The sequence below is a fragment of the Labeo rohita genome, chromosome 5 (genome assembly GCF_022985175.1).
Source record: "Labeo rohita strain BAU-BD-2019 chromosome 5, IGBB_LRoh.1.0, whole genome shotgun sequence".
NCBI classification, from domain to species: Eukaryota; Metazoa; Chordata; class Actinopteri; order Cypriniformes; family Cyprinidae; genus Labeo; species Labeo rohita.
The window spans coordinates 25,423,058-25,495,146 of NC_066873.1; positions in this window are offsets into that span (position 1 = coordinate 25,423,058).

A 72,089-nucleotide genomic window follows, 5' to 3' on the forward strand; every position below is an offset into this window, starting at 1 on the left:
ACATCGTTAATGGTGTTTTGACCAATTAGATGTTGTCTTAGCTCGGGGTGTGACTGTGTTTTTCCTCCTTATACATAAATCCTCCTTATACAACAATAAATGTTATCTTGTTAGTCAAATGGTCAGAGTTTTACCATTCTTGCACAGTATAATTTTGATTTGATTTCTATAACAATAATATATACAATTTTATCATTAACTGTTTGCTATCAACCTTGAAGTCAAAAAATGATCATTCACGCATACTAATCACACCTATAAACCTGTAAACTATTCAATAGTTATTTAAAAGGCCATAAACAATGAGTGATCAAAACATGACAGTCAATTGTGTGGATTACAGACATGATACAGAGTTTGAATGATATGCAATTGAATGATAGCCATAATTTGGGATGATCTTATGCATTTTATATATGTAAAAGACAGACCTTGTGGTGTTCTGTGAATGCTGAGGTATTCAGTTTTGTGCGGAAGAGGTCAAAAAGATCTTAGGAGTCTGAGCCTGGTCTCTATCCTGGGTGAAGGAAACCAATCCAGGGAAGTCTTAACTCATGATTTTCCTCATGGTTTTCCCCATTATAGTCATTATATGTTGTCTCTTTGACCATTAATGGGTTACCTGTCTTCTTCCTTAGGATTTTTTGTTTAAGATACTAAGGGTTAGTTGGTTAGGATACTCCAGACTTGTTGGCACTAGTATCTTTGACATATTTATGGTCCTCCTGTGGAATTTTACTCTTGATCAGTTTCGGCACAGTTTGGATCACATAATCATTGTCTGATTCATGCTGATATCCTACAATGGGATGTGGTCTGTTTTTGGAAGTGAAATTACGTTAGATGATAAATGCATTGTAATTTACTCTGCAATATGTAATTTCTTTTTAAAATGTATTATTTAACTTTGGAGAGTGCCCTTTTTGTTGCATTAATAAGATCTAAACTAAAATCTAAAATGAACTCATTGTGTCATTTGCAGAATGGTAAAAAAATAAAGAATTTAGGAGCATAGTCAAAATTTCAGGAGCACCTTCTAATTAATAATCAAAAAATCTGATCAAAAAATTAGCTTTCCCATTATGAGGTAATATTTGACTCTTAAAAGTAATTTACATGGGGAATTTTGGTTTTACCTTTGTAGTGGAATTTTTCTAACTTTATTAAAAGTATGTCATCTTTTATGTCATTTTTTTTAAAGATATGTATTTTTTTTATCTCTTTAAAATTTCTAATTAAAACAACATAATAAGAACAAGTAGAATACAAATGTTACCAATCAAATGAAATCAGTATTAACAAAATTAATTTGTACTACAGAGGTGGCACAGAAGAACACAAAAGTGGCTTGTAGGTGTATTTTCATGTTTAATGAGGCTCAGAGTTGGCCTAAATGCAATCAAATTCATAAACTCATGTTGAGATTAATTTTTAAATATGAAATTTTGAATACAGAAATATTAAATAATCTAAATAACTGGAAAGATACTTTAAAAATTAAACTAAAACTGCCAGTAGGTTGCAGCAAGTCACTGATTTAATTACTAAATCATTCATTTGATTCGTTCGAACGGCTGATTCATTCAGGAATAAAGCAAGTGACTGTCTTTATGAATGGGAAATTGAATCATTGACTCACTAGATTCATTTAAAAATGCACGTTCATTCATAAAACAAGGCTGTGTTTGAATGGAGATACACAGCGGCTCAATTGTGACTTGCTTCAGACTGTTTTTGATGACAAAATAGAGCAAAATCAGGCAATAATGATGTAGTCAGACAATGTCACTTAACTTCTTATTTAACTGTTGTATTAAATCAATATCTCATTTACAAACTCCCTTAAAAATCATTAAAAGCTGCCACTCATCTAAGTTAATCGCAATCTCACAAACTTCCATTACAATCAACAAAGCTCTCTACACTACACAATGAATCTCTTATTTACACTCTCTCTTCACTTTGTTTATGGAAGGATTGGTGAGATATGTCTGTTCAACGTTGCAAAACACGTAGAAACCTTTGAAGCTCCCCTCAGCGCAAACACAAATATTCTGTTCAGGTCACTCACACATGGTGCTCTTAAATATTTTTTTATAGTTGCCCACAATAGGTTATGCTGTAGATCCCTGCATCAGATATTACGATCCAGTTACTTGGTGGGCACAGTGGCAGAAAACGACTTGGGTTTTCTATCGGCACTCTGAGTCACTTGGAGTAAGTGTCTTATGAAAATGACAAAAAGCTTCTGTTCAATAAGGAATGCAGTGTTATTTCCTCTAACCATGTGAAAGGCAGAGTGGCAGCACACTGCCTCACTATGATAGTGAAGTGAAAGTGGTAAGCACTATAGATTTAAGCCAGTGGTGCGTGTGCGTTCTTGTGTGTGTTTGTGAGCAGGGTTGTGAAGAGGCAGAAGTTAAATTTGTTTTAAGACACTCTCTCCCTTACACACACAATAAATGTTGTTGTCCTCTTCACACCAGCTCAAACACAATTGTGAGTGAAGATACTAATCTCCACAGCCAGTATACCACAAATAGGATCAGGGAAGCATGAAATCCATACCTTGTAAAGACATACACCTTCAGACAAAGACAGACAGAGAGTGACAGAGTAGAAGTGTCATGCCCATACAAATGTGCTTCCTCACAAGAGGATTTAAAATGCAGCTTCCAAAACAATTTGCCTTTGTTAATCAGCAACACAATTATTGTAAGTAGCACTGTGGCAGAAATCACCGATTCACATTTTAGAATTGGGTCATCTTTTGTTGATCACTTGCTTACAGTTAAAAAAGCTTTTACTGAATCTTATGTTAGTCAACTCAAATATGTTTTTTGCATACTAAATGCTAACTTAAGAAGACCACTTTCAAAACAAAGATTCACATATAATGTACTCACCCCTTTGTCCCCCTTGTCACAAGATGTTCATGTCTTTCTTTCTTCAGTCGTAAAGAAATTATGTTTTTTTGAGAAAAACATTTTTCTCCATATAATGGACTAATATGGTGCCCTGATTTTGAACTTCCAAAATGCAGTTTAAATGTGGCTTCAAACGATCTCAGATGCGGTTGTAAAAGATCCCAGCCGAGGAAGAAGGGTCTTATCTAGCTCAACAATCGGATCGGTTAGTTTCATAAAAATAATACAATTTATATACTTTTTCATGTCAAACGCTCATCTTGTCTTACTTTGCCTGGACTGTTTTTTCGGTTTATGACAGTTAGGGTATGTAACCGATCGTTACGCTATAAGACCCTTCCTTCTCCGGTGGGATCGTTTACAACCGTTTGAAGCCACATTTAAACTACATTTTGGAAGTTCAAAATTGGGGCACCATATCAGTCCATTATATAGAGAAAATTGCTGAAATGTTTTCCTCAAAAAACATAATTTCTTTACGACTGAAGAAAGAAAGACATGAACATCGGTTGACCCTATGAAATGTTTTATTGACTGGATTCCCTGATTTAGTTCGCTTGGCTTCCGACTGCATATTTCACTGGATATTTGCATAAAGTCAAGGATTTCACAACATTTTTGATGCTCTTGACCACTCAGTGCTTTCTCCGGTCTGCTATCAATCCCGCAAGTCACAGCACAAAGTGCAGCTTCCATTGAAATTAACTGAAAACATGTATTTGGAATTTTGCGTAATTGTGGAATTGTGTTGGTCACGCAAATTTACCAAGTTGACCAACAGAAAGCTTTTTGGTTGAAACTGTGACTTAATTGTGAGGTGTGCTTTATACAGTATATTGCTGCACTGTTCACAATAGACCGAGGACCATTTCGCCCATGATATATTGATAATATTTTGTAAATGTTACCTCAAATTTATGTAAAGAACAATTTTTTTCCCTTTGTTTATAGGTGTGGTTGACTTGAAGCGGTGCTGTACAGACCGATCAGTACAGAGCCGTCTACTCTCTAATCACTCGTGTGGCACTTTTATGTCATACAGTCGGTCTGTGCAGAGCTGCTTCAAGTCAAACACACCTCATGTCTTATCCTGGCTAGTGAGCCAAGACCGCCACAGGTGCCATGAAATAGGTGCATGATTCCTCTGACAGAGACAGAAACATACAGTACATGAGAATAGCAGCTTTCCCGTTGTCTGCTTTTTTTCCCGTCCATCACTTCTCCTTTTATCAGACAGCCACAAATTATGCAAAATTCCATAAATCAAAGTGCATAATCCTCCGACCAGAACATTATAGAAACCTTGCTGTTTCACAACAAATCCTGTAATATAATCAGCTGTAATGACGGAAAGAGATTCAGCTGCTGTACGTTGCTTTATTTTGTTGGTGCTTTATGCCCAGGTCATGTCTCACAGCAAAGGCACGTTGAAATAATAAGATGCCTGAACGATGAGGCGGTCACAGAAATGCCACGTTTAATCTGTAAAATCAGCCTGATGGTGGAAAATAGTTCATTGTTGATTCTGCTCATTATTTTTAAGGATTATGCCACGTTTCCCCGTGTGGTCGCATTTTCCACAGTCACTGATGGCTACGTTGGCAGTCTGAGCACATGGAAAGTTATGTGAATGTAAATGAGTAAAATGATCAGCATATATTCCCTCACAGTTGACACTAGTTATAAAGCACCATGTAAGCACACTTGTAATGTGTGTACTGTATGTGTTAGATGTGAGCGACTTCCATGCATCTCGCTGCCAGAACATTATCATGCAGTCTGCATGTGATCTGTCTCTGGTAATGCATACAGTCTTGTAATGTATTCTTGTGTTGTCAATCAATATATAAAATGCCGCTTCTGTAGCATTACTAAACTGTGTGTGAATGTGTCGGGGCCGATGCTTTAAAGAGAATCCTACATGCTTGACTGAGCTGCCTGTGCATGAGCAGTATGAATGATCTGACACTCACTAAAATGTTGGCATGACCGTTTCTCAAAGAGTGAGCTCAAAATGAGGCTGCTTCATTCTGACGTGAGCTTGTACAACACTTCAGGTTTGATGACATCATGTGTGATGACTGCTGAAAGCTCTTCAGTGGTACTGTTGAGTAATTATGTTGGCGTATTTTGTTGTACTTGCAAAATGCTGAAAGCACTCGAGAGAGTAATTATTTTATATACCTTAGCGAACAGTGTTGCATATATCATATTCATAAGCATTAATTTAGCGTTGCTGTGTAGACTTTGATAAATGGTAGACTTTAATATATGAAAAAAATAGCAGAAAATCCTGTTAATATATTGATATCAAGAATTTCTTGGAAATGTAAGTCCTTGGAAAAGAAGCTAAAAACCTTCCAGGTGGTGTAAGTAAAACCTGTCCTAAGTGGTGATGTAAAAATAGTAAAAAATAATTGAGGTGATTTTTATTAAGACTACATAGAGCAACTGCAAGCGTCTGTAACTGTCATGGCAACCAGATACATTGCATGTAGATTACTTGTAAAGGATGTTTATTTTTAACAATATTTCCAATAATTTAACAATAAACTTGTTTGTCAACACAGTCTGAAAGTTTTTATTAAGCCAAAGGAGTGAATTACACACCCACTGCTTTTTTTCTTTCTTTTCTAAAAGGATTTGTGCACTCCAGAATTAAAATTTCCTTATAATTTGTTCACCCCCCCGTCATCCAAGATGTTCATGTCTTTCTTTCTTCAGTCGAAAGAAAATGACGATTTTTGACAAAAACATTCTAGGACTTCAATTGAGATCAGGGGGTTGAAGGTCCAAATTGCAGTTTCAATGCAGCTTCGAAGGCTCTAAATGATCCCAGCCGGGTAGCGAAACGTTCAGTCATTTTCTAAAAAAAAAAAAAACCAATATATTTTCTTTTGATGGAAACAACACCAAGTTTCTCCTGTGTGGAAATTATAAGCATTTTTTTTTTTTTTTTAGAATTGTGGTTAGTTTTTTAACCAGAACTTATTTGTTAGAATTAAATAAACAAAATGAAGTTCTTTTATAATGACAGTACACTGAAGCTTTGAAAATATCTATAAATAAACTGCACATCAATCGCTGCATTTTTCCCCCCCATAAAAATGCAGTGGTAACATTTTATGTAAAAATGTCATTTGTAAAAATTATATTAGTAAAAATTCTAAAAATCATTAAGAGCTCATAATTTGTTAATGTAACATATTACACATTCATGAATAAATCAGTATATATAAAATTATTTAATTTGCAAGAGTCATGTTTTTTTTTTTAATTTATGTAACCTATAGCTTAATGCAACAATCCAAAACAGTGAATCTAATCATCATTCAGGCGAAACTTTGCTTCAAGAATGAGCCGTGATTTTAATCCCTAGCACAGCCTGAGCACAAGTGAGTTATTCCTCTGATCAGCAAGACATATCAGCATAATTTTCTTCATCGGGCCGATGCCGATATTTGCATTTAAAGCCATTATCCGATTCCGATATTGGTCCAATGATATCGTGCATCGATAATTTTGCTAGATAAGACCCTAATTCTTTGGCTGAGGTCGTGTAGCTCTCTTTGAAGCTGCATTGGAACTGCGATTTAGACCTTCAACCTGCTGATTCTCATTAAAGTCCACAATATGGAGAAAAATCCTGGAATGTTTTCTAAAAACCTGAATTTCTTAGAGGTGCAATAGGAGATCTTGAAAATGATAACTTTAACCTGACAGCACTAAAAGCAAACGTCCCATGCCCAAAGCCACACCCCCTAAACGCATGAACGCACACAGACCAGTTGACCAGAGACAACATTACTACAATACATTGTAAACTGAGTTGAAATGTTCAACAGCCCAGATAGGAAAACTGTGGTGCTAATAATGCATAGGAGATGAGAAGATGGCGTGTTTTCCCAGTTTAATAAAATGCCTCACACATCATCATACTAATCCACATACATGGGGATCAAGTGAGGAAAAATCTACATCCAACTCAGGTCACAAACAGAAACAAAGGAAATAACATAAAGAGAGCCAGATGTCGAGAGAGAGCGAGTCATCTCTTCGCCTTTCCAGAACATACAGACACATGTTATGCACATGTTATGTGTGTTATACACAACTACTGTTACAACATAATATGCCAATAACCGTGAGAACACTTTGTAGTACAGTTAGTAAAGTATTACAAGATCAGGAGGAAAGATCAGGTTGTTGATGTTTGGCTGCCATTTGCGCTCTGTCATTCACACTCGAACCGAGTGTTTTGATTGGATGAACATTTCTTGGTCCTACGCCTTCCACAGAAAATATAAACACATAGAAATACATTTAAACCACTTATCTTAATAATTGCTATCGGGATGTGAAGAGACTTTCAACCAGCATAAAAAAAAATGTTTCTAAAGACAATCACCTATTGCACCTTTAATTTCTATTCACCTGAAGCAAGACATACATGAACAGTCTGAACAAATTAAAAGTCTCTTAATTTCCGATATGTTTCCCTATAGACACATTTTAATATTACACTGTAACTGATAAACCTGAAATTTGAGCACCTGTTATACGGTTCCTGGAACTCTAAGTTGGTTCATGCGGCTTGGAAAAGCAAAATGATTTGGGTAACAAAGGGATAATTGTCAGACCTTAATCATAGCTGGCACATTTTTTCGAATGGGTCATTCAACCTAATGTGACAAAGATTCCCTGCATGAGGATCATAGATAACCGGCTTTACACTGTGCAGTTCTGCTTTGGATGTAATATTGGTAGCAGTAGTAGTTGTAAGTTTTAATCTGTTATAATCTAATGAATTGTTGATAATGGATTGACTTGATATGCAATCAAAGGCACATAATATAAGAAACTGGAGTGGACAGCACTGTGAATGCTAATGTTTATGGCTCCTGACTTTAAATAAACAATGTGGTTTTCTCAGCCATCGGGACTTATTGAGCTCTTGATTTAACAACAGGGGGTAACATCTTCAACTCAGTCTTGTTTTTCACACTCAGATACATACACACTCACGCACATATATTGTCAGCTATTGAGCACCTGCTCAGAATACAAACACTCCAGGAGCTCACGTATCCTGGCAACAAACTGCACAATTTCAGAAAGTTCTGGAGGCTGAGTATCCATGCCGAAATCCATCAGGAATATAGTGTGTGTGATGACTTATCAATCAACAGCCTTCCTGCCCCATTTTTGCTCTGACATGGAACACAATGAGTGGAAGAAATATGAAAGGTAAATTAAAATTTTTTTTTTTTTTTCTTTCTCTCCATATGGAGCAGCCAGGTGAATTAAAATTGTAAAAATCGATGAGATATGAAAAGCACATTAAACTATAAATTAAAATGAGGATGTTATTTTAACTCAAACCGGTGAGTCATATTACAGATTCTGCCTGGATGAATAACATTATTCAGAGAGGTCAAACATTTAATTCAGAATCCTCTAGGTTTTTAAAGTGGACTTTCACCAAGATTGGCACACTATTTATAAAAAGCTTTGTATGAATTGTATTACTTTATTATATACTGAATATATTAATATTGTATGTGCCATTAGCAGCATGTTGAATGAAAAGGATTCCTTCTACAAGCCGGATGTTGTAACTATGGAAAGAGTATAATTCTCCCTGCCATTGTCTGGAAGAATATTCATCATTGGTCATATATTATATAGATGATAAACAGCACATCATGGTAGTCCTTGTCCTGATTACTGGTGTTTGCTTAGGCATAGAAAAGAAGTGCTTCTTTGCACCATTTACCTCCAAATAGTATATATTAGTACCTTAAAGTATTACCGCCTCTCTCTCTTTCTCTCACTTCCACTTCCTGAACAAAGGCTTAGAGATAATGTACTCACCCCCTTGTCATCCAAGATGTTCATATCTTTCTTTCTTCGGTTGTAAAGAAATTATGTTTTTTGAGGAAAAGAATTTAGGATTTTTCTCCATATAATGGACTGATATGGTGCCTAGAGTTTGAACTTCCAAAATGCAGTTTAAATGCGTTTGTAAACAATCCCAGCCAAGGAAGAAGGGTCTTATCTAGCGAAACGGTCGGTTATTTTCATTAAAAAATACAGTTTAAGTACTTTTTGATCTCAAATGCTTGTCTTGTCTTGCTCTGCCTGAGCTCTGTTTATTCTGGCTCAAGACAGGGTATTTGCAATGCATATTACTAATCAAAAAATAGTTTTGATATACTTGATACATGGTATGTTTTGATATAGTTTTGATTATAGATATTTACTGAAATATCTTCATGGAACATGATCTTTACTTAATATACTAATGATTTTTGGCATTAAAAAAAAAATAAAAATTTTGACCCATACGATGTATTGTTGGCTATTGCTACAAATATACTCGTGCTACTTATGACTGGTTTTGTGGTCCAGGGTCACATATTTATTTTTTGTAAGAGCGGAAAAATCCAGCCATCATGTCATGCTGTCCTTTCTAAAGTGACTCTATGATTGGCCATGGCCCTAATGAGCTGAGAAACCCATTTGGCTGGTCCACTGGAGGTCTTTCTGGGAATAACTCTAATGAGGGGAGACCCTTCGAAATGGGACACCAACCAAAACCATTCAATGGACGGAGATCTAATAACAGGGTCGGTTAATGTATACCCAGGCGAGTCCATCCATTCTCTCGCAGAGTGCAGTAGGCCTTGGCTGCTTAACTACATGTCCAGAGAATGGATTGATGGAGGGAGAGACAGAGGGAGAAGCAGAGGGAAAAGAATGGATGGAGACAGACCAATGGAGGGAATGAATGAGTGAGGGGGACCCAGAGGTGGAGGCAGAGAAAGAGGAGAGAGAGAAAGTAATAGAGTGTATATGAAGATGGAGAGAGGTGAACGGCTAAAGAGGGAGAGGTGAATGAAGGGAAATTGAAGAGGAGAGATTGGAATGGATGAGATAGAAAAGTAGGGAAGTGGATAATTATAATTCTTCTGAAATCATTGCAACAAGAGTCTCAGATTATCACAAATGTTTAAGAATGATCTTTCTAGTATTAATAATGAAGAGACGTGAATTATGAAACACATCCAGTATGATTAATTGGAATTTTATGGTAGACTTTTTTTTTTAACCATTTAAAGCATAAACAGAAATGTATAATGAGATTTTTACATGTACATTTTTGTATGATGAGCTATATTGTGGCTGTAAATACTTGTACGTGCTGTCAATAGATGTGAACAGCTTTAGAAGTCATTTCAAGATATTTGTAAAATATTTTTTGTTTAAAATATATATTTGTTACGCTGTATTTTGCAGATAATGCTTTTAGATAATGAGAGAATTCATACAAAATCAAATAAAGATTTACATTTAAAAATATATATTATTTCACAGTTGCAACTAACTGCTTGAGTGTTAATAACCAATTTTTACTTATTAAAATACAAGGACAAACACTTATGAGTAATTATTTCCTAATCTTGTAATTAATCCCTGAAAAGGAAATTTGTTGATACAAATTATATACAGAATACAGACTTTGTGAGAATTTACTCACCCCCATGTTGTCTGTTCACATCTTTCTTTCTTCAGTCGAAAAGAAATAAAGGTTTTTGAGGAAAACATTCCAGGATTTTTCTCCATATAGTGGATTTGAAGGTTGAAGATCCGAATTGCAGTTTCATTGCAGCTTCAAAGGGGTCTGCACAATCCCAGCCGAGGAATAAGGGTCCTATCTAGTGAAACCCTTGATATTAACCATAAATGTTTGTCTTGCACTAGCTCTACTTCACACATCACGTTAGAAAGGTCACGCATGATATAGGCGAAAGTACCGACCTAGTGTTTACAAAGCGAACGTGCAATGACAGTCAAACAGCCTTTACAAAAACAGGTAAAGCAACGATGTTGGATGATTTTGAAGTTGGATGAGAAAATGAAATGTTATTTGCCCTACGTTACCTTTTCGAACCAGAGTACACGGATGAAGAACTAACCATGCATGACCTTCCAATGTGACTGCATAATATGTCATAGACATGCATTGCAGAGCTAGTGCAAGACAAGCATTTGTGGTTAAAAAGTATAACGTTTTATTTATTTATTTTTACAAAATGACCAATCGTTTGGCTAGATAAGACCCTTATTCCTCAGGTGGGATTGTGAAGAGCCCTTTAAAGCTACATTAAAACTGCAATTTGAACCTTCAACCTTGGCTCCCATTGAAGTCTACTATATGGAGAAAAATCCTGGAATGTTTTCCTCAAAAAACCTTAACTAATCCTTTAATGATTGTGTCTGTGTTTACACAAAAACGTAAACATACAATATGTGCACTAGAAGCGCACATTACATACAAATACTTAGTAAATGACTATAATTACTGATGAGATCACTTTGCATAATCAGAAATGTAAGTTATTTTAGATGAAAGGCCCTTGCTAAATACTTAGTAATTATGAATAACAGCTCAAATGTCAAACTATCCATTACACTCAGAAGAGCTGTGATAAGAATGGAAAAGAGAGGGATGAGAATGAGTGGGAGGCTGAAAAGACTGAGATGGAGGAGAGAAAGAAGATGGAGGTGAAGATAAATAGCTGTTTTCTCGAGAGCATCTGCTCTTACAGTCTCATCTGCTGACATCTGTCCTCAACAGCTATCAGCCAGCTGCTCGTGTTCTCCAACCACCCCATGCCCCTTTCTTTTCCACTCACTTGCTGTCTTTAACGTTGCCTCTAACTATATTGCCAGTTTCACTGCTTCCATCCAGGCCTTTCTCCTTCTGTCCTCTATTCCAAATCAATTTACATACTGTTCCAAAGCAGCTTTACAGAGAATAGTGCCTTACAAACTCCCCAGTGAGCAAGCCAAATGTCGGAGTAGCAAGGACAAACTCCATAAGATGTTTAAGAAGATGAGAAAGAAAGTGAGGAGAAGCCAAGATTTAACTGAGGAAGCCCATTTGTTCATTTGAACAGATGTAATCCAGCCACATTCTAGTAATGATTATTGGTTAATTTGTTGTTCAGTTAAATGTAATGATTGTAATTACTATAACAAACATTATGCAGTTTGTAGACAGTAGTGTTGAAATTGTTGTTGACAGACTCTGGTTATGTTTGGTGTTATGATGCTGTAGTTTATTGTGGCAATGATGTCTGTCAATGAAGATTTTGCTATATAGTTTATTTTGCGGTAAATATATTCACACTGTGCAAGCAGCTACTACTTTAAAATACTTCATCCTTAGTCTTACTCACCCGCATGTAATCCAAGATGTTCATGTCTTTCTTTCTTCAGTCAAAAAGAAATTAAGGAAAACAGTCCAGGATTTTTCTCCATATACACTGTAAAAAAATAAAAAACACAATTTGTTGAGTCAGCTTAAAATAATTTGTTACCCTGCTGCCTTAAAATTTTAAGTTCAGTCAACTACAATAAGTTTAGTCAACTTGAAATGTTAAGTTGTACTAAGTAACAACTTAGAGATTTGTGTTTGCTAAACTTAACAGATGGGTAAGTAACCCAGCTGCCTTAAAATTTTAAGTTCATTCAAATCAAATATCTAAGTTGTCACTTAGTATAATTTAACATTTCAAGTTGAATAAACTTTTTTTTGAGTTGACTGAACTTAAAATTTTAAGGCAGCCAGGTTACAAATTATTTTAAGTTGACTCAACAAATTGTTTTTTACAGTGTAAAAAAGTGTTTGAAGTGTTTGCAGCTTCAAAGAGCTCTACATGATCCCAGCCGAGGAATAAGGATCTTACCTAACAAAACAATTGGTAATTTTCTAAAAAAAGAAAAAAAAAAAAGTATACCTTTTAACCTCAAATGCTTGTCTTGCACTAGCTCTGCGATGTGTGCAAAAAAATACATCTCATTTTTTTCATCCAACTTCAAAATCGCCTGACATCGTTTTACCTTTTTTTTGTAAAGGGTGTTTGACGTTCTTTGCACATTCGCTTTGTGAATGCTGGGTTGATACTTTCACCTATGTCACGCTTGACGTTTTTAACATGATTACATAATGTGTGAAGTCAAGCTTCACACATTCTTTTTTTTTTCTCCACAGAATTGTTTTTTGGTTTTTGTTTTTTTTTTACAAAATGATTGATTGTTTCACTAGATAAGACCCTTGTTTGTTGGCTGGGATTGTGTAGAGTCCTTTGAAGCTGCACTGAAACTGCAATTTGGACCTTCAACCCGCCGATCCATGGAGAAATGGAGAAATATGGAGAATATGGAGAAAAATTGTGGACCGTTTTCCTCAAAAACTTTATTTTTTATTTTTTTTTTTTGACTGAAGAAAGAAAGACATGAATATCTTGGATGACATGGGGGTGAATAAATTATCAGGAAATTTTAATTCTGAAGTGAGCTACTCCTTAACGTAAACATCTGGTGGAAAATTGTATGTGTGTCAGTACACTCTTAAAAATAAAGTTGCTTCACGATGGCATAGAAGAACCTTTTTTGTTTAAATGGTTCCATAAAGAACCTTTAACATCTGAAGAATCTTTCTGTTTCACAAAAGGTTCTTTGTGGCGAAAGAAGGTTCTTCAGATTATAAAAAGGAAAAGAGAAAAGAGATGGTTCTTTAAAGAAACTTTGACTGAATACTTCTTTGTGGAACCAAAATTAGTTCTTCTATGGCATTGCTGTGAAGAACCTTTTAAAACACCTTTATTTTTAAGAGTGCATATTGGATCCATGCATTAGATCTTAAAGTGACAACAACCTAATGTATCTATTTCTTAAAAATATGCATTTATATACTGTAAATATAGCAAACAGCATTTATTTGAAATAGAAGGCTTTTGCAACATTATAAAAGTCTTTAATGTCATGTTTGATCAGTTTAATGCATCCTTCCTGAAATAAAGTATTAACTAATTTTCTAAAAAAATCCTTATTTAGCCCGAACTTTTGAATGGTACACTGAAAAAAATAACTTCTAGGATCTACTTTAAAAAATCTTTGTAACAATTTGCACTAACACATTTTAAGTACATTTTACTGCTACTGCTCTGTACAATCTACTTACTATTGAACTTAACATTCGTAAGAGAAATTAAATAAATATTACATAATGATATATAATTTCACTTATAGAATTAAATAAAATCTACTTACCCAGGTTAAAGGGGTCATCGGATGCCCATTTTCCACAAGTTGATATGATTCTTTAGGGTCTTAATGAAAAGTCTCTAATATACTTTGATTAAAAATTCTCAATGATTTTGTAAAACAACACCCTTTTTACCTTGTCAAAATGAGCTCAGCAAAAATCATCTCATTCTAAGGGGTTGTTCCTTTAAATGCAAATGAGCTCTGCTCACCCCGCCCCTCTCTTCTCTCTGTGAAAAGATGGTCTTGTTTACATTAGCCTCATGTATCTGCGTTTAGCCGCGTTTAGCCGCATTAAGCCGCTAAACTTCCTAACTACCACGTTATAAGGAAAGGCGATCGCAAAGATTCATAAAAAAACCCTTATACTCACTTCTGCTGTAAGCAAAGCTGGATCACGAATGATTTGCGTGAACATAGACGGATATATGTAGATCAAGAGGTGCATTCCCATCACAAACAAACGTAATCTACTGCATCTTCAGCGGCTCAGATGTCTGGAGTAAATGACGACCACTGTGTTCATTATTACATCCAGCAGCACAACACCTCAATCGCTCAATCAGAGATATTCTTGTCTAACTTACATCCCTGCTCCAGCATCGAAACAAAGAGTGCCGACTGTGATGGCTGATTCAAGGTAAATCGCTCATGTCAATCAACTATCGTGGGAGCGGCCTCTGTGGGTGTGACGCCACACCGACAGGCATCTGAGAACGGCTCAATTTGAAAAAGGGGATATTATTTTTACAGATTAATTAAAAACCGCTGCATGATTTTTTATCATTATAGGGCAGATTTGTACATACACTGCCAACACACAGTAGTGTTTAAACAACATGAAAAAGTGAACTTAGCATCTGATGACCCCTTTAAGTAAATTTAACTAACACACACACACAAAAAGTAACTTTAACTTGGCCAGTAAACGTTTAAGTAATTTTTACTTAGTCAAAGCTTACTTGGCAATACTTTGATTTTACTCAATATAGCACCAAAGTCCCTTTAAGGCAAGTCATGTCACTTGGCTGCATTTCACTTTGAAATGCCTCTCGGGCAGGCAAGTGCAGGTCCTATCTTTTTGAATGGGGAAACATCAAATTCTCCAAAACTGTTCACCAAGCTTACGATTAAATTTCATATTTAAAATCACCAAGGAAATCTGACAAGAACTGCCTCATAAATATTGTTCCTTATGCTCCAGTAGGGTTAAAAAAGGTTATTTTTCAGGCTAAATAAGCCAGTGCACATACGCAGTACTGAGCGCACGTCTCAGAACGCTGACTGTTTCTATAGCAACCGGGACTTCTAACGGCAGCTGCAGTGATGCGCTGACTTTACTAATCAATGATTGGCTCTTTCCTTAAGAAGGCGGGGCTTTGCGCCCATAATGAACCTTGCGTCTTTCCCCATTCAAAATTATACGAGTGACGAGTCTTGGGTATTCTATAGGGTATTCTACAGTCTTTGATAGCACCTAATTAAACCATGCTTTTAAAGTGTATGATACTTAGAAACATCTAAGTAAATTATACAATAGATATCATGTAGACACCATATCTGCATGATCAGTAAAGTGGTGCTCATTTGAACACGGAGACTTCAGTACTTGGTACACAATGACCTTTCTCACATTTCCAGTTTTCTCATAGTAGAAGTCGTCATAGTTGGGTAAAATCCTAGAGCAGTGAATGGGAGAGTACCACAAATATATTTTTTGCATTCCCATTTGCTCAAATAACAACAACAACAACAAAAAAAACAAACTCCACAATAGTGTTTTTACAACTTTCAATCCAAGGAAGAAAATTGATATTGGCAGTCAGAAGAGAGAACAACGTCAAATTTACCATCTCTCCCATAGACATGGCATTAGAAACACCCAGTGCATGATGGGAACACCAGTTTTTTTATAACGTTAATATTTATGGTTTAACTTCTACAAGATTAAATGATGTACCAATATAATATATGTAGAAATTACATTCATTTTTCTGTAGTATTTAGAATCATTTTTATCATTGTGGTCTATCACAGCAAAAAAAAACAACAACAACAAAAAAAAAAAAAAACGCAGAATGTTTTCAGCATTGCTAATAATAATAATCATTTTTTGAGCATCAAATCAGCATATTAGAATGATTTCTGAGTGGTGACACCAAAGACTCAAAGACTAGAGTAATAATTGCTAATAGTTGCCATATCAGGAATAAATTAAATAAATACATTTTAAAATACATTAATATTGAAATCTCTTATTTTAGTGTAATAATATTTCATAATATTACTTGTTTGCTGCATCAAATAAAAATGTGAACAGTGTATATCACGAAATAAGATTTTGGTTATATCGCCCAGACACCCACATCTAGCAGGTGTTGAATGAGACTCTGTGAGGCACGTGTGGGGTTGATGGCAGCGCATGACATGAGCTAGTGAACCTCAGGATGGGGGTTCCAAGGTATGAGTTGAGGAAAGGAATAGAAAATAAGGAAATTTGCTTTCTGAAGGAACAGTGGGGAAAGAATCGCTCCCATGCAGGATACAGATTGACCCATTTAGCGAATACCAAGGCATCTGACCCGAGTACAGATAATGGAGGTAGACTAAGTGTGTTTTGATAACTGAGAGAGGTTTAAAATGTGTCTCTGTCTCTCTCTTTTTCTAAGAATTTGTGTTGAGTTCGGTGTTACTAGGTGTGAGGAGTCGCCAATACCACACAATGGCACACGCTGATGAGTTCTGTCAGTAATTTCCTGCCTCCTGCCTCCTAAATTGCCTGTTTGGCAGCTGTGTGTGTGTGTGTGTGTGGCTGCATGGGCTGAAGAGAAATTACCCTCTTCTCTCTAATGAGGAACTCAAAATGATGAAACAATGAACTTGGACATAGAAGAAGAGTAATTACAGAAGCCGATCAACAGGTGCAAGTGAACAGCAAAGTTGTTAGTACTTCTACAGGTATATCTGGTGCTGATTGCAGTCATGCTGTGTGTGTTTTTATGAATATAATTGTGTGTTTGTACACATCCTTAAATACTTAATCACAAAGAGCATATAAACTGATAGAAACAGGAGCATAACTACAGCTTGTTTTTGAAACGTGATATACACTCTTAAAAAACGCTGGGTTGTTTTTTCAACCCAAATGCTGGGTTGAGACCGCTGGGTAAGAACGTTGGGTTAATTTAACCAAATTTTGGGTTAAAAGTGGTCTTAATTTATAACCCAGCAGTGCTGGGTTAGGAACGCGGACTCGAGAGAGAGCAGGCACGTCGTGTCCACCGTACGTCAAAAAGTGCGAGAAGCGGCCATTTTCTCAGCGCCTGCAGATGGAAGCGAGTGAAGGACGATTTTCGGTAAGTAAAGATTAAAAAACGTAAAATCATCATTCATTATGTGTGTCCGGGAGTATTTTGAGACTTAATGGAAGGCGGGAAAAGTCGGAAAAGAGCTTTTATTGGAAAATATGCTGACGCGGTTTTCGCCCCAGAAATAGTCTGAACGGCCTCTTCTGCTGAACGGAAGAGATACCTTTAATACAACGTCTGTGAGTTTCATATGTCATATTTACACAAGATTTAGGTGTTAATAGAGGAGCGTTAACAGATTTACATGTTAATTCGTAAACTTTTTTTCCCGCGAATAAACTGAAAGTAGTTTCCTAAAGAAAACGGCGTTGTGTAATGAAGACTAGCTTAATTATTTTAAGGCTCATTAAGTTTTAATTGTTAAAAGTAATGTTTTGCATGTAATATTTCAGACTTGTTGAGCTTTGAATCTTCATTGTGCCCGCGCCGGGAGTTAACGACACGGAAGACCGCGTGTGAGAGGAGGCGATCGGCTCGACTTCTTCAGAAGAGAGGCAAAGACGGTATAAGGCAAGAAAAGGTCATAATTCCATATAATATCACCTTTTTTTGACTATTAGTAAAAGAATGGTTGCATTTTTTTTTTTTTTTAGAGATTGAAAGCCAGAGACATAGGAGAGCTTCATTCTTTCAGGATTAATTTGAGCTATTTTTAGAAAATGCATGTTTGTTGTCTTCTGCCTGTTTACTTCACATTTTGATACAACAACAGTATGGTGACTTGTTCACATTTTATTTAAACCATTGATGTCCGTTTTTTGCAGAACTCAACTTTGGGGCTAACACCACAGGCACCTACTTGTGTGAGGAGGCAATTTTTCTGAGCTTTAGAAAAGAGGGAAAGGTGATTTAAGGCAAGTAAAGGTAATAATTTAATGTTATCTTTTATTTTATTTATTTATTTATTTATCTGTCTAAGAGTAAAAATATGTTTTATGTAGATGTTCAAAGCCAGAATCAGGATAGATTCATTCTTTTTTGATTGATATGAGCTATTTGTAGAAAATAAATGTTTCCATTGTCTTCTGCCTGTTTACTTAATATTTTGATGCAAAAATAGTATGAATACTTGTTCACATTTTAATTAAATAATTGATGTGCATATTTTTCATTGCAGAACTCAAACCAGTTCTGGAGTTAACGGCACGGAAGGCCACGTGTGAGAGGAGGCGATCTCCTCAGCTTCTTCGTATTTGAAGAAAATACATGTTTCTGTTGTCTCCTGTTTGTTTGCTTCACATTTTGAACAGTATGATGACTTGTTCACATTTTAATTAAACCACTGATGTCTGTGTTTTTAATTGCAGAACCTAAACCAACTTTGGAGTTAATGACACAGAATCCTGCTTGTGTGAGGATGTGATATTCTCAGCTCATTCATAAGAGAGGGAAAGGTGGTTTAAGGCAAGTAAAGGTCATAATTTTTTTGTTTGTTTGTTTGACTAAGTGTAAAAGAATGTTTTATGTAGAGGTTAAAAGGCCAGAGACATAAGAGAGCTTCATTCTTTTAAGATTGATGGGAATTATGTTTTAGAAAATAAATGTTACCATTGTCTGCTACTGTAGTATTCTAAAGCACTGTGGTAGACAAAGATAATAAACAACAACCACACAATATGGCTGAAATAATAAAACAGTCTAGTTACCCATCCTTACAGAATTGGATGCGCCTCTGTTTGAAAATGGTTACATTTGTACTTTTTTTTTTTTTTTTTAAATGTTTTATTCTTTTAGGCCACTGATGAAGAGCAGGTGGTGACTGGGATGAATGCTGGACAAAGAGGAGAAATGATCTTTCCCCCAAACTGATGCAACAGTGGTTTTAAAGGAGGAGGCCACCCTGGATAATGTCAGAGATGTTGCACACCTTTGCTGAGCTGATGGGACTTCATGACTACATCAATTATCTTAGAGAGATAATGAAAATTGGCAGTGATGCATTTTCTGTATGTGATCATGGACTATGAAACAAACCGTAAGTGTATAGTCTGTAAAATCAAAATGTCAAATGCTTGTTCTGTGTTGTTCAGTAGAAATGGAGTTCACATTCATTCATACACATGCTCACAATACTTCACACATTTGCTTGTGTTAAATGTTATAATGTCAGTGTTAATGTTGTGGTTTTATTTTTAGTTTCTTTTTTTTTTAAAAGAAAGAAGCTATTAACTAATTGTACAATTATTGTAAAGTAGTGTTTTTGTACAGTAGTTTTATACAATATACAGAATTTACCAGACAAAATAGTCAGCAGATGTTCAGTGCTTCATTTATAAACTCTGTACCTGCTAATGCCGTACTTTTTCTGCATTTCTTTTCACATGCATGTTACTTTTGAATGTTTTCTCTTGTTGTAGTTTTTAATAAAAATTTATCTTTTGATAGTAATTCGGTGTGTGTTAAAGTGATTTTATAATGATCAAGATTTGTAGATTTAATGCCTAGCTCAATTTCGGGTTCATTTTAACCTAGCAGTGTAGTAATTTTAAACCATAAAAAAAGCAACCCAGCATGCTGGGTCAATAATTCAACCCAACTTGCTGGGTCAAAACAACCCAGCATTGGGTTCGTCCCTTTTTTACCCAGCGCTGGGTTGCCAAAATAACCCAAATTGGGTTGTTTTTAACCCAGCATTTTTTAGAGTGTAACCTGAACTAAATGTGAAATTATCGAATTATGGAATAAGTTAGAAAAAAGAACATTTTGTTGAGCATTCAAATAAAATTCATGCATTTGTGGTGTGAAGTTTACATACACCTTATAGTATGTGAAAGTGTTTATAAAAAAAATAGTTAATAATTCCTGTCATATTTCGAACGTTGAAATATTGTGTTTTGTGTTTTTTAAAAACTGTAGGTATGGGATCTGTATAGAACCTGTTCATATAATCGTATAATGCAGCATTAGTTTGTTCTGACAGTATGGACCAATCCTGTTCCCATAATCTCCGTATTCCTTTGTAATTTCCTAGTGAATGTTGATTTGTGTCCTGACAGATGATGTCTATTGTATTTGTGTCTTCTGCCTCTTGTGTCTGTGTGCATGCTTTTTTATTCTGAGCTTTTCAGATTTTGTTTCCATTTTTTCTGTCTCAGATTTAGCCTTGAGTTTTTTTGGATGTTTTGTCTTAAAGTCTTTATTTTGTGTTTTTCTTTTTTTCCAAGGACTGAACAGAACATATGAAAGCATGTCTCATAATTTACCTTCACCTCACTTTTGTCCATTCATTGCACTTGCTCTCTCTTCTTTGTGTTTTATTTGAATTCTCTGAAAAACAACTAAGGAGATCATATAAAATGGCATTTCATAACATTTTCAGTCTTTTTAAAGTGTGTTACAGGGAGATGTTGGCAGGTCTGTTTCATGGCACGGCTTGTAAAACCGTTCTGTGCCTGTTTCTTTTCATAGCTTTTGACTTTAGAGCTCACATCATCACATTATTATATTAAGTCATATTCTAATAGAGGTTGTTCTCTGCATTGATTGAAGTATATAGAATTCATCAATTAGGCCTGGAACATGCCTGAATTAATGAGAGAATATTAAAGGAAAATTTTAGAGCGATTAGAAAGGTCATCAACCAATACAGGATGAATTTTATGTCTAAATTGTGTTTAAATGAGATTCAGCAGGTTCTCTCCATTCATTTACCTCCCAGATGCAAGATATTCAGAGCAAACGATAGTAACCGCTTCAGCATTACTCTTTTATCTCTATGGCATCACCTATTCATAAATACTCATTAAAGCCATATGCCATAAGCCTTCAGCTCTACATGTTTAAAGCCTTGAGAGAAACATTTGTTGATTGGAGGATGATTAATTAAAACTCATCTGTGAGTGGGTTTTTCCACAGGCTGAGCCACGATATCTCATAAAAATAAAATACATTGATGCATTACTTGCAAAATGGCAAACAGCTTTGTTTTCTCTTCTGACATTTATTGGTATTATATGAAAATGTAACAGTATCTTAAATTACATCCGTAATCTCAAGGTGATTTCATTCCTTTTTGTGAGTATTTGTGAAGTGTACACACACACAATTGTGGATTTTTTTATAGATTTTTTAAACGCACACTATCAACATATTGAGAGCGATTAAACATACACACATATGCAAACCTTACTTTGCCAGAAAGGAAGAAAGAAAAAGAAAGAGAAAATGAAAGAAAGAAAGAAAAGAAAAAATGAAAGAATGAAAATGAAAGAATGAATGAAAGAGAATGACTGAAAGAAAATGAAAGAAAGAATGAAAGAGAAAGAAAGAATGAATTAATGACTGAAAGAAAATGAAAGAAAGTAAATGAATGAAAGAAAGAATGAAAGACAGAAAGAAAATGAAAGAGGAAAAAAGAGAGAAAGAAAGAAAAAAATAATGAAAGAATGAATGAAAGACAATGAAAAAAAATTAAAGAGAAAGAACGAAAGAAAGAAAGAAAGACAAAATAAATCAATGAAAGAGAATAAAAGAAAGAATGAATGACTGAAAGAAAAAAATAATGAAAGAGAATGAAAGAAAGAAAATGAAAGAATGAATGAGACGGAAAAAAATCAAAGAATGAAATAAAGAAAATTAAAGAAAAAAATTAAAGAATGAAAGAAAGACAATGAAAGAGAGAATAAAAGAAAGAAAGAAAGAAAATGAATGAAAGAATGATTGACAAAGAAAATCAAAGAAAGAAAATGAATGAAAGAAAGAAAATTAAAGAGAGAAAATAAATGATAAAGAAAATGAAAGAATGAAAGATAAAGAAAGAATGAAAGACAAAGAAAGAAAGCATGAAAGACACAAAGAACAAAAGAAAGAAAATGAAAGAAAGAGAGAATGAATCAAAGAATAAAAGAATGAATGAAATAAAGAAAGAAAAAGAAAATGAAAGAAAGAATGAGAAAGAAAAAAAAGAAAATGAAAGAAAGAAAATGAAAGACAGAAAAAAAAGAAAGAAAGAAAGAAAGAAAGAGAAAAAGTATAATCATTTGATAAAATGTATTCAGTTTTGCAGTCTTTGGCTGAACTGAATTATCATCAAAGCTGCAATTTCTCACAAGTCTAAATGAAACACCTTGTATGTTGAAGTGTAACAGTTAATGTGTGTATCATGCATTTACAGATCTACATTTATATGAGTTTACTGTCTATCTTTAATTTAACAGAACTAAATCAATCATATACTGCAAAATGTACTAAATGCAATATGTAGGCCTACATTAATTATAATGCTCTTAGACATTTTTAATAATCTACTTTATTATAAATACAACAACTGCCTTCAGTATTCAGTGAACCTCAAAGGATTTGTAAATATTTGTATATCTCTAAAGTCATTTAAATGTAAAGAAGCTTGCTTTTTTGTTTTACCTTCATTTTGTCTATTTAAACGCAGAGAGCGTGTATTAAAACCACACTTATGCACGAAAGAATACTTGTGAATACTAATGAGGTTGTCTGCTCACACATGAATTTTTTTCACAATTGTTCTATGAGAATCTTCTTGTTCCAGGCCAGACAGCCACATGTGGCTCAAATAAGTGGCTGATAGAAGTGATTGTAATGTGGTAGCTGAGGTGATTATAATTAGCCTTCATCACGGCTCATCTCTCTCGTTGTCGGACATCAGGTCACCTGTAATGTTGCACAAAAGTGTTTGACGCCTGATTTGCTTCCTCTTCACCAAACACTTCAGACAACCACCGTGGCACCGGCCCACCAATCAGGTCGATCAGACGACGGGGCAGACAGCTGGTCATGTATGTGCTTTTGTTCCCGCTTTCTGATGAGAGTATAATAGTGGGCTCCGGCCTGTTCTGTATTCTGTATCATCACTTATTATAAGATGTCTGTCTGTCTCACTTTCATTTTCATTCCAGTCCATTTTCTTTTCAAAAGTGACCAATTTGACATCTTCACATACTCAGATTAAGCCTCAGTGTTTGAGATGTGCTCAGTAGAAGTCTTATCATAATCACTGTGTCATTGGTCATTGTTTTATATATATATATCTGTCAATATTTACATTTTCCTTCATCTAATGCTCACTTAAGGTTTATCTTTAAAAACACTGATAATTAAAAAAAAAAAACACTTAAATTAAAAAAAAAAAGAATGAATTTAAATGAATATTTTTTTTTTTGAATAAATATGTACTGTACATTACAATGTTGTGATGCCCAAATATTGTAGCATTTAAAACGATCAATCAATCAATGAAAATGGTTTGTCACTATAGGCCAGAATTTGTACATTGGTGCATACCTAAATATGGTCACACACATGCTTTGTTTATTCAGTCAGTGTTTGACAACAATATTTATGTTTTCATGTGGTGCTTCCTTTATATTTCATTCTTTCTTGATAGGATGCATGATTTACATTAGGCGTAACATACAATTCTGGAGTCATAACCATTCATAACCTCTCTCTCTCACACACGGTTTCTTACTAAAATGGACTGATCTGGGATTTCACATGAAATTAGTCTCCATGATTAAAATTGTGCTGCCTGCAGAGATTTAACATTTTGAGATTCTTAGAAAGAGCTGGTAGGTCTTTTAGCACCTCTCACAAGAACAATCTAATTTCAGACCTTACAGTAATAGCGCATGAAATCATAGGTCTAGTAGGGATGGGCGATATGGGCTTAAAAGTTCATCACGATAATTTCTGGTACAGTATTTATTGCGATAACGACATCAATGACGATAATTCAGGGAATCCTGTTTCTTTAGAAAAAAGTATTATCTTTCCTATTTTTACCCAAAATAGAGTGTTGTGAGCATAGCTGAGAACACACATAATGTCATGACTGTTTAATTCACTGAAATGTGAATTAAGTTTTTGTACTTTTTGTACTAGAAGCTCCTAACACCAAGACAAATTCCATGTAATAGTACTGACAACGCACCAGGAATCTCTAATCCAGTTATCGCTATAGCTGAGTAAAATGCAGATATAGAAAGATTAAAGGAGAACTCCACTTCCAGAACAACAATTCACAGATAATTTATTCACCCCCTTGTCATCCAAGATGCTCATGTCTTTCTGTCTTCAGTCGTGAAGAAATTATGTTTTTTGAGGAAAACATTTCAGGATTTTTCTCCATATAATGGACTTAATTGGTGCCCCAATTTTGAACTTCCAAAATATAGTTTAAATGCAGCTTCAAAGGGCTCTAAATGATCCAAGCCAAGGAAGAAGTGTCTTATGCACATTCACAATCACGCCGAAAGGTCATGTGGAACGTAGGTGGAACGACAGACCCAGTGTTTACAAAGCGAATGCGCAAAGACTAAGAAAGCGCAAGTAAGTCAAACTCTGTTTACAAACAAAAATATACAACGATGTCGGACAATTCTGAAGTTGTAGGAAAAAATAACATGGAGTTTTTCGACATACTCTACCTTTTTGAGCTGGAGTACACAGACGACGAACTTGTGGTGATTCGAAGACGTGATTCGTAGTAGTGATGGGAAGTTTGGATAATTTTACAGACTCGGACCTTTGAGTCTCATTCAGCAAAATGAACGAATCTTTTTTTGAGTCATTTTGTTCATTTTAGCAAAATCAGCATCATGTGACAGCCCCATAAGCTGAACAAAGAACTCGAAAAACCCAAAGACTCGAAACAGGTGAACTAATTGCAGTACAGAACCTGATAGGATGTTGCGCATGCGCAACTAAACGAATCACTCCCCGAGACGACTCGTTCTTCGTTTAAAAATGAACAAATCATTCAATAACGACCTGTGGACGCGCATCCCAGAGTCTGTGCTACACAAGCTTTTGTGCTTAAAAAAGTATACATATTTTTATTTTTCGAAAACAATGACCGATCGTTTCGCTAGATAAGACCCTTCTTCCTCGGCAGAGACCATTTAAAGCCCTTTGAAGCTGCATTTAAACTGCATTTTGCAAAGTTCAAATTCGGGGCATCAATGAAGTCAATTATATGCAGAAAAATCCTGAAACGTTTTCCTCAAAAACGATAATTTCTTTACGACTGAAGACAGAAAGACATGAACATCTTTGATGACAAGGGGGTGAGTAAATTATTTGTAAATTGTTGTTCTGAAAGTGGAGTTCTCCTTTAACTGAGGAAACTTGCAGACAGTAAACATACAATGGCTACAATATATGGTTTGTCTGTATTCTTCAAGCAATCTTGGGTATTTTTATAAGGGTACAGTATTTTTATAACGCAATGCTAATTGACATAGTCTTTATAATACTATAAAATAGTATGATTTCAGCCTCATTCTGTAATATGAAACCATGGCTGATCACAAAAGGTTTTTTCAAACACTCAACTATGTTATGAAGTTAATTTGGAGAAAAAGCATGTCAATAAATGATATCTTTGTTGGACAATGAGTTTGTAAACAGGCTCATACACATGCAAAACTGCATCGCACACATGCTACTAGTACATTTAACGTTATTCAAGGTCCAGGCCGATTTTTGTCGCACTGCACAATTCTGACCAAACCAGTTCCAGAATGAAGCTCCTCATTTAACGATATAACGTTACTAGTTTCACATCCGCCTTCAGCATGTCAATGTACTGTCACACGCAGAAAAATGTCAACAACTAGACTTTATCATTATTATAGAGGGAAGACTAATTCTTATCGTGGGGGTATATCGCAAACGATAAGATGTTGCCCATCCCTAAGGTCTAGAATATCCAGTGATGTTTTAAATGATCCACTTTCTATTTTATTCTGATCAGTCTTGTTCTTTTGAGCTTATATGCTGACGGTTTGATGCTTGAAAAATCACCAAATTGTCAGCTGGAGTTTATTTCTTCACAGCCAGATTGATTTCTTGTTGTTTGAAGATTTTTCATCATTCAACCTGGGGAAGACTTTCAAACACAGAGAAAAAAGTGATGTAACGTATGATGTCAAAGTACAAACTCTACATTCCATTCCATGGTGGCCTTAAGCAATGAAAACCATCACAGACATCATTATTCAAATCTGTAGTCACTTAGGCTACTTGTGCCAGTACGGAGGTTAGGTACACACTTAACACAGACAACATGGTTATACAGTCTGTACATAATCCTCCTTTCAAACATATTCATTTTGATGTAAGTTAATTTTTAAGCTTCTGCTTGCGCTCATCACATAAATGTAACTAAATCTACTAAATGTTACAGCTGATCCCATGTCAGAATGTTACAAACTAAATGTTTACAGCGAACACTTGATGACATATAAATATAGGGTTTATTTTGTGAAGTGTTAAATAAGGGCACAGCGCTAAATCGATAAATTTGGTAACTGCTATATATATATATATATATATATATATATATAGGATTAAAAGTTTTAGGGGTTAATTAAACATTTATTGTTTACTCAATTTTCTTATAGTTTCATGTTGAAGTCAAACTTAAATATATATTCAGTGGGATCCAAAAGTCTGAGGCCACTAATGAAAATGCTTCTATTTGCATTTTATAATTAAATACTTGTTTTCCCATTACAGATTTCTGTATGTTATCAGCAGAGCAATTTGAGTGTAAAATTGAATTGAAAAATTAACATGATTTTCTTAGCATTTGGTATTTAAAGTATTTGCTTTAATTTGGGCTGTATAAACTGGGCAAGTTTGTGTAAAATCATGTTTCCAGTGCTTATTTGAGTGCTTACTTGTTTTTAAATGTTAATAATTATTATGTTAAAAAATTTGTGACCCTCGACCACAAAACCAGTCATAAGTAGCACAGGTATAATTGTAGCAATAGCCAAAAATACATTGTGTGGGTTAAAATGTGTTGGATATTAATTAAAGACCATGTTCCATGAAGATATTTCGTAAATTTCCTACCATAAATATATCAAAACTTTATTTTTGATTAGTAATATGCATTGCTAAGAACTTAATTTGGACAACTTTAAAGGCGATTTTCTCAATATTTAGATTTTTTTTTTTTTTTTTTTTTTTTTGCAACCTCAGATTACATATTTTTGAATAGTTGTATATCGGCCAAATATTGTCCGATCCTAACAAACCATACATTAATGGAAAGCCTATTCAGCTTTCAGATGATGTGTAAATTTCAGTTTAGAAAAATTTACTTTTATGACTGGTTTTGTGGTCCAGGGTCACATTTATTTATTTATTTATTTATTACAGTTTAAAGAGTTTGGACTTTGGACTTCACTGTATATTACAGTATATTTTAGGGGTCGACCGATAATAGGCCTGGCTGATTATCGGCACTGATATTAAGCATTTTGTTATGGTTTTATTGGTATCGGTCATTTTCAAAACAGATTTGCAGAAAAAATAATTGCTAAACATTTAACAAGTTAAATGCAAAAACATTTAACGAGTTTTTGTCAGAGCCCTTGATATTCTTAATTTTGACATTAATTTAAATTTTTACACCAGACATATACTGTATGTTGGTTCAGAATATCGGTTATCGGTCTACTTGATTTGTAATAATTGGCATTGGCACGTACTTTGTACATCAGTTAGTTCTGGTCCACAGATGCGATTGGCTCAGTGGTGTTCCAAGATTAGTGAGTCAGACTTTTTTACTCGTTGCATTGCTCTGTCTGTTTTGGTTCATTATATGCCAGGGATAACACTTTGCGGCTTTTGGATTATGATGGATAACATTTGAGTAACTTGCCTACAAATCCACACAAAATGATAGTATGCATCTCATCTTATAATCAGTGCATTAGGCATTAATAATAATTGTTCATATTTTGGGTTAGATACAACTTCTTTGTAGAATCTTCCACAAATCCTTTCTTGTAATCTTGCAGCTCACGCTCATTGAAACAACATTTACAGCTCATTTCACACTAAATACTCAAGTTGACTTAATGAACTCTAGAATTGCACATCTCTAAGGAAAAAATCAGAGTTTGACTGGAGAGAGAGAGAGAAGTGGTAGAATAGTAGGATAATGAGGAAAAGAGTATATTCAGCTTGAATACATTAGCATGCCAGATCAGGAAAGGCGTCAGCTAAAGTCAGTGTGCCCTATGACTCTGAGGTCCTGGGCTCTTGGTTTTTCATTTTGAGGATTTTAAAAACTTTAGTTGCTGTTGAAGGAAATTTTAATTTGACAGTTATAAACTATCTATACCAGTTTTATCAATGAAATTTGCAGAAGCAGCATTTTGTTACTTCAGCTCCTCAGTGACATTCAAAATGTCCTTACTTCTGCAGATCTATAGTAATAGGGTTGCATATAATAATCAGGCTGCATGACCCTTGTGTAGGGAATTTTATTACACCCTAAAAATGCTGGGTTAAATACAACCCAGCGCTGGGCGAAATATGGAAAAACCCAGCGATATTAAAAATGACTATATGGCTACCTTAAAATAAACCCAAAATAGGTTGTAAATTAAAAATCAGACTTAAAAATGCTTATTATTGTAACGTGGACGCTGAGGCGGAAGTTGAAACCATATGCGGAAGTTTATTAACAGCAGCAGTGTACAAATAAACAGGCAGAGGGTCAATAAACAGGAAAGGCAGTCCATTAACAACACAAACGTAATCCGAGCAGCAGAGAGGTAAATCGAGGCAGTGGGTCAGATACCGGGGAATCAGTCCAATATAACAAACGTAGCAACAGGGGTAGTCCAGAGAACGATAGTCAGAGGCAGAAATAGGTCAAACCTTGTAAGCAGTCCACACAAGCAAACAATCCAAACAAGGGTGATCCGTAAAGTCAGAAGTCCATAAACAAAGCAAAACAGCAACAGGTAATCCAACAGAGTACATACAACGCTCGGTAAGGCAGATGAAACTGGCAATACTTCGCAAACCAGTGAGCACATGGTGAGTCTTTAAATAGTGACAAACAGGAAGTAACAATAGAAGCAGCAGAGGGAGTGTGCAGGCAGTTCTAGGGTGAGGGCTCCCTCTGCTGGCTTGGCGTTACAGAATCCCCCCCCCTAGGAGCGACTCCTGGCGCTCAAAACAACAACAGTCCAGGTGGGTGGGGGAACAGAGGCTAAACAGGGGGTGGGGTGGAGGGCCAGGTCCATGTAGAGCAGGTGGGCCTGGATCGTGGAGCAGGGACGGACAGTGAAGCACTGGAGGACCTGGGCCATGGAGCAGTGGCAGACAGTGAAGCACTGGAGGACCTGGACTGGGGAGCTGTGGCAGACAATGTAACCTTGGAGGACCAGGGCCGTGGAGCTGTGGCAGACAGTGGAACACTGGAGGGCCTGGGCCGTGGTGCAGTAGCAGACCGGGAAACCTTGCAGGTCCTGGGCCGTGGAGCAATAGCAGACAATGGAACCTTGGAGGACCTGGGCCGTGGAGCAATGGCAGAGTAGGAAGCCATGGTGAGGCAGGCAGAGCAGGCATAACAGGGAGCCATTGCAGGGCAGGCAGGGCAGGCAGAGCAAGGAGCCATGGCGAGGCAGGCAGAGCAAGGAGCCGAGATATCCACAGCGGGACTAATGACATGCAAAGCAGAGCGGTGTGTACATGAATGCTTTCCTTGGTCTTCTTGATTGCGACATGGCAGACAAAGAGTTCATCCTGGGACGCCGCCCCCATAGGAGGATCTACAGCATGCGCTGACACCTCTGGGGGCATAGGCGCAGATGCTTGGGCAGGTGAGGCAGGGAAGTCATAAATGGCCTTCATGGCCGTGACAGGACGGGCAGAGAGTCCTTGGGAAAACGCCGCCCCTTTAGGAGGTTCTGCAGCCGGAGCTGCTGCTTCTGGGGGCATTGGCGCAGACTCTTTGACAGGCGAGGCCTCTGGAGCAGACTCGTGGACAGGCGAGGCCTCTGGAGCAGACTCGTGGACAGGCGAGGCCTCTGGAGCAGACTCGTGGACAGGCGAGGCCTCTGGAGCAGACTCGTGGACAGGCGAGGCCTCTGGAGCAGACTCGTGGACAGGCGAGGCCTCTGGAGCAGACTCGTGGACAGGCGAGGCCTCTGGAGCAGACTCGTGGACAGGCGAGGCCTCTGGAGCAGACTCGTGGACAGGCGAGGCCTCTGGAGCAGACTCGTGGACAGGCGAGGCCTCTGGAGCAGACTCGTGGACAGGCGAGGCCTCTGGAGCGGCGGGCATGGCGTGAGCAGGCCCTGGAGCGGCGGGCATGGCGTGAGCAGGCCCTGGAGCGGCGGGCATGGCGTGAGCAGGCTTTGGCTTGATGGATGTGGCTTGAACAGGCTGTGGTGTGGTGGTTACTGCGGGATTGCGGGGTCCCTCGTCCGCAATCCCAACAGTGTATGGTGATCCGCTTAAGAGCAGGGCATGATCGATATATTTCTCCAGTGACCAACAAATTTTCCCCCCTGGCAGAATTGAACTAATGGGCTCGTTTAACCCAAAACGAAAAAAGTCCTTTAGTGCCACATCATTAAAATCCACTCGATGACACAGTCCACAAAAATCCTCAACATACTCCTCTATGGCCCTGTCGCCTTGACGAAGGCAGATGAGACGAGATACTGCTGGGTTCATGATTTTTGGTTGTGTATGCTGTAACTTCCGCTGGATTCAGGGGAGGCGAAGTATTCTGTAACGTGGACGCTGAGGCGGAAGTTGAAACCATATGCGGAAGTTTATTAACCGCAGCAGTGTACAAATAAACAGGCAGAGGGTCAATAAACAGGAAAGGCAGTCCATTAACAACACAACACAAACGTAATCCGAGCAGCAGAGAGGTAAATCGAGGCAGTGGGTCAGATACCGGGGAATCAGTCCAATATAACAAACGTAGCAACAGGGGTAGTCCAGAGAACGATAGTCAGAGGCAGAAATAGGTCAAACCTTGTAAGCAGTCCACACAAGCAAACAATCCAAACAAGGGTGATCCGTAAAGTCAGAAGTCCATAAACAAAGCAAAACAGCAACAGGTAATCCAACAGAGTACATACAACGCTCGGTAAGGCAGATGAAACTGGCAATACTTCGCAAACCAGTGAGCACATGGTGAGTCTTTAAATAGTGACAAACAGGAAGTAACAATAGAAGCAGCAGAGGGAGTGTGCAGGCAGTTCTAGGGTGAGGGCTCCCTCTGCTGGCTTGGCGTTACAATTATTTAATTATTATTTTTTCAACTTATTAATAACTGTTCATTCATTGAACATATTAATCAATGTTAATTTCCAACCAATTTTGGGTTAATTTTAAGGAAGAAATGTTTGATTCTGGACCACAAAACCAGTCTTAAGTTGCATGGATATATTTGTAACAATAACCCAAAATACACTGTATGGGTCAAAATTATCAATTTTTCTTTTATGCCAAAAAACATTATGATATTAGGTAAAGATCATGTTCCATGAAAATATTTGGTCAATTTCCTACCATAAATATATTAAAACTTAATTTTTGATTAGTAATATGCATTGCTAAGAACATCATTTGGACAACTTTAAAGGCGATTTTCTCAATATTTAGATTTTTTTGCACCCTTAGATTCCAGATTTTTTTAAGTTGTATCTTGGCCAAATATAATTAATCCTATATTAATAATTCCAAACAAGTTTATTACACTGAGAAAAAAAAAAAAAAAAAAAGTGTTTGTGCTGCCTTAAAATCTTAAGTTTAGTCAACGTGAATGTTAAGTTCTACTATGTGACAATTTGGATATTTGAGTTGAGTAAACTTAAAATTAAGGCAGCACTTACGTTTTAATTTTTTTTTTTTTAACAACTGCAAGGGTAATTAGTATTTTTTTGTTGTTGTTGTTGTTGTTGTTGCATTTAAATTTTACTAATAAAATCTCTTAGCTATAATTCTAAGTGTTTTTCATATCTTTTATCATTACCTATACCTATATGTCATCTGATTCAAATTCTTTACTGTGTATTAGTACACTCGTTTCATAATAGGCTTAAATGGAAGCTACGTTTTGCCAGTTTTAGTCAAACTAAAGTCAAACTAAAAAAACAATACTCCAATAGGTCAGATCAGTGTTAGTGAAGTGTTTAGAGATATGACATGTGAAACTGAGAGACTCATAATGCTCAATTATTCTTTATTGAGTGGGAGCAAAACTGTAGTGTTGATTTGGCTAAAACACATTTAACAGACTACACTTAACACATCTAACAACTACCTTTGATAGACAATTAGGAGAAAAAAAAACGAAAGCACTTTGTTGATAGCTCATGCTTTTATTCCCATTAATGTTTTTATTGCAGATTTTTGTCTACTAGTTGTGGTGAATAGGATTGAATATTAATAACTACAAAATACAAAAATACCGTAACTCAGATGACCTTTTGGTGAGGTTACTTCTCTGCGTATGTTTAGTTTCTGCTAAAAGGGTTGCGGAAATCATGTTGTGTGTTTTTGAGGTCATTCAGCAGCTTCTGTGTAACATCTGTATTGTTTGCTCAAAAGAAGCCCAATTTCCTTTGAACGTCATTGTTGCAGTGGCCTCGTTCCCTGTGAAACCAACCATTTTGAAGCATACTGTATTTCTTTATTTGTTTCTCTGGTCTTTTGTGTGAATGTGTATTTCAGTGAAAGACAACCTGGTTTTGTTGTGACAGTTCTTTTCATTTCTGTCCCACTAGACTCCAGAGATGTCCTACCACTCTCTTGGGATATTCGTTTTTACCACAGTTTGTTATGCAGATCTTTCAACAGCAGTGCTCATTTCTAGTTACAGCACCTGTGAGCTGTAGGAAACCAGCCATTATATTCCTCCTTGTTCTTTTGTTATTTTTTCTTGCTGTTGTCAATTTCTGTCTCTATCTTGTTTTCATTCTTGTCTGCTATTTCTCCTTTTCAAGCCTCATAATTTTGAAAATGCTGGACCAACATACTTTGTAACATATTGCAATTTGGTGAAAATAAAATGCTAGGTCTCATATGAATGCTATTACAATGTTACTTGAGTTTGTAATTACAAACAGAAACGAGTCACATAGTCTTTCACATTCTGTAATTTATCTCGACTACATATAAACAGGGTCATTCTAGGCTAAATTCAAACCGACATGCAAAGCAGTTTTTGTTCATTTGTGCTGTGATATCTATGACAAAAGGGCTAAGAAAGAAAGAAAGAGCTAGTGAAGTTTCAAATCATATCTTCTTTTTATGCCATGTCTGCCTTTACCTCATCTGAACCACATTATTAGGATCTGCTGCCAACCTTGAATCCTCCCTGAACCCGGATTTGTTCTTGCAGTCTGTGTTCATGTGGTCTCAGCAGTCCTGTTTAGTTCTATTGAATACTGTGCAGTCAAGCCCTCTGTTCTGAAGATGGAATTAAAATGAGTGTATAAAGCAAGGGTCAGGCTGCCACAGAAACTCATTTGTCTTTCCTGTGACGTCATGAAAACGTGCTGCAAACAAGTGACTATGCTAAAAAGATAATGAAGAAAGCTCTGCTGAAATAAAGATATAGTTATAAGGTTATTCTCTCAGTCTCTCTTTTTCTCTCTTTCTCTCACTTTACAGAATACACAGTTGAAATTTCAATTGTAAATAATTGACAAATTATTTAGCAAGGACACATTAAATGAATCAAAAGTGACATTAAATGCTTTTTTGTTACAAAAGACTTCCATAGCAAATAAATGTGGTTCTTTAGAGAAATATTAGGCAGCACAACAATTTTCAAGATTTATAACAATAAAAAATGTTTCTTGAGCAAGAAATCAGCATATCTGAATGATTTCTGAAGGGTCACGTGACACTGAAGACTGTAGTAATGACTCCTAAAAACTCAGCTTTGCCATCAGAGGAATAAATTACATTTTAAAACCATTAAAATAGAAAATGGTTATTTTCAGTTGGAATAATGATTGGAATAATTCAGTAATTCATGAATAATTTAAAGGGGTCCTATTGTGCTTTTTCCCTTTTTGAATTTTAGTCAGTGTGTTGTGTGTAAGTTTGGGCATAAAAAAAGATCTACAAAGTTACAAATCTCAAAGTCCACTCCAAAGGGAGATATTTAGTTTTTAAAAAATCCCTTTTCAAGAACTACAATGAACGGCTCCTTTGGACTATAGTGTTTATTTTCCGGGTGTTATGATGTCATAACGCGGCCCATTAGAATGGAAATTTGAAAGTTTGGGAGTTGGGTAGGGACGAGGTGAGGAATTAGCCTAACTTTAGCGATGCAGCGTGGAGACTTCTGGGACACTTCAGCGAGCCACGGGGCAGCTGGTATAAACACAAGCATTGACTAAAGTGGCCGTGATCTGCTCCGGTGGCCATGTCGGAGCCGCGCCGTAGACGTGTGAAGTATAGGGGGTCAAAACACATGTCAAGGCATGGCTGGTGTAAACTCAAGCATTGACTTGACTGATGATCATTTCCGGTTGCCCTGTCAGAGCTGCGCCGCAGACGTGTGCAGTGTGTGGTACGAAATTTACTCATCATACAGTGTAGATAGCTTCACTTATAATGCGAGTGTTTTTTAAAATGCATAAACTTGCACTAGACTAGGCTAATCAGTGATGATGTTCTTTAATAATGTTAATGTTCTTTGCTTGTTTTCTGCAGCTGCTTTTTGAATAACTAAGAAAATGTAAGCATTATACTGTAATTAGTAACTTACAATGTTTTTATTCAGTTGTCATGTTAAATACAAATTCAGTCATATTAAAAACATTAGGCTGCTTTTAGATTTATGCTGAAGCTATCAGCACGATAATACCATGTATTGGTGATCTTGCAGGCTGATGATAGGACCCAGCACTGCTGTAGCGTCAACTATACCTTAATATATCCTTAGCTGTAATGGAGCAGATGGAACTTGCTGCTTTGGCAAGGGGAGTGGCAGTACTCAAACACTGTCTAAGCTGTTCAACAAATGCAACACAGTGGGCAACACAGCTAACCACTCATAACACGTTTTGTTTTTCGAAGGCAAGCCTTTATCAAATCCGGAACTAATCAAGCCATTTGTGCCAGGGTGGGGAGAAAGGTATTGCAATAATGTAAATTATGTGAAAAATAATGCGTTTTTCGCACCACCAAGCATGAGAGCATGTTCTAGTACACCCCCAAAACAAGAGTCAGTTTTATTGTTGTAATTTGTGAACTTTGTGCATCTGGAGAACAATTTACAGTATGCCATGGCAGAATATCTGTGTAAACTGTTTGGAAATGGAAAGAACACTTGTGAACATACTCTGTTTTTAAAAAGGAAGTTTAATTAAACAAGCCAATCTGTTCGAAACTGGTGGTTTCAGCAAGCACTTGCCACTCTGTCTGCAATGTACATCAGATGATCTGTGAATATAATTATGGGTTGTCTGAGGATGTGATGAGAGGCTGAGACTAGACTGAAGGAAGCATGTTGTGTACTGTGAACGATGCTGCTGTCATTTCTAAACTCCTCTAAGAGTCAAATAGTTGTTTTAGGATAACAGTAAGGAGTAATACACTTCCAGAACATAAATTTACAGATTATGTACTCACCCCGTTGTCATCCAAGATGTTCATGTCTTTCTTTTCTCAGTCGTAAAGAAATTATGTTTTCTGAGGAAAACATTTCAGGAATGATCTCCATATAGTGGACTTCTATGGTGCCTGTGAGTTTGAACTTCCAAATGCAGTTTAAATGCAGCTTCAAACGGCTCTACACGATCCCAGCTGAGGAAGAAGGGTCTAATCTAGCGAAACGATCAACCTTTTTTTTAAACAAAAAAAACAAAACAAATTTATATATTTTTAACCTCAAATGCTCGTTTTGTCTAGCTCTGTCATGCGCATGCGTACTCTGTGTAATCCGGGTCAATACAGTTAGGGTATGTTGAAAAACTTGTTGATTAGTGAATCTATTTATTTTTATCTTAATTACTTTAAATGTAAATGTGTCGCAATTATATTTTATCTACCTATTTACCATCTCAAACTAACTTTTAAATTTGTTTTTCAACTCAACATGTTTCCTATGTGCTATGACTCCGTTTTTTTCTTTTGTCCACAGATACATTTGGCAACGGCTTAAACTGTGAAATTCAATTCTCGCTTTGTAATAAGATGTGCTCCACATTTTCCTTTGTGCTCCCCCCTGCAGTTTTGCACAGAGTCAGACAAGCTTGACAGACTTTTATGTAGGCCAGTGTCTGGACATGGAAAAGCCAAGAGCGTCGTCTTCAGCATGGCACATCCGGCCAGGGTGGAAACCCACTTGGGAAGCTTAGCTTGCCTCTAGCTTTAATTCCTGTCAGGGGTAACAGGTAGTGAACAAGAGAGAGAAACAGAGAAAGTGAGAGCTTGAGGGAGTGAAGAAAAAGAAAGACTCAAAGAAAGAGAGAGTGCAGAAGTACACTGGGTTATCACAGTATGACCGGTTGCTCTTTGGTCAATGAGGCAACCCTCTACCTAAGCACTGAAATGCCACAGAAGTCAAGCTGACGTGATGGCTGTGATAAGAGCTTGAACTTGAATGGCTCAAACAATGGGGTTTAATCTGATGGTGTGAAAGAACAGCTGCTGAACACTTCCTGAAGCAGGAAATGTTCTGCTGATTATTTCAATGCACCTCAGTTGAAAATGACTAATACAGTTTAAAATACAGTATATGTATGTGTGTGTGCATGAGTACTGTATGCTGGAGAAGTTTTATATAGGGTTGTTGACGTATAAGGATTTTTGACAGGCAAATTTTAAAAAACAAAAAAATAATATATTTTGTAGTTATTTAAACATTAAACATTAAGAATATTTTGTACACATAAATTCATATTAAATTAAGTGATTTTAGTGTTTTTTTATCTAGATGAATCAACCATAGCCTTAAAAAATGTCATGTGGTGTGACCATGATTAATTCATTTCCTTAACATGCACATCTTTTTTAGATGTTCTCAGTAATTAAGGCATTTAGAAACATTTGCATTTCTTTTGAGTTTTTGTAAAAATGATCTCATATTTTTGTTCTATAATTTCAGAGTTGCTTTCTTAAAAGTAGTTAGCAGATTTTTTTCCCTTTAAATTGCATAAAACTGATAAAAATGTTTTAAAAATGCTCACAAGCATACTGTTGCAGTGATTCATATTTCAGCCACAAAAATTAGATAATTTATTTTTAATTTAATACAGTTATTGCTATTATTGGTCACACCACATGATGTGTGATCACTCCAAATTACGCAAAGACCTTATATAATTAAAAATCTATTTAAAGAGATGTATGAAAAGTGCAGCACATGGCATTAACTGCAGGCATTTTTTTTAAGCCCCAGTCATTTCTGAACTTTGCCCAATCTCGGCTACTCAATTGACCCTTCATCAGGAGTTTGATTAATAGGCGATCTGACCAATCATTACACCTAATCCACCATTTTTATCCGACAAACAAATCAGATATGAGAGTAGATTAACGTTGGTGGACTTGAACTTGAAAAATAGTGTGTATTGATGTCTTTTCACAGCTGAAACAAGATACCTTCTGATGTTCATTCATGTTTATTTTGTGCTATAACTAGTAAAGATGAAGAGATGATCGGTTCACATGCTGCTTAAACTGAGGTGCTACAGCAGTCTATCAATCTTGGACATGTACAGCGGGTAAAATACAGCGGGTAGAACACATCAACATTTTCCCAGTAAATATATTTCTAAAGGTGCTGTTGACATGAAATTTTCACCTGATGTCGATAACAACCAAAGCAATCCATAAATACAAATAAAACAAAACAAATAATTTCAGAAATTAAATTGTGTATCTTGGCTTTCCATGCCTTTTTCACCTCCCTTTCTTCATGTGTTCAATACTTTTTCCCAGTGTCATTTCATTTTATTACTGATTACTTAATTTCTGAACTTGTGAATTTGTTTTGTTTTCTTTGTATGCATGAATTACTTGGGTTGTTACTGACATCTGGTGAAAATTTCAGGTCAACAGCACCTTTAGAAATATATTTAGTCAGAAAAATAGTGACGTGTTTAATACTTATTTTACCCGCTGTATCTATGGAAAACACTGCAGTGGTCGCACCACATGATATTTGGTCGCACCGCATGATATTTTCAAATTCAGTCAAAATTTACAAGCACAGAACTGGCCACCTAAACAAAACAAGCTAGCTTCCAATGAAAAGTCACTTTGAAATTTATAATACAAATAAATACTTATAGAAATAACTTAATATTCATTGTTTTTTGAGGTCATACCAACATGATATCCAAATGTGGTAACTGCATACCAGCCATTAAAAAGTGTTTTTTTTTTTTTTTTCCAAAATTTGAAAGGGAGTTACAAACCTGCTTGATGCTTCCATGGGTCCTTGGCAAATTGGTATGTGATGCAGCGTCCTATCTTTACATGGATTTCAATATAAAAGTCCCAAAATGGTAGTTTCTTGATGGTCGCACCACTTGATACGTCATAAAATGGATATTATCAGACAAAGTTTGTTTGTATATTATGATAGAAATATAAATACAAATGCTTTGCAAATTTTATACACTCTGGAAATCATGCCAAATAATGCAGAACATGAATCTGTTTTCAAAACAGCAGTTATGGCCGGACAGTCACACCACATGATATTTTGACACTTTGAATAACAGAAAAATTACAAATAACTAATATTTCTTGAAAAGTTAAAGTTGGTACATATGCGGGAGAGGTACTTCTTATATATGGCATCATTTTTAATAATTTAAACCAATTTTTAACTGAAAAAAAGCAATCAGACAGAAAATGTAGGCGTCACGTCATACACACACACACACACACACACACATACACACACACACACACACAAACACTATTTAAAGTCTTTGACTGTATTTAGATGATCATTTTAAGGTGTAGGTTCTGTGTTGATGTGTTCTCATTTAAATGCAAATGTGGCTCCACTCTTTATATTTCACACAATTAATTTTGTAATGGATAACAGTGACCACTCCTGATGTCTGTTTTATGATTTAAGGCCATTATCACAGGAAAACTTATGGTAGTCATTCAAAAATTCTTCAATAGAGAAGAAAATCAAAGTTACTGACCAGTTTAAATAAACAGTCTTTTTACGGTTAAACAATTTTTACTTATCATTGGCAATGGGATGAGCCAGTTTTGAACGCTGATATTACATCTCTCCACATTTTATTGAGATCAATAAGAATTTGAATATGAATTTCATGGCTATGATTAAAAAAAAGTGCAAGTTCATTAGAATGGTATATAAAGATCTTTGCATGATTCATAGGCTAATATTGAGATTAGGTGGGAGCAAGTAAAATCGAATGAGTGGGATATATCTGAAAATCACTTCAGTCTGAATCTTCAGTCTGACTAATTGAAAAAATTGAAAAGGAAACACTGCATTATATAAGTATAAACGGGGGGGTTCTCTTTTCAAAAGAAAACATTTAGAATTCATTGGATTCTTAGGCACGTCTAGTGAATTGTTTCTTCAATAACTTCTTCATCTTATAGGCATGGAATTGCCTGTCTAGTTGTTTGCTTTGAGAATGACAGTAGCTTATTTTTGTACCTGTTGGTGACGATAGCAGAAACAAACCAACTTATGGATCAATCAAACGTTCCAGTGTTGAGATACGAAAGAAAAGCTTTTTGATACAGTTGACCAATCAGAATAAAATATTTCAGGGAGCCATAGAATTGTTTTTAAAAATAGAAAAAAAGCACACATACTCGACAGGAAATCTTGTTACCTGGATCAGGATAGCAGATTAGTATTTGTGAAAGGGGGTGTAGAGTGGGCTGTATAAAAACCATGCTTTCATATATATAAGGGAACAAATTTCCACCGTCTGACAGCTAGATGATGGCATTCAAATGTGTCATCATCACTCTAAACCTTACATAAGAGCATTTTAAGTTTGAGTGGATGTTGTTTTTGGAAAACAGTTTAAATGATCCTCCTTGTAGATTCTTTTTTCAGGAGGAAAAATTAGAGGAGAAGATCTAGTGCAGAAAAATAGGTTGAAGGGGATTTTATGCAAGTTAGATGATGATGTGTTTTTCAGTTACTCCTTATTTTCTGCACCTGTTAGCATTTTTAAATAACAGGTTCATTTGTTCATTCTGCAAATGTATAATAATCAGGCATTTGGGTATGAAGTTTGTTTCCACAGAACAGCGCAGACATATTAATTTGTGTGGGCTGTTATTTTCTTCACTTCCTCTGAGTGAGCTGCTGTTTTTTTTTGATTTCACCTCATTTCAGCCCACAGGATCCTTTGTACTTCTTCTGTCTCATTCCCTCCCTCCCTTTTGTTCTCCTCTCAGTCTCTGTCTCCTGGTTGGAGAATAAGCTTTTAAGTTCTTTTGTTGTTGGTGTGTTTGTGGAGGGAGTTGTGCGGAAACTTGGACAAGAGCAGAACAAACGGCAATTGCTTCATCTCCCCTGGCTGAACTTCACCCCACTGTACTCACTAACCACTACACACACACACACACACACACACACATACACGGGCACAAAACGGTCTATGTGTCTCACAATGCCTCGTACAATCAATCAGCCATTACACAATTACACAAACAAACCTCATCAAGATGACAGTGATCAACTGCTCAACACAGACCTGTGAAAATCCAATTATCAATCACTCTCCCTGAGGGTCCTCATCTCCTCTTTTATGCAGTCTCGTTATCGTCTTTGTGGCGTATTTAGTTCGCTCGCAACACTGGCAATATTGTTATAATCCTTCCAGCCGCTTCATGCATGTTATGTAGCGTAAATGATCTCCAATGTGTGGCTTTTGAAATCCTGCAATAAGCATGGACAGTAGTTTTCAATAAGTCATAAATTAAAATCCCATTTTCCCCGAGGAGGTTTCATTGAATAAGTTGCATGAAGGCAATCTGGGATCAACGGTTTTCAATCAATTTCCAGCAGCCTTTTATTGTTTGTTGATAAATTCCCTGCTAAATGACAGATTAGGACTGTAAAACACACCAAAGCCAGTAGCTGGGATGTCAAAAATGAGCATGTTGCAAATTGGATTTTCAACATTGAGGAGAAAGTGAGAGACATTTTCAGAGAAATTGGGTTATTTCAATTTAAAACTGATATCTCAGGCTCTTGTAGTAACCAATAGCCTGGTGGAGTCTTGCAGTTATTATCTTAAAGGGATAAAGTAGGGTGGGAAAACATGACAAATGAACAGTGGTTCATTATAAAGCTGTGTCTCTTCTTCAAGTACAGTTATGAGTATAATTAATGTAATGATAAAATTGTATTAGAAGTTCTGCTTTTCTATTTCTGTTTGATTTTCATTTTGCTTCATCGTCTTTTCAAAGTCTTTCTCCAAAGGTTGTCTTTGGAATTTGTCTGTTGGTAATGTTCATGGTGAGGAATGTAAATGTGTATTTACATGTGCACTTCAATGAGTAATTGATTTACACTCTATGATGTTTGCATAAAGGATTTCTTCACAAGCTACACCTGTTACAATTTACTAGATTAAAAAAAAGAGCTGTTATATGAAAGCATACTTTTCTGTTTGTCACTGCATTGAATTGCATGCAGGGGAAAGTGAACTAAAATGAATATATATTACATGATGAAATAGTAATTAAAGGTTATTTTCACAGCCAAAACCTATGTAATTTAACCTTTATAGGGAAATACTGTGTAAGTAAAAAATGAAGTCTGATATCAAATATCAAATGTTTTCTCTGTTTCTTTTTAATATTTGATGTGGATTGGAACTTTTATAAAGTCTGATTTTTTTTTTTTTTTTTCTCTCTCCCTGAAAACATTATTCAAGTAAATTTTCTCTTTTTGCATCTTGGATGCTTCTAACCTTGCAGGGTTTACCACACTGACAAGTTCAGAAAAAAAAAAGGAAAATTGATCAGTAAATCCCCATCCGAACGGTGTTCTCACGTGGAAACTCCATATACGCCCAAAGAAGACAATCATGATCACTGCAGCTGAATAAACAGAAGATTTAATGGCTTTCATTGATTCAACGTGACTAACGTTCTAATGATTAAGTTATACACTGTAATCGGCATATGTTGAAATATGCCGTCTCTGGGAGAACATGTGCCGCCATGCAGCTTTAGAAAACTTAGGGGGTTTTTTTGTTTTCTTTAACTTTCGCGAAGTTAAGACGTTCACCGGCCTAATGCGCAAAGTTTTCACGTTTCTTGTGTGATATCTATTGACCTTCGTGATTTGAAACATTTCCAATATTGCAACATAACCGCAAACCCCAATGCATATGTATCTTAAATGCGAGCTGGACGATGTGACCTAACATCAAAAATCTCAATTAATTGAACATTTTATCTCAATTACAATTAATGAACGATTATTTATCACAGAACGCATCCTGCTGAAAAAACAGCTAAAACCAGCCTGGTCATGGCTGGTCAGCAGGCTGGTTTTAGAAGGGTTTTGGGCACTTCCTTTGCTGGTCAGGCTGGAACACCCACTTGGAACAACCAACTAAAACCAGCCTAACCAGCCTGACCAGGCTGAGAGACCAGCTAAAACCAGCTACTTCCATCTTAAACCAGCTAAGACCAGCCAACCAGGCTGGTTTTAGCTGTTTTTTTCCACAGGGCAGCACTCAGGAAGTTTAAAGAGAAAAAAAAAAAAAGCACAGCGGAGACTGCTTATTTCGCTATGTAAACAAAAGCTTGCAGTGCTTGCCCCGCCTCTGTGGTCTTCTGATTGGTCCACTTATTTGAAGCTGACATTGATGAGCGGCACTGTGTGTAAAAGTTTGATTTCTTTTAACATAACATGCCATGTTTTAAATGCCACTCACGTGTGAGATGCTGCGAAAAAACATAAGCTCAATGTATAGCACAGACTAAACACATGGTAATATGTTTTTAAGGGGAAAATATTAACATGATTTAAAAACGAAATAACCAACATGGGAAAATTGTGTTGGATAGAGGTTCTGAATTTCAGTTTCGATTACCTTTTGATTAACTGTCCAGCCTTAATCCAAGAGCTTTCTGACCCTGCTTAGACAGGAATGCAACTGACATGTTCAAGGTCCAGAAAGGTAGTAAGGACAGCTTTAAAATACTTTTAAATATCACATCAGTGGTTCAACCTTAATTTTAAGAAGTTGTATTGCTGTCTATGCAGGGTCAGACAGCTCTCGGATTTCATCAGAAATATCTTAATTTGAGTTCTGAAGATGAGGAACGACATGAGGGTGAGTAATTAATGACAGAATTTTCATTTTTTGGCTGAACTATCCCTTTATGTTGGCATTTTATGTTCTAACTAAAATGAATATTGCATGATGGAATTTTGACTAAATCAGGATATTGGATAACCAACCTGTGTAAAGTCTGTTGAAAAGCTTGCAGCTGAAGGTTGAAGCCATGTGACAGCTCAGATATGCTGGCATGTGTTTGTGTCTCTTGAGCCTTCACCTCAGTCCTTCGCCAGCCCTCCCTTCCCGCGTTCACGTCACAGGTACTCTAGGGATGTTTGAATTGAAAGGTTGGATGAGTCTCGTGCTGAGCATTCATTAGTAGGATTAAATCAAGAGACGGGGCGGCAATGAACTCTACCCACATATTTTCACATCTCTGCTGCTCTGATAGGTGCTCTATCACAAACGTCTGATGATTTCCTTTGACAAATGATTTGAAAATCCCATTTGGAGCTCAAAATATTGTATGTTATTAGGAAAATAGGCCGAATAAAAAACGACGCCCTGTCATCCCCTCTGCATATTTTGTATGCTAATGTTAACGTGAGGTTGTTTGAAGGTGGTTGAAGGCCGGGTACAGCTCTCACTCTGTGCCTGCCGTAGTTGATCGGGTTGTTGATTTTACTGCTTCTGCCAGTTTATCAATAGACCCTCTATGTGTGCGTTTCACCATTTCTCTTTTATTTCCCATTAGGCAGTAAACAAGCCGTGGTAATCAATCAATAGGAATTGACCTTTTTCATTTCCACCACATCACATGGCACACAGGACACATTAAATACAGAGGCAATACCAATACTCCAGTCGCATGACACAAATTACATACAGTAGTGATGCTTAGAAGAACGCTAATACTCCCTTCCCACACATGAAGGTGGATATGTGGATGGATGGATATGCGGTGGGATTTCAGCGAAATGAAAGCAATGGATAGTTTGTTTTTTTCCACAAACAAACAACAAAATGTGAAAAATAGGGCTTATGATGGATAACCTATCACGTAGGGCAGAAGGTATTTGATCTAAATTCAGTTGTTCTCAGAAAACACATTAAACGCGTCAATATTTTTATAGTGAGTTTAGAATGTTTCATCCATTATTTCAGTGACACATAAGCATCTGGCCTAAAAGAAGAAACCTCATCTGAGCCTGTTTAATATTATTAATATTATGCTAAATTTGTATTTTACATATCGTTTTATTTTTTTTCTAGTCAAATAATTGAGTGTGCAGTAAATCATTATTTTATTCATCACAATCAAACACATTTTCCATCAAAATGCTTATTACTTTAATATATCCAAACATTTTAGTTTGTTTATTAATGCTGTAACACAGTAGATTTTTACTTTATAAAACATGTGCTGTATGATTACAGAAATAAAATTTTGACTCGAAGATAATTTAAAGGTGTAGTATTTATTTTAGATTATTTTATGTTTTTTATTTTTTATTTTACTTAATTTAATTTATTTTACTTTATAAAAATGTGCTGCATTTAAAAACAGTTTGATGGAGAAAATGACTTCCAATTTAAAGGTGAAGTGTGGATTTTTTTTTTTCAACTTTAATCATTTTATTCCTATTTTGTTTTATTTTACTTTATTTTATATAATTTTATTTTTATTTGGTTATTTTACATCATTTTATTTTATTTATTAATTTTATGAAATGTGCTGTATTTAAAGTATGATTACATAAGTTAAATACTGGTTTTAATGGAGCTGTTGACTTTATTTTAGTATTTATTTATTTATTTATTTATTTATTTGTTTGTTTAGTTATTTATTTTTACTTTATTTTATTACTTCATTTTAAATCATTTTACACCTATTTTGTTTTATTTTACTTCATGTTACTTTATTTTATATCATTGTATTTATTTATTTATTTATTTATTTATTTTAAATGTGCTATATTTAAAGTATGATTACATAAGTTAAATACTGGTTTTAATGGAGCTGTTGACTTTATTTTATTATTTATTTATTTGGAGTATGATTACATAAGTTAAATACTGGTTTTAATGGAGCTGTTGACTTTATTTTATTATTTATTTATTTATTTGATCATTTAGTTATTTATTTATTTTTACTTTATTTTATTACTTCATTTTAAATCATTTTACACCTATTTAGTTGACTTTATTTTTATTTAAAGTATGATTACATAAGTTAAATACTGGTTTTAATGGAGCTTTACTTTATTTTATTATTTATTTATTTATTTATTTATTTGATCATTTAGTTATTTATTTATTTTTACTTTATTTTATTACTTCATTTTAAATCATTTTACACCTATTTTGTTTTATTTTACTTCATGTTACTTTATTTTATATCATTTTATTTATTTATTTATTTATTTATTTTAAATGTGCTATATTTAAAGTATGATTACATAAGTTAAATACTGGTTTTAATGGAGCTGTTGACTTTATTTTATTATTTATTTATTTGTTTTTATTTTTTTTACATCATTTTATTTATTTATTTATTCATTTATTTATTTATTTTAAATGTGCTGTATTTAAAGTATGATTACATAAGTGAAATACTGATTTTTAAATATGACTTAATAAATAAATCAATCAATACATACATACATAAATACATACATAACGGCAGTTACTAGACATTTTTCATTTTCAACAGAACCATTTTGTTAGCTAATATCTGTATTAACCAACTACATAACATTGCCTCGTTGACATATTTAGGTCATCACAATATAACAGCAATATGCAGTATATCACAAAAATTTAAATGCAAGGCAAGTTTGTCAACAGGGCAAGTGACAGTTCAGGCAACTGCCTGAAACGCTCTCATACTGTCCCTAGACCATTGAGCTGTCCTTATTGATGGGTTCAGCATCTGTTAGTACTCGGTAGATTGTTCAAATTCTCACAATTTCGTCTCTTTCTCATGCACACATACACTTGATTTCCACACTACAGGGAAAGCCTGCAGCTGCACTCCAGTCCTGAGTAATCCTGTACATTTTCATAGCCCCGGAGAGCATCAAAAATCAACTCCCACTCTCTTGCTCTCATTTTATGCGTGTTTATGTGTTGTTTTTATGAAGGCATTTGCCATTATGATTCAGCTGCCAAGTGTTAAGCCATTCTCTATTATCATATAAATAAGATCTTGATATGTAAGAACAGGGATACACATACACACAGTGAGCAATAAAATCTCAGATAAATGCAGCTGAATTCTGTATAAATGAAAGCGAAAGTCTAAGGTTGCAGCAGTGGCAGATGTGACTCTCCATTTCTTCTTGTTATTATCAGAACAACATTCGTAAAACGTGTATTTTTTTTGAAAACCTGTTTCTATAGTAAAAGTTTTATTTTATTGGTCAATGAAATTTCAAACAGATAAACTCAATTAAAGTGTAAAAACATCTCAAAGGTGATCCAGAGAAGGAAGGAGGTAAATTTCAAAGCAAAATTTAGTGTCATATCTGAATACATAAGGCCAATGTGATGCATGTTTACGTAGGTGTTCTGATCACCCTGAGTTTATTTTGCAATAACAGCTAGCGAAGCATTGCTGAAACTAGGCAGCAGATTTAATTCCCAACATGCTTTTTTTCTGTGCTGACACATGAATAATATGCTGCATGTTGCTTGACCCAAAAAGCAATTACTCTACAAATGGCAGTGGAGTGAGCAGTTTCCTTTTACAAATGTTTAAAGTTACATTTGGCATGTTAATGTACATTTTACTAGCTAATTAACTGTGAGAGATTCAGTATTTAAATGTTTTACCCTATTCAGTTAGTACGCTTTACTAAATGTAACAATACATTTACAGTTCAAATAAAAAAAATTGTATGTTGAGTTTCTTGGGTAAGTTTTAACAGTGTTCCATCTTACTGTGACTTACTGTAAAGTATACATTGTTTAAAGAGATAGTTCACCCAAAAATGAAAATTTGATGTTTATCTGCTTACCCCCAGGGCATCCAAGATGTAGGTGACTTTGTTTCTTCAGTAGAACACAAACGAAGATTTTTAACTCAAACCGTTGCAGTCTCTCAGTCATACAGTAAAAAAAAAAAAAAAAAAAAAAAACACAGACAAAACCAAATTAAACCCTGAGGCTTGTGACGATACACTGAGGTGTTAAGACACGAAACAGTCGGTCTGTGCAAGAAACTGAACAGTATTTATATTATTTTTTACATTTGATCAGACTCGATCAGGCTCAAAAGTTGGGAGTCTGTGAAAGAAAGAAAAGAAAAATAGTGGTAACATTACAAATTTCACAAGGACTTGGAGAGAAAGCTAAGAAGTTGAGAAACGACACAGTGAATGACCTCTTTTATGAGTGTCACTAATAAATCATTCCTTTAGCAGAGCCTTGATAAAACACATTGCAAACACTTTCCTTGTTATCTTGAGGCTTGAGGCAATCATTCTCCATGAGACAATAAATTTGAACTAATAGATCTCACAAACTCTTCTCCTGTACAATATATAAGTTCCATCTACCTTGATGAACATTACAAATACTACCAAAAAAACCTTCATTTAGAGGTTATATGAGGTCAGCAGAAGGGAATCGAGATCGCGATAACATTTATGTCAGATAGGGCTGTCATCGATTAATCGCAATTAATCACATACAAAATAAAAGTCTGAGTTTGCCTAATATATGTGTGTGTTAGGGTTGTGCCAAAGACGATAGTGTTGCATATCTGTTGCTGATGTCTTTGACGATAGCAAGACGATTATTATTATCCGTCAAAAATAGACTAGGCGCCTTACTTTACCGATGCAGTGAGGGGTATATAACTGCAGCTTGGAGATCTCCAAATGGGGGCGGGAACTCCAAAACAGAGTGGGCGCTCCAAAATAGGGCGTGGCTTCCTCCCATTGACAGACAGGCACATGACACTCATGCGCAATTTCCCGCTCAATCGAGAAGGTCCTGGCTGCAGCCTGTAGAACGGGGTGGAGCTGCATGTGGGGCAGGGCTACATGCGTCACCCCGCCCACAAATGACATCATTGGTTAATGACGCCAATGCCCTCAGCAGGATATTATTTCCACTCGTTTGTCACTGCGTTGGTGAGTAGTTGAGCTACGAGTTTTGTCTTATTTGATTAGTTGTAATGTTTGATTACAACATTGCGTTCATTATGTCACTAATGAGCGATTGTATAAGGAGATGTGAAGTAGTTAAAATAAGACTGCCCTCGTGTGTGTGTGTTTGGCTACAGGTGTTATGAACTGGGAGAAATGGAATGCATCATCCAAGGCTGTATTGCGGGTGCCCTTTGACATCAGAGAGTGCAACAAATGCAAAATGTTGTTCAAATCCTACTCTGGGTTTTATGGTAATGGGAGGTATGGCTGCTTGAGAGGATTCTATGACAGTATAGAGGATATGGACTCCTGTTTTATGTGCCAGTGCTAGAATGCCTGTGGAACGTAGTAGAAGGGAGAATCAATGTTAACCCAAAAGGTTTGTGTGTGTTGGTCTTGTTTTTTATCCTGGAGGGAACTTGTGTGTATGTGTGTGTGTGTGTGTGTATTATTACATGTTAAATGTATGTGGTAACAACGGAAGACACAACAGGTGGGCCTCTGCTAATAAAACAGTGATGTTAAACTGCTGTTTTGTATGACCAATAAAATGAAATACTCAAACTGCATTATCTTCATGTTCTTTGAGTTTATTCCTCTTCATATATTGTTTAGTCCAACGCTTTTGGACTTCCAACTTTCTTTAACATGAGGTAATCTCTATATTTTATCTCTACATGTACACATAATTTACTGTGAAAGGTTTTGTTATCAGAACAAAGCAATAGCTGTCATTGAGTTCTTATAAAAATGGCACTTAATCAATTCATAATTCTAAGACAACATTTTCAAAGAAACTTTAAGTGTTGAGTTGGTGACAAAAAAAACAAAAAAAACATTAAATACAAGTGAATGCGTAAATAAAAATAAAAACCCATAAATAATTTAAATTTGCAAATAAATATTAATCATTGCGATATACAGTTCTTAATGCACAAAGATATGACAGGTCGAAAGCAGGAAGTGGATGCTTGCTTAGAAATAATAATGAAATTTTGCCCAAAATAATGAATGAAAACATAATGTATTATGTTTGGTATAGATTAATATTACATGTAGATAATTAACGAATTCATAATATATTGTTTATTTTTGTATGTAAGTTAATATCACAAATTATATTTTATATATATATATATCTTCAGTTGCGCTCTTAACCGCATTTCCTGTTTACAGAGGTGTCTACGTCATTACATTTCATTAGCCAACTGAACCATTTATTAATATCACATGTAGATAATTAACAAATTTATAATATATTGTTTAATATTTTATATGTAACAGATATTTAATATCACGAATGAATCGTAGCTTGAACTATGCTCGTAACCGCATTTCCTGTTTACGGAGTTGACTACGTCATTACATGTCATTAGCCAATTAAAGCGTTTGTGGGCGGGACCATGTGTGTAGCCCCGCCCCACGTGCAGCCCCACCCCATTCTGCAGGCTGCAGCCGGGTATACTTGCCTCAGTCCACTTCAGTGTAAACTCCGCCCCACAGCTGATTTTAAAGATTTTATTGGTTGTGTAAATCGCAGTGTTGATTACCTACATTATGCTACACATATGCTAACCCCTAAACTTACCCCACACCTTACCCTAACCAGTGAAATTGACTGCAGGGCGGGATTGGCGCTGAATAGCGTGGGAGATAAATAGTTAATAAGATTATGCGATATCGCCGGGCCGTTCTGTAACTCCCCAACTGGACCTCACCAGAAAATTGGACCTTTTTAGTTACATCCAGCGTCACTACCCCCTCCGACCCTGCGAATTTCAAGAACCGGGATGCCCCCGTTGCTTAAAACACAGAGATAGAGTAAAACCCTGCACTTCACTGGGACTGCTCGCAGGAGAGCTCGTGGGTGATTCCCGTTTATGTCATTAACCACTGGCTACGAGCTTTGGGGCTCTGCTCTCACTGAGCATATTTATTTATATAGCATAGTTTATTATATTTGAAATCAACTACAAATTGTTTATTTTATAAAGTTTAGTTTTGAAACGTAAGTCAATAACAATAGGCTGAAGCCAGAGCCAATGGGGAAAGTCGCTGCGTGATGAGACCCCGCCCCATTTGAAGGTTCTGCCCACTTTTGGAGTTCCCGCCCCATTTTGGAGATCTGCGGTCTGCAGTTTTGTATACTTGGAGGAAGTGCAGATAGCCTCTTCTGAGGCGCTTCAGAAAATTGCCGCGAGGTGGCTGGTATAAACACAAGCATTAATTAGATTGGCCGCGTCGCAGAGCCGGCGCCAGGACACAGCCAAGTGGCAACCTCCCGATCTCCCTCTTGAAGCCAACACGGAAGTGACTAAAACTGCAATTCATCGACTGGCCGCTAGAGACTGGCTGCAAAAGGGAGTCAGTCCCATAGACTCCCCATGTTAAAATGCCCAACTTCACAGCAGAAAAAAATATGTTTACAGCCTGGTTCAAAAAGTGTTTTTGGTCTATATAGCTAATTTTGGCCTTCATGTCAACTGTGAGGGGGGTGAATTTTTTTATAACTCATCCATTTAATTTATATTAAGCCTTAAAGTTCTGCATAATTTAGGGCATGGCCATTTAAATGACAGGTGGATTGCCGCTGCTGTCACCACCGTTGCGCTAGATGGGCGTGGTTTCAGCATCAGCTCAACCCACGTCCCGCCTATTTGCCAATTTTCAATTATCCGGGAGTGACGTGCAATGACGCGATTCCAAGATGGCGACGGCTGACTCCCGCCCACTAAGAGCTTCAAAAATGATCTTCAGAAACATACGGGTGACGTCACGGACACTACGTCCATGATTTTTACAGTCTATGGACACAGCATTTAAATTTCAAAGGGGGGGAACTAATCACGGTGAGCGGGCGGGGGTGTTTTGGGTGGGAAGTTGCAGACGCTCACGAAAGCATGGAATCGCTTTCTTATGTGCTTTTTTCCGGTTTTACTTTCACCTTTGAAATCGATCACGTTCAGCAAGGAGGGAAGAGGATGGAAAAGGCGTGCAAAGTAACTTGTTTTGAGGGGAACACCCCCCCCCCCCACCTCCCACCTTTTTTTGCGCTGCAGAAGTGTGCAGTGTAAATAAGGGGTAAGAGATTTATTCATCATACAGTGATGCAACTATTGTATTCACCTAGGGTACCGGGAGTGTTTTTTAAAGTGCTTAAACTCGCACTAGACTAGGCCAGGCTAGTCATTATGTTAATGTTCTTTGCTCGTTTTCTGTACCTGTTTTTTTTGTTTGTTTATTTTGAATAACTAAGGAAATATAAGCATTAGTAACTTACAATGTTTCTATTAAATTGTTATCATGTTAAACATAAATTAAGTCATATACTCAATAGTATATGTATTTATTATAATTGTCATAGAATTTATATTTTATAAAAATACAAATATTTTGTACATAAATAGCATATTTATCTTAAATATGTACATTCATTTTTGTGTATTTATATATACATAATAATTACACACAGTGCACACAAATATATTAGGCAAACTCAAACTTTTATTTAGTACGATCTGGACATTTGTTTCTCGTTATGGATAAATCTAAGAGCCTACCACACAAAAATGAACATAACAATAGCCAGTTAGCGCATGCCACTAATACGTCTGCATGTTCTTTGTGTCTCTGTGTGAAGGAGTGGTGTAGTTCCCTTTCGATACTACACTCGTACTGCGTCGTTAGACGCTATGGGAAAAAGTCCTTTTTTCTCCTTGACTGAAGCCTTTTTCATAAACGCAGTGCAACTGCACGGCCATTGGATCGTGCAGAGAAACGAAACGAGCCAATGACTCGGCAGCGGTGCTGCACGAGCCTATGGCGAAGATGCCCGCCGAAGCCCGCCAGAAGGGGCGGGGTCAATGGCTATATAAGCGGCCGCTTCGCCATAGGGAATCAGATTTCTTCTCCTTCAGCGACGATTCTTCGCTTACAAGAAAGAAGCCTACTCGCCATGACAAGCACCTGCAAGCGGAGTGATTCTGCAGCTGACTCGCCGCCCGCTGACGCCGGCTGCAACGCATCCTCCCCTGCCGCCATCCGGCGATTTTCTCGCGCTAAAAGAGCAAATAAGGCGTTGTTTCAAATGCCGCGCCGTTTTTGTCGTGCATGCAAGGCCCCCTTGCATGCTGCCGACAATCACGGTGAGTGCGTCTCCTGCTTGGGGCTTCCCCATGCGGAGGCAGCACTCAAAGAGACGGATTGTCCCCATTGCGGGGATATGAGTCTCTCCTCTCTGCGCTCACGGATAGCGTTCTTTTCAGAACGCGACTCCGCCCCTCGCGCCCTCCCGTTTCCTTCTTCACAGGAGCCTGTGAAGAAGAAACAGCGGGGTAGAGGATCTCAGCGCTCGGAGTTAGGTGAGATCACGTCGGCTCAGCCCCCGCGTGCCTCGCCTTCTCCACAAAGAGAGGGTTCCCCTGTGCTCTTCACCCGCCCAGATCTGTGTCCCTCTGCGGCTGCGAGCGACATGGTCTCCTTCGGCGGGAGTGAAGATGACATGCTGGACAGCATGTCACTGGCTGCTTCGGATGCTGAGGAGCTGTCGGGCTCGATCAATGACCCCGCCCCCCTGCCATCCGCCGACACTAGCGATCCCAGGTCCAAAACTGGCATGGACGCCGAGCTCTTCCGTGTTCTGACCAGAGCTGTGGACGAGCTGGGATTGGAGTGGTCTCCTCCGGAGGAGCCCCCACGCAGCCTCCTCGACGAGTGGTTCCTGCCGGGGCGCCGTCAGGCCCCTCACCAGCGGGCCTCTCCGTTCCTCCCTGAGGTCCACGAGGAACTCACCAGATCCTGGCGCGCCCCCTACTCAGCGCGCCTGCGTGCCTCGTCTTCCTCCGCCCTCACGTCTGTCGACGGCGCCGAAGACAAGGGTTACGAGAAGCTGCCTCCCCTGGATGAGTCAGTGGCCGCCCACCTTTGCCCGCCCACTGCCATCGGATGGAAAACCAAGGCTTCCCACCCGTCTAAGCCGTGTAGGACGACCTCGGCTCTCGCCGGAAGCGCCTACATGTCGGCCGGACAAGCTGCTTCAGCTCTGCACTCGATGGCAATTCTCCAGGTGTTCCAGGCCAAGCTTCTCGCCCAATCAGACAAGTCTGCCTTGGACCCTGCCACTTTGACAGAATTGCGAAGCGCCACGGACCTGGCTCTGCGCGCTACAAAAGCCACAGCCCAGGCGATTGGCAGATCCATGGCCAGCTTGGTCGTGCTCGAGCGCCACCTTTGGCTCACGTTAACGGAGATCTAGGATGCGGATAAGGTCTCCTTTCTGGATGCCCCGATCTCCCCCACAGGTCTGTTTGGGCCGTCCGTGGAGGGATTCGCTGAGCGTTTCTCTGCGGCACAAAAGTCGTCCCAGGCTATGCGACACTTTCTGCCAAAACGCTCGAGTTCCACAGCTGCTTCCGGGCGCCCCAAGTCTGCACCGCCCCAGCAGCCGGTGAAACCCGCGTCTACGACCCCTTCTGCCGCTGCTGCCGCAGCCCAGCCAGCCAAGGCCGAGCCAAGACTGCGCTCTCGCTCTGCTAGACGTTACCCCTTCCCCAAGCGTCAGGGACCGCGTCCTAAGCTGGCGTTGGATCCGGCGCCTCCGTCGTCGTCCTAATCCAGGCGAAAGGAAGAGGAGGGGGCAAAGTCTCGCGCTGGCCGGACCACCCCCCAAGAGGCCTCTGCTGAACCTCCAAGCACCTCGCTCAATGCCGGGTGCCGAGGGCGGTGTGTTTTGTGTAAAAGCTGTTGTGAATACTGGGTCCATGTGTCTTGCGCCCATACAAACAGTCGCTGTGACAGCGAACAAAATAAAACACAAACATCCTCAAAAAGAGAGCAAATTTCCTCTTCCAATCATAAAGGGTGTCTCGTGCCATTGCGATGGCCAACCGCCCGAACCGATTATACCCTTGGCCACTCGGGCAGAGGCCTGGCAGGCCATCCCCGGGGGGGCAGACTGGGTATTGGGGATAGTAAAAAGAGGCTACTCACTCCAGTTCGCTCGAAGGCCCCGCGTTTCAGCGGCGTGGTCCCCACCGTGGTGATGAGCAGGGACGCTCACGTCCTGCGCTCAGAGGTGATGATATTGCTGGAAAAGGCGCCATAGAAGTGGTCCATCCAGCCCAGAGCGACTCGGGGTTTTACAGCCGCTACTTCCTCGTCCCCAAGAAGGATGGGACTCTTCGACCCATTCTCGATTTAAGACGCTTGAATCAGGCCCTCATGAGACGGCCGTTCAAGATGTTAACTCTGAAGCAGATCCTCTTGCACGTTCGCTCAGGGGACTGGTTTCTCTCGCTGGATCTGAAAGACGCATACTTTCACATCCAGATAGCCCCCATCACAGGCGATTCTTGAGATTCGCCTTCGAGGGAGTGGCTTATCAATACACGGTCCTGCCCTTCGGCTTGTCCCTGGCTCCCGCACGTTTACAAAGTGCATGGACGCGGCTCTCGCCCCCCTGAGACAGAGGGGAATCCGCATCCTCAACTACCTCGACGACTGGCTCGTTCTGGCCCAGTCGGAGGAAGAACTGTTGTCTCACAGGACCCTTCTCCTCAGCCACTTAGAGTGCCTAGGACTCAAGGTCAATTTGCCCAAGAGTATGTTGCACCCCAGCCGGAAAATATCGTTTCTGGGAGCAATTTTCGATTCAACTCAGCTGAGGGCTATGGTTGTGCCAGAGCGAGCTCTGTTAATACAGCAATTAGCGGGTTCGTTCAGGGCCGGAGCCCGCTTCCCCCTCAAGCGGTTTCAGAGAATGCTAGGTCTTATGGCCTCGGCATCCCCAGTGCTGGAATTGGGCTTACTACGTATGCGACCCCTTCAGCGTTGGTTGAAACCACGAGTTCCGCCTCATGCATGGCGTCACGGCCGTCTGCATGTCAATGTGGACCGAGCTTGTGTGAAAGCCCTGGCCCCCTGGAAGGACCTGCAATGGTACAAAAGGGGCGTGCCCTTGGGTTTGGTCTGCAGAAGGAAGGTAGTCACAACGGATGCCTCCAACAGGGGTTGGGGGGCGTTGTGCGATGGCAGCCCAGCCTTCGGCCTATGGTCAAAGGCAGAGGAGGGATTTCACATCAACTGCTTGGAAATGCTGGCAGTATGTCACGCCCTCTGCGCCTTCCTGCCAGATCTGAAGGGACACCACGTACTGGTCCGCTCGGACAGCATGACTGTGGTGTCTTACATAAATCGCCAGGGGGGTCTCTCCTCCAGACTCCTCTTCACTCTGGTGAAGGATCTTCTGGAATGGGCTCAGTGCAACCTGGCTTCATTGAGAGCGGTTCACGTGCCGGGCAAACTGAACCAGGGCGCGGATATGCTATCACGAAGCAATGTCCCCTCGGGAGAGTGGATGCTTCACCCGCAGACGGTTCAGAAAATTTGGGAGGTCTTTGGCAAGGCAGAGGTCGACCTCTTCGCCTCAAAAGACAACTCTCATTGCCCAATATATTTTTCGAAAGAGAGAGATGCGTTGGCCCACGATTGGCCCAACCTCCTCCTGTATGCTTTTCCCCCGACGTCTTTGATTCCTCAAATACTCAAACGAGTCAGGGAACAACGTCACAAGCTCCTCCTGGTGGCCCCGCTTTGGAGGACTCAGCCATGGTTCCCGGAGCTATGTCAGCTGCTTTGCGCAGCCCCTTGGCCGATCCCCTTGAGACGAGACCTTCTCTCTCAGGCGAACGGGGCCATTTGGCATCCCCAGCCCAATCTATGGGCCTTACACCTGTGGTGTTTGAACGGGAACCTGAGAACCTCTCGGAAGGAGTTTTGAACACAATCTCTCAAGCTAGAGCTCCGTCTACTAGGCGCCTCTACGCTTTTAAGTGGTCCGTTTTTTCCACCTGGTGTTCCACCCGTGGAAAAATCCGGTTTCTTGTGACATATCTGTGATACTGTCTTTTCTCCAAGAGCTGTTGGATAAGGGTCGTTCCCCTTCCACACTCAAGGTCTATGTGGCTGCTATAGCGGCCTCTCATGCCCCAATAGCAGGCCAGTCGATTGGCAGGAACAACTTGGTTGTTCGTTTTCTGAAGGGGTCTAGAAGGATGAATCCTTCCCGCCCCCACACTATCCCTACTTGGGACCTATCCACGGTTCTGAGGGCGCTAAAGAGTTCCCCCTTCGAACCGTTGTCGGATGCAGACCTTAAGACTCTGACACTTAAGTCCGCCTTGCTGCTAGCCTTAGTGTCAGTCAAACGTATAGGAGATCTGCAAGCGCTCTCTATAAGCCCCTCCTGCCTTGAGTTTGGACCAGGCGACTCTAAGGTCATCCTGAAACCAAGGCATGGTTACGTGCCTAAGGTGCCCTCCACCCCGTTTAGGGCACAAGTGGTAACGCTCTCTGCTCTTCCCTCTTCGGAAGGTGATCAAGAGTTGAGTCTGCTCTGTCCTGTTAGGGCATTGAGAATGTATGTCGAGCGATCCGCCCCCTTTAGGAAGTCGGATCAGCTCTTTGTATGCTTTGGTGGCCGCAATAAGGGACAACCGGTCACAAAGCAGAGACTTTCTAGATGGATAGTTGATGCTATCTCCCTAGCCTATTCCTCCTTGGGTCTAGAATGCCCCGTCGGAGTGCGTGCCCACTCAACAAGAGGCGTGGCCTCTTCCTGGGCGTGGTCTAGTGGTGTATCCATGGCAGAAATCTGTGCGGCGGCCGGCTGGGCCTCGCCGTCCACATTTACTAGGTTCTACAGCCTAGACATCCCCGCCCTACAGGCGGGAATCCTTTCTGCATGAGTAATCACAGGAGAGCGATTCTCGACCAGACCTTGTTCTACTCGTCACTAGGGCCGTTGGGTCTAAGTACGGGTTCGGTCGTTCTCTCCATGGCATGGCGTTTATGGACCGGTTCCCATAGCGTCTAACGACGCAGTACTATCGTAACCTCGGTTCCCTGAGATACGGGAACGAGTACTGCGTTACGGGCCATACCATGTTGCTGCACAACATAATCGTCGCTTCAGTCGAAGTAACCTGATTCCCTATGGCGAAGCGGCCGCTTATATAGCCATTGACCCCGCCCCTTCTGGCGGGCTTCGGCGGGCATCTTCGCCATAGGCTCGTGCAGCACCGCTGCCGAGTCATTGGCTCGTTTCGTTTCTCTGCACGATCCAATGGCCGTGCGGTTGCACTGCGTTTATGAAAAAGGCTTCAGTCAAGGAGAAAAAAGGACTTTTTCCCATAGCGTCTAACGACGCAGTACTCGTTCCCGTATCTCAGGGAACCGAGGTTACGATAGTAACCGAGTACGTTTTGTCTACTACACAAACTCAAACACACATTACGCTCTCTGTTTTCAGTTTCTGCCATCTCAATATATGAGGACATGAACAAACAAAATTCATCCCCAGAGCTGCTCCAAGAGTAAATTCCTCAGCATTTCACTATTTAATTTAAGAAAAATACCGTCAAATACAGAAATTATAATGGAAATATTTTATAATTGTATACTACTTGTATACTGTATACTTTTATACTCAAAATAATAATAATAATATTTTTAAAAGAATATTATACAAACAGGATATTCTTCGTCCAGTTTTCATTCATTCTTCATACAGTTTTATTGGGCAGCATCTTATTTAACAAACAAAATTCATTTGATTATACATTTTAAAAGACACATTTTTGATGATGAATTAGTTTTAAATCATAAAACACAAGATCCAGAAATAAATAAAATAGATTTCATGAAGCCCTAAATAAAAAAAGGGTCTGGCTGCAGACATGCACCTGCACTCTCAGACACCTGCACTTCCGGAAGTGACGTCACTTTTATTTTTACTTTATTTTATTTATTTATTTATTTTAATTAAATCTCTTAACATTTTACAACAGTAGCCAGGTGGTGAAGACGAGAAAAAAAAAAACTAAATTACAATGCCACTCGCAATCGCCACCTGCACTCTCAGCTACCTGCGACGTCGGTTGCAATCCACACAAATGGTGCGTGTTGCCAATAGAGACAAGACGCTGTGGTCGTTAAACGATTAAAACTAATTTAATAGCATAACGTACAGGGTCCTGCAAGTCATCTGGAGGAGATAACAAGACCCGCAAATCCATGGCCACAGAACAGCAGAATATGAACGCAATGCGCAAAGTCTCTCGTTAAGCTTTTTCCTCCTGTAGAAAACCATTAACACTTAATATGGCTTAATGTATTAAGATACATTAAGTGCCATTAAACGATCAAATTTGTAATATAGTTTATTAATTGAATATACTTCAAGGCAATTAAGCCATATTAAGCCATGTTAATGGTTGTCTACAGGAAGAAAACGCTTAACGAGAGACTTCATATTCTCTCATTCATATTCTACTTCATATTCATATTCGTTCACATTCTGCTGTTCTGTGGCCACGGATTTGCGGGTCTTGTTTTTATCTCCTACAGGTGACTTGCAGGACGCTGTATGTTATGCTAAATTAGTTTTAATCGTTTAACCACCACAGCTTCTTGTCGCGATTTGTGTGGATTGTAGGTGAAGTCGCAGGTAGCTGAGCGTGCAGGTGGCGATTGCGAGTGACATTTAGTTTCTTTTTTCTTGTCTTCACCACCTGGCTACTGTTGTAAAATGATGAGAGATTCGATGAAAAAAATAATAAATATATGAAATAAAGTAAAAAATTAAATAGACTGCAAATGACGTCACTTGCGGAAGTGCAGGTGTCTGAAAGTGCAGGTGCATGTCTGCAGCCAGACCCTATTGAAATTAAATGGTAACTTACTGTGTGGAGTTTAATTGGGAACCAGAGTTACATAAAAGAAAAACATCTTAATAAGAATCTTTAAATGTATCCATATTCATCTTTTCCTAGAAAGCCAATGAAAATTGACTGAAAATACATTATTTGGTATTTTCAGGAGCTGGATGCAAAAATGGATACAAATTCACTCATCACCCTTTATAATTAATCTCTTCAGTGTCATTGTAACATTGCCAGGATTTTAATTTTCTTCTGCAAAAAAATAAATACTTGGACAACAAAACTGAATTGAGCTAAAGCTGTTTATCTGAGTCGTAAAGCCCTGTTTTTAATGAATTTAACAAGTTTATGTTCATTCTGATACACAACATTCACAAGATGTACACAAGCTGACAGTACAGCCTCTTATCCATGACAGCAGCTTGAATTGAGTGTGTTCTCTCATGTTCTCAGAGATTCAGATGTGTTTGTCATGCATAATTGCTGCAAAAGAGGTAAACAAGGGCAGTTTCTCTCAAAACACAGGGACAGATGTTTCTATGATTACGAGTGTGTGACAGTTGTGAATGTTAGATGGATGGTTGAGTATTTGTGTGTGTGTGCATGGGTACTGTAGGTTTGTGCTAGAGAAGGTCTTTGTGTGCATGTGTAGGTTTGATTGTATAAGACTTCTTTCAATTCCGCACATTGTAACTCTATGTTCTATATTCATAGGCAGGAATAAAACCCCTACGGCCCATCTGTGAGATGTAGATACTTGCAGCTTTGTATCTACAGATTGTAGCAAGAGGTTTTATCACATCTGCAATCAGATAAGACAATAGAAACATTGTGGTAACTTGCTTGCAAAACTCAGAGGCAGAAATGTGTCTAGCCCAGTGGTAATCATTAGTACAGTTACTTTTGAATATAATTGAAAATCATATTAAATGTAGGTCTAAGTATAGGAGGAGGATATTCATTTCATCCCATCAATTCTTCCAGGTTCCCTCCATCTCCCGCTTCGTTTAAATGCATTTTATTAAATATCTATGATCTTTATTGCTTATATAGTCCATTGGGTGATGTAGAACTGCTTATCTCGCATTTCTTTTTAAAACTACCTCCTAGCCTTTAAAACTGAAAATTCAGCCCTGTCAGGATGTTTTTGCCACCGATATACTACCGATATTTTGCACCAAAACAATAGCTGAACAAACAAATCAATATCCATCAAGCGCATAGACAGCGGAGTAAACATTGACACAAACACAAGCACACAGGATATATTTTCCATCTATCCTTTCAGAATCTGGAGAGTGTGTTTGTCATGCTGAAGTTCATTATACGGTGCTTTTTCCTGGAAGTCTCTCTTTTGTGAGCATCTCTTGGACCTCTTCAGCTGAAATGCTTCTCCTTGTGATAGTAATAGGACACAAAAAACATAAGAGTGATGACAGAAGTCAGCATGAAATGGAAATTCATCTGTTTTCCAAATGGATGTTGTAGATCTTATTGGGAATGCTTAATTCATTTAAAAAATGTCTCATTTAAACATATTTTTTGATCTGGTAGTTCCTAATCAAAATGTCATAATTCAATATTCCGAGACTTCTCTCTGGTGACATATGCCAGACTTCTCAAACCATTTAGTTTGCTTAAACCCTGTTCATTTCTTACAGTCAACTGCAAACTCGCATTCAAATCTGCCTTCATACTGTATAATCAACAACCAATGGATAGAACCAAGTCCTGCCATACATTGTTTTTTTTTTCTTTTTTGACACTCGCTTTCTCTCAGATGTACAGCACAATACAGAAAAAGATCTGTCGCTTCACACTTTCACTGTGTTAATTAGTCTATTAAAGGTCCACTGAAGTGCCTTGAAACATGCAGTGTTATTCTATGTGTTGATGTAATTTCAACTGAAACAGGAAGACAGGGTGGGACATATCAAGTAGCCCTGCCCCCTTTTTTAAATAGCCAATAGCGTTTTGTTTATATCATAGCTTGGACAAGAGCTGCTGAGCTCGGTAACGCTGCATTTGACAGCACATGACAGCCACAGTCCAATAGACTAGATTCAATGTAAAACTGTTAATGTGTAGTTGAAAAAAATGTGTCATTTTGGTGCATGGCACCGGTGTTATCTCTTATACTCATCAGTGCTGTTTATCTAACCGTTTCTCCTCCTAATCTCATCCATCTAAAATATAGCATCTAAATATAGCAAATATGGCATATAATATATCGCTATAAAATATAGCATTCTGTATAGAATTCAAATGAATCCAATAAATTTTATGGTCTGTGCCGACTTGCGCATATGATCTGAGGGGGCGGGAAGCTTTGGATTCTAGAGAGCATTTGATTGGATAGAAAGTTTGATGAGAAGCTGAAGTGCAGGGTGATGTCATAAAAATCGTTGATCCATATTGGTGGAAGTTAGACACTGTAACTTTTGAATGCTTATATCTCGTAAATATGAATTTTGTTAGTGTTTTGGAATGCACTAGCTTAAAGATAACCTTAAGGCTAACATATTCATACTAAAAGCCAAAAAACTTACATTTTGATTTCATGGGGACTTTAAAGAGCAAAAATGCCCCAGTTTGACTTATTATTATTATTTTTTTAATATCATCTGATATAGCTAATATCTCATGAAAGTGAGTTTTTTCTAAATATTAGGAGAAATATCAATATTCACGATTGCAAATGTGACACTGATTTCATGAACAGCTCAAGAAGTTAATATTAAGTGACTGACATTTTAGAGAAAACAGTTGCAAACAGTTCTTGTTTTTGCTGTATTTTGACAACGAAAAAAGTTCCAAATAAAGCCAAAGTAGAACTGTTTCGCATCTCTGAGTTTCGTTACTAAATCAATCAGCCGTTTGAACGAATGACTTACTCAGGCACTGATTTGCCACACCTACTGGCGATTTTAGGTTTATATTTAAAGGGGCGGTTGACTGTTTTCTTTTCTAGGCTTGATTGTGTTTATAGGGTGAAGTCTAACATGTGTTAATGTTTCGTTTTTTAAAAAACGCATAATTTTTCACATAATTCTCCTTTATTCTACACCACTCTGTCCCTTCTCCGATGAACGCTCGATTTATTTTCGGGTTTTGTGAAGACCCTCCCTCACAAATACGCAATGGGCTAAAGATTGGTTAGCTGGCCCAGTGTGTTGTGATTTGCTAAACCACTAGAGCGCGTTCAGAAACATCACACCCCTCACATGCGATCCGGTTGTATAGAGACAGAGCGATGCGCGTCATAACCTGAAAACCACGCCCACTGGGGCAGGGGGGCAATCCAACGCTCTCCATTGACTTTGTATTGTTGGAAGCTGCCTCCTTGTCATTTCTGACATTTCTAACAAAAACAGAACAATGTCTAAAATCTGCTATGTGACGAGGTATACAGTAAACAAGCTAAAAACGCCAGAACTACTATTTTATAAGCTGTCGACCCCAAAAAACAAGCGTTTAATGACAAAAGTAGAGTTCAATGTGTCATATTACACTAAGAACTTTGCTCACTGGTGGGGAAACTTAATCGCGACAGGAAACAATCATTATTTTTAACCATTTCAAAGGATTATTCCACCACATATGTAAACTTGAGAGGAGGAGATATATTGAGAAACTAAATTTCAGTGTTTCCCCTGCCACTATATTAGGGGGGGCGGCTTAAATAAATAAATATTTAATGCCTGTATTTGATTATCAGAAAAATTAAAACACACAAGAATTTCTGAAAAAAAAAAAGAAAAAGACTGTAGGGCCCTATTGTTCAAAATGTTGAAATTGAGATTCTTCAACTTATTTTTTCACAGAAATAAATGTTTTTGTTATTACACAGAGAGTAATGTACCGAAAAAGTACTGTACCGTACTGTACCGTACCGTTGGTAACCTGCAATCCTTGGGGAAACACTGAATTTTAATTGGTCGTTGTCAGTGCTCCATTTCCTTACCTTTCTTTTGCTGAAGAAATTATCCAACTGAATGACCCAACGTGAAATACCCTGACATCTACAACTATTTGTGTCCTTAAACGCTCGTTTTCTGGGGTCAACAGCTTACTAAAATGTAGTTTTGGGTTTTTTAGCTTGTTTACTGCACACCTTGTCACATAGCAGCTTTTAGATATTGTTCTGTTTTTTGTTATAAGTCAGAAATGACGAGGCAGCTTCCCGTAATAAAATGCCAATGGAGAGCATTGGATTGTTTTCCCCCCGGTGTGGGCGTAGCCTAAATGCGCTGTGTCTCTATTGCAAACAATGGCGTCATCAATATTGCTTATCAGTTTGAGCCCGAACTGAGAGATCCAGAGCGCGTGCAGAGCAGAGGGGATGCGAGAAATTATATTTTATGTAAATTTCTGAGTTTAATGATGTCACCAACCCGGAAAGTAGCTCACTGTAGTCCCTACAAGCCATTTTTGTAGGCACTAAACTGCCATAAATTTAAAAGACAATATCTCCGATTGTATTGAACTTTTAGCCTTGCGACTTTGCAGATATTGTTTATGCTCAAACAGCAACAGTACACACTAAAGTTAAAAAAGTGAAATCACAATTAACCACCCCTTTAAATGACGTTTTCCCAAATCATTTCAAATATCAGTATTCAATGTTTTTTTTTTAAAATCCAACTAAAAAATTTAGTATATAGTGTCTTACTATTTGAAATATTTTATTTAATTTAAGAATTTAACACAAAAGATGATACACACATTTAATTAGTTTAGAAAAATGGCCTTATAAAGGTAAAAACACCCATAAAAAGGTACAAATGTATTGTGTATATAATTATGTGTATGTGTGTGTATGTAAATATTTCTTAATGTATACATTTCTGTTTGTGTATGTAAATATACAGAGCACATGCACATATATTATGTAAACACAAAATTTTATTTTGGATGCGATTAATTAGTTTGACAGCTCGAGTAAAAATCAGTTTAAACTTTTTGTAAATGTTAATTTCTTGCACTAATGACCACACAGAATATGAAGAATGTCAAAAGCTTTGGGAGTCTGCTGTCTATGGCAGTCCTAAACCTGTCAAAGTACCAGCATAATAACACACTCAAATTATCATCTAATTACCGTTATCGACAAAATTCCAGAAAATATCAAGATATAATTTTTTGTCATTATTGCACACATCTAGTCACTACTTCTTTTACATAGTGACTTTAAGTATTAAAGATGGTAAACATTTTATGTTTCAGGAAGCTGTTTATAGGAGCCCAGATTACTTACCGGTACTGGTATCGACAAGCTATTAATACGGTGTATGTTTCAAGCAATTAGTGTGTGTGTGTGACACATTTGTGCTAGAGAGCTTCACACATGCATCATCCAGGTGTCGTGGTATGGTGCGGCAGCAGGTCTCTGACATTACGGTTTTCTGTTAATTGACTGATGCGTTTGATCTATTTTGGGCCCAGGAGAATAAATAGAGTGGATGAGTAGACTAAGTACAACAAAAAGTGTTCATGTGTGTAAGTATGTTGTTCAGGATTGTTGCACCCTCCACTGTTTGTCTAATAGAAAAGCATCTCATGCAGGTTGCTTCTCAGTATAATATCCTCCATCAAGGACAACCATTATCACTGCATCCTCAGATACGGAAGGTGGTTTTCAGGCAAAGGGCACGTTATAAGACAAGCCCCATTAAAACGATGTACCTGTAGTGTTTCATAAGGGCCCAAATACGTATCATGTTTCAAAGCGTAGAGAATGCTGCAGGAGACGCAGCTTGTAGCATCTTCACTGAGGCTCAGAAGAGTGCTGACTTTAATGACCACCACAGCTGTGTTTGTCTGTGCGTGAGTCTTGTCCTCCTTTTAGCTCTGTTCCAGAACTTGGTGTGCTGCCTCACTGCCTACACAAGCGTCTGACTTCACAGGAAGCACCCTAATGCTCATGGAATCTCATAAGTGACTGATTTAGGAGGGTCATTCTACTTAGGCACAATTGCTTGTTGAGATTTCACTTGTTGACCTGGTGTTAACATGTTGGTTAGCATGTTGCATTGTACTATAGTAAACATACTGTAACAACTGTAGCATGAAGTCTCTTAGTCTCCCCAAGGCTGCATTTATTTGATCGGAAATACAGTAAAACAGTAATATTGTGAAATATCACTGATTTCAAATAACTAAAGCTGAATTTTCAGCAGCCAGTACTCCAATCTTTAGTGTCACATGATCCTTCAGAAATCATTCTAATATGTTGACCTGTTGCCCAACATTTCTTATAGTTTAAAACTGTTTTTGATTTTGATCAATAGAATTGCATTTATTTGAAACTATTTGAAAAACTTATATTATAACAGTCGCTATTAATCAATCAAGTTTCCTTGCTAAATCAAAATTTTTATTTCCTTTTTCAATCAATCAATCAATCAATCAACAACTTAACCCCATTGTTTTGAATAGTCGTTTTTTGATTTTTTTTTACATTTTAATCTCAGTGTGTATTTTCTTTTATTTTTAAAATTCGTATTAATAATTGTATTATCAGTTAATTTAACTATTTATATTTTTAAATATACTTTTATTTTTCATTTAGTACTGATTATAATGAAGTTTATAATGAAAATAAACCTTTTTTTTTTTTCAATCAATCAATCAGTCAATCAATCGCTTAACCCCATTGTTTTGAATGTTTTTTTTAATCTTAATGTGTATTTTGTTTTTTCTTTTTTGTCTTTTCCTTTTAAAATTTGTGTTAATAATTTTATTATCAGTTAATATAATTATTTATATTTTTAAGTACATTTTAATTTTTAATTTAGTACTAATTATAATAAACATTTTATAATGAAAAAAAAAACTTTTTCAATCAAGCACATTTGATCAATCAATCAACTTAACCCCATTATTTTGAATCATCGTTTTTTTTTTCACCTTTCATCTTTCATGTGTATTTTCTTTTGTTTTTTTTTCTTTTTCTTTTTTATTGTATTTTTAAAATTCATAATAATAATTGTATTATCAGTTAATTTAGCTATTTAGATTTTTAAATACATTTTTATTTTTAATTTTGTACTGATTATAATGAACAGTTTATAATGCAAAAAAATGTTGTTCATTCAATCAAGCAATCCCCATCCCCATTGTTTGGAATGGTATTTTTGTTTATTTTAATCTTAATGTGTATTTTTATTTTTATTTTCCCTTTTTCTTTTCTTTTTAAAATTTGTGTTAATAATTGTATTATCAGTTAATATAATTATTTATATTTTTAGGTACATTTTTATTTTTAATTTAGTACTAATTATAATAAACATTTAAAAATTAAAAAAAAAATGTTCAATCAAATGAGTCAATCACTTAACCCCATTGTTTTGAATGGTAGTTTTTGATTTATTTGTATCTTAATTTTAATGTGTATTTTCTTTCTTTTTGTCTTTTTTTTATTCATTTTTTTCACATAATTAAATACATTTTAATTTGTTTTACCATTGTTTTGAATTTTGATGATCATTTTTTATTTTTTTTTTTTTATTTAATCTTATTGTGTCTTTTCTTATTTTCTTTTTTTTCTTCTTTTTAAAAGTAATTTTAATACTTTTAATGTTTTAATAATTTTTAAAAATACTTTTTCATTTAATTATTTAAATGTTAGAACATTTTTTTAATTGATTTTTTAATTTAGTATTAATCTAATTAACAATTTTCACTTCATCTGCTATTTAATTTTTCAGTGATCTTGACACAGTGCCTTTTGGAATTGCATTGTCTATGAAGAATACATGACGCTGCCTTTAAATTTGGCCCAAATGAGCAGTTGCATAATTAAGTTGCCTACCTTTTAGAACAGACATTGAAAGCACACCTATGCTGCCTTAAATGCTGCCTCCGTAGGCAGCTCATTAAGGTCTGGAACAGAGCATCTGTCTACTGTCTAGTGTTTCTCTGTGTTCATTTCCATCTATAGCTCCCCTCATCTCTCCCTTGCTTGCTGACTTATTAATTTCTGTCCTCTATTGCTTCTTTTCTTTCTCTGCGCCATCATCCTTCGCTTCTCCTTCCCTAACTCTCTCTCTCTCTCTCTCTCTCTCTCTCTCTGTGTGTAGCACACTGTTGGATGGTGGTAACATTAGCAGCAGCTGTTAGTTTCTGTAATCCAGCCAGATTTAGAGGGAAGCTGTGCATCTGCTCCATCATGTAGAGAGGGAGAGGGATCGAAGAGGAGGGAAATGGAGTGATTAATAAATATGAGCGAGGAGACGGAAGGGGGTAAAGAAGGGCAACAGGGGAGCAGCAGAGAGGGACACATGTACACATTCACTGATGGGAAGAGTGATGAGGATTGGTAAACCACCAAAAAGAGAGGGAGTAAAGCAGGTCGCGCAGAGGTGGAAAGTAATGATGGTTGGAGACCGCGGTCACAGAGGGAGGCTAATAGCAAGATGGAGGGGATGAAATGAACAGAAAATGAAGAAGAGAAAGTGATATGCAGGAACATGGTGGCTGTAAACAGAGTGTGTTTAGTCCCATACGGGTCGTTTAATTCTTGTGTTTGTATTAATTTCCCAAATGACCAGCCATGTGACACTGAAACACAAAGAAACACAATGGATTGTTCTAAAAAAAACAAAAAAAACATTGTGAATGCATTTTTATTTTCAGGGGAGTTCACTGTTCATGAATTGTGCCTGCTGATAGTACTGTTTATTTGCCCTGTCTGCATTGTTTTAGTGACGATTCAGTAAAAGAATTATGCAAATCGGGCATCTGCACAAAATACACCCACAAAATCAGTTTCTATGGTGCAGTTCCCGCTCTTGTGGGTTGGCGTTCTGGAGGACGCAGCAGACTATCAGGATCTGGCATAGTTTGGTGGGGCTGTAAACAACATCACTTCACTATCACTGCAGTCCAAGTATTCGAATCCAAAACTACACTGCTTGTTTGGATAAATGCCTGGTTATAATGCTTCTAATTCATTATTTGATGAATAACCACTGCCGTGATTAATAGAAAATGTTGACAAATGTCTCGATGAAATGTAATTCTGTTTGCCTGTTATCTGTAGGACAAATAACACATCATTAATTGCAGCTGACTTTTTCAATAAGGTGGTATATATGTTCAAGAAAATTGCTGACATTTTTATATACAGTTGAAGTCAAAAGTTTTCATACACATTGCAGAATCTGCAAAATGTTCATTATTTTAGCAAAATAAGAGGGGTAATGCAAAATGCATGTTATTTTTTTTATTTAGTACTGACCCAAATAAGATATTTCACATAGAAGACATTTACATTTAGTCCACAAGAGAAATTAATAGATGAATTTATAAAAATGACCCTGTTCAAATGTTTACATATGCTTGATTCTTAATACTGTGTTGTTACCTGAATGATTCACAGTGTTTTTTTTTTTGTTGTCCTAAACAGTTAAACGCTGTTCTTAAAAAAAAAAAAAATACTTCAGGCCCCACAAATTATTTGGTTTCTCAGCATTTTTGTGTATTTGAACTCTTTCCAGCAGTGACTGTATGATTTAGGACTGAGGGACTCATATACAACTATTACAGAAGGTTCAAAGCTCACTGATGCTCCCGAAAAAGTCAGGGGTGTAAACTTTTGAACTTTTGAAACAGAATAAAGGTGTGTACATTTTTCTTATTTTCCCTAAATAACATTTTTTTTTATTTAGCACTGCTCTTCAGAATCTACAGAAGATACTTGTTTCCCAGAAGACAAAATAAGTAACATTTTCCCTGATCTGCAAATTCAAAAAAGTTTTCACCCCCAGGCTCTTAAAGGAGAAGTCCACTTCCAGAACAAAAAAATTTGTCATCCAAGATGTTCATGTCTTTCTTTCTTCACTCGTTAAGAAATTATGTTTTCTGAGGGAAACATTTCAAGATTTTTCTCCATATAATGGACTGATATGGTGCCCCGATTTTGAACTTCCAAAATGCAGTTTAAATGCGGCTTCAAACGATCACAAATGCGGTTGTAAACGATCCCAGCTGAGGAAGAAGGGTCTTACCTAGTGAAACAATTAGTAATTTTCATAAAAATAATACAGTATATAATATATACTTTTTAATGTCAAACACTCGTCTTGTCTTACTGTGCCTGAACAGTTTTTGTTCTGGTTCATGACAGTTAGGGTATGTCTCAAAACTCCCATCTCATGTTCTCCCTCAACTTCAAAATCGTCTTATATCGCTTTTTTAACTTTTTTGCTGAGGGTGTTTGATCTTCTCTGCATGTTCACTTTGCAAAGACTGTGTCAGTACTTCTGCAGCAATGTAGGATGATTTTGAAATGACTTTGAAGTTGGGGGAGAAAATACAATTGGAGTGTTTCCACATACCCTAACTGTCTTGAGTCAGCATACACAGAGTTCAGGGAGAGTAAGACGAGCGTTTGAGATTAAAAAGTATTTAAATTGTTTTTTCTTAATGAAAACAACTGATCGTTTCGCTAGATAAGACCCTTCTTCCTTAGCTAGGATCGTTGACAACTGCGTTTGAAGCCGCATTTAAACTGAATTTTCGAAGTTCAAAATCGGGGCACCATAGAAGTCCATTATATGGAGAAAAATGCTGAAATGTTTTCCTCAAGAAAGACAATTTCTTTACGGCTGAAGAAAAAATGACATGAACATCTTGGATGACAAGGGGGTGAGTAAATTATCTGTAAATTTTTGTTCTAGAAGTGAACTACTCCTTTAATGCATTGTGTTTGCTTCTGAAGCATCGGTGAGCGCTTGTAAACTTTTGAACGGGGTTATTTTATAAATTCAACTATTATTTTCTCTTATGGACTATATGTAACTGTCTTTTATGTGAAATATCTTAAAATATTGAAATATCAAAAATATTAAGCAGCACAATTATTTTCAACATTAATACTAATAAGAAGAAGAAATGAAAATTCAACTTCACAGGAAGAAATTACTAAATATTCTATCATGACAACTCTCGGATGATTTTAGAATGGTAATAGATATGACAGTGTTGATGTGTTTGGTCTTGGCAGAATAGATCTGCTTTGCTGCTGCTGCTGGTTATTGCTGTTGTTGTAGATTATTGCTGCTGCTCCAAAGCAAGTACACGAACTTGCTACTGCCAGTACATACAGTGCTGTGAGTATTTAAGACAGAGTATTTAACCTCCACCCATAATACACATAGCGTATATAGAGAGTAAAGCAGGTCACACAGATATACATATATTTATATAATTGCTTTGAAAATCTCATTTAGATGATGGCTTCTTAACAAGTAACCAGAAAGGCCTAAAAAAGATTTGTTTTCTTCTTATGTGATTTCAATCAGTTATATGTTTTCAGTAATTCCACTGAAGAAGACATCATCTGTCAGAAAACTGCCAGAAACACTCACACTCACACATACACATACACACCCACAGATATATGCACACTTTGTTGTTGTGGCTTGACTAGCAGGAATCTCTTGAAGGCTTCCTCCCTAGAGTCGACTAATCAGAGCTCTGGGCTCTGAGAGTTGGAGAACTGGGAATGCAAATGAGAGACTGCAGTATTAGTGTGTGCTTGAGTGTTTGCGTATGTGTGAGTGTCTGTGAAGACTGCTGTAAAGAGATGGCAGATTTTGTTTAACAGGCTAATTAAGCACTAAACTATTTCAGATCTGGCTAAGAAGCGGAGAGAGAGAGAGGGAAGACAGAAAAATCATTTTCTTTCAAACTGTTTTAATCCTGCTTAGAGTTCTTCTGGTCCTCTCCTTCAAGCAGACAATGCATCACTGCCCTCTCTTTCTCTCTCTCAAACTCTCTTCTGCTTTCTCAAGGAATCAATGTGTCTGCTGTATCTTTGGCCATTAGCCCACGCAATACATCAGTACATGTAACGGAATATGAAACACGTGTAAAAGAGCTTTGCTGTTACCGAAGTTTCACAGGATTGCTCTACTCACCCATCTCATTGAGAGTGAATTGTGACCTTGTTTTTTTCAAGCAGTTCCCAGTGCTTTACTTTGCTGCCCCCTTTCACTTTGACTGCTATCAGTCTGCAACACAGAAAAATGAGAAAGTCTCTGCTCTTTACCTGCCAAAACCAAAAATTTGGGAGGGATGATAATATCACTGTGCAGAGCAGATCGCAAAAAATATTAGGGATCTCAATGATTAGGGAACATTTACTGCATTAGCAGTAACATTACATTTTACTGTAATCCTAATAAATAAATAAATAACTAAGAAAAAAACACATTTATAACACATTTGTCAATTTCGCCTGATAAATGTAACACTGTGACTATATATAAAAAGAGAGAGAGAGCGACAGCGAGATGTCTGTGATAGATAGATTTAGAGAGATTTTCTTGGTTAAATGAACATGACCTACACTATCAAACAAGAAAAACATAAATCTATTTTATATTTTTACATTAACAATGTAATCAGTATTCTATTTATTGAAGCCAAGTAAGACTTTGATATTGTTATGTTAGTGTTTTAAGGATTTTACATTTATTCACAAATAACAATTCAAGGCAGTAACAATTTAAACTTATGTTCAACTATTCTCTTAATATTTAGCTCTGTAAATATTGGTCACAGACACAGAGATTTACTTTAAATATCGCCAAGCTGATTGCTCACTAAAAACTATTTTAGCAATTTTAAGTCTTATTTTGACGTAACAAAGTGGTTATATCTACAGTTGAGGTCAAAAGTTTATCTAGACCTTGCAGAATCTGCAAAATGTTAATTATTTTACCAAAATAAGAGGGATCATACAAAATGTGTTTATTTTTATTTAGTACTG